This window comes from Crassostrea angulata, unplaced genomic scaffold, assembly GCF_025612915.1.
Source record: "Crassostrea angulata isolate pt1a10 unplaced genomic scaffold, ASM2561291v2 HiC_scaffold_3, whole genome shotgun sequence".
NCBI lineage: Eukaryota > Metazoa > Mollusca > Bivalvia > Ostreida > Ostreidae > Magallana > Magallana angulata.
This window is the reverse complement of record NW_026441568.1, coordinates 372-59727: the sequence shown is the minus strand read 5'-3', so window position 1 is coordinate 59727 and position 59356 is coordinate 372. Positions and strand designations below refer to the sequence as shown.

The 59356-nt window shown below is 33.4% G+C and overlaps 2 protein-coding genes across 2 annotated transcripts; one reads left to right on the top strand and one right to left on the bottom strand.

Moving 5' to 3' along the window:
• Window positions 1-6004: 6004 nt before the first annotated feature.
• Window positions 6005-8903, bottom strand: LOC128168552 (uncharacterized). The gene has a single exon (XM_052834745.1). The coding sequence runs from the start codon at window positions 7711-7713 to the stop codon at window positions 6478-6480; it is 1236 nt and encodes a 411-aa protein (XP_052690705.1). The 5' UTR covers window positions 7714-8903; the 3' UTR covers window positions 6005-6477.
• Window positions 8904-23769: 14866 nt separating this feature from the next.
• LOC128168554 (uncharacterized) lies at window positions 23770-54589 on the top strand. Its single transcript, XM_052834748.1, has 7 exons — window positions 23770-23884; window positions 50695-51314; window positions 51413-51433; window positions 52533-52565; window positions 52724-52744; window positions 53140-53193; window positions 53452-54589. The coding sequence occupies exons 2-7, from the start codon at window positions 50705-50707 to the stop codon at window positions 53544-53546; spliced, it is 834 nt and encodes a 277-aa protein (XP_052690708.1). The 5' UTR covers window positions 23770-23884; window positions 50695-50704; the 3' UTR covers window positions 53547-54589.
• Window positions 54590-59356: the final 4767 nt, after the last annotated feature.

The window sequence follows — 59356 nt, the reverse complement described above, 5'->3', positions numbered from 1 at the left end:
TTTTGATACATGGGGCGTATAAAGCGTACTTACAACAATTTGCGCAAAAAATATCAATAAGATATGGTTTAAATAAATGGTTATATTTTATTTTGTATTTTCAGTTTTAATTTCTTCAAAAAGCTACACTTTTAATGATTGAGCTTATTTAGTGCCTAAACAGAGAATATGAAGATGAATTATTTTTCAATTCTAACAGTATGATATAAAGACAAAATTTATCAAAGTTACAACAAACAACATCAACTTAACAGATAATATGAACAAAATAAATATTTCATATTTCTTAGTATCATTTAATAACGATTAAAATATCACAGCTATAGTTTTAACAACTTCACTGTTTTAAAAGATTTTAACAAATTTACAATACGTAAGAGAGCAAATTCCTCATACCTAATCTGATTCTGAATAACTGTAGATGACTATTCATCTCTTAAGGGGTTTGGATAGTTTGGAAGAGAAGTTAAATATAACATTGCCAGATCTCTCCCACCCCCACCCACCCCCCCCCCCCCCCCGAACTGCCAAAGACACGCTCTTTCATTATGGGTTGATTTTTAAAAGAAATTATTCTATTCAGTGTTTGATGAATAATATCGTCAATGTCTGATGAAGGCACGTCACTGGTACATGTAGACGGCAGAACTGAGCTATATCTATCAAAGGATGAAGAGTCTGAGAAGCAGTCGACTCTTGTGACTGGAGGTTCCGAGCTCTTTGATGAATAGTTTGTAAGACTAGAAGACATATGTCTTGCATCGGAAGCAATGCTGTAATTATTCATAGCAAAACCATTCTTACAGCAGGACAGCTGCTGAATTATGGTTGGGGACAACTGCAAGTATTAAGGATCTAATTGCCGTCTTTTCTGCTCTGTAATTTACTTTTCTTCCTTGAATTCCACCTTCCTCGCACATGACCTTCAGGGTGTTGTCAATTATTTTTTTTCCATTTTTCTCCAATGGCGACTCTGGGATTTTCATCTGTTCTGTTCTTCTCCTGACAAACTCCTTATTTGCTAAACGTTGGCATCGACGATGACATTGAATGCCAAATATACATAGTTTATGTATAAAGAGTTCAAGAATACATATTTCATAAATATGACAATATGTACCCCTATTTTCAAACATCTTTGGTGTAAAACTCTGACTCTTTGTTGATTTCTCTCTATATTTATGTAACCCAGGCAGTAGACAGAACACCAGTGAGGGTCATACAATGTATTTATTCAATATATACGAAAAACCTGAAACATACAACATTGACTCATTTGACAATTATCTCAGAATACGGTACAATAACATGGATAAAGATTATTTAATATATAGCATGGAATTGTTAAATTATAAACATAGAATATATTTATAAGTAATAAATTACACAAGAATTACCAGACACCGGCAGCTAATCGCAGACAAAGCTTGCGCTTAATCTTCATGCAGGTCTGTCCCCTCTCAAGGCAAGACAAAGTGTGCGCGGGCCTGGTTAGTTAGGCGGGAAGATTGGTTAGTAGAAGTTAAATTTAGAATGTTGTCAGACAGGTCAAACGGGTAGTCGAATGGTCAAATAAAAATAAACAATTACACGTGGACAATCTCACCTGGAGATGTAAATAAAACACACACACATGCACACAGAAACAATTACGTTTACAAATAGACAAACATTATATATTAATTACTTACACGGGTTACATATTCCCCCCTTTTGTTTAAATGGCTCCTGACATGGTCTGAAATAAACAATTTATTTATTAATAAAATTCTATTGATCACCAAGCAATCATAACCACCATAGCACAAACACTAAATATCAGGGAACTTCACTCAAGAAAACCACCAGCTTGATATATAAAACCCATCATCAGAACAAATAATCACTATTTACAAACATATACATAAACCTTAATCCAATCCAATTCCTCTAACTGAGACTTTCCCCAGATGACCAACATCCATGATCAACAACAAATGGATCAAGAAATGTACAATGCACCCATGACAACTTTACAGTTGAAACCGATCAATTCTCACATCAACAGCAATTTTCAAATAGCATTACTGCCTAGGGTTGCTTAATTTGCATATTATATATTGGGGATTCAGTTAAACAACATTCAGTATGGATTAGGTACAAATTCAGTTTATTACCCTCAATTATAAACACAACCATATGACAACAATTATGACAATTAATATAAAAGATGGTTAAAATATCAAATCATTCACTTTCACTTTGTCTTTTCCACATAAAAACATTCTATTCACTACTTGTCTGTCCAATTCCCATACCAATCTGGTCTCCTCTTTTCTCTGCCTGATCGTCTAAGAGGCGGATTCTTTTCCCTTGTAGTTTTCGTCTCTTCATTCTCTTCGTTTTCTTCCTTAGCCATGTCCTTCAATTCTGTCAAATCCATGTGGGTTGGAAGGCTAAAATTCTGTTCTGCTATCTTATTTGCTTCCATAGGATCGATGGAGGCTGGATGACTAAAATTCTGTTCAGCAAACTCATCCACTTCTGTAAGATCACTCGGATGTGACTGGTTAACATTCTGTAAAGGAAAAGATATATTTTTGGTTAAAGAACTTTCTTCCTCAGAAAAAATTGAACCCACATCCTCTGAATCATTGTTCCTATCAGTCGTACGAGTAACATATCTCATAATAGCCACATCAGAATCAGAATCTGATGAATTAGAAGACATCCGCTCTTCAATCACTGAACCACCAGATGTGCCTTTAGATCTCACCCTGTCATGCTTTTCTTTAGGCTGGGGCTTCTTCCCCTCTGAAAGATTGGGACAGGGTAACAACATGTTCCTATGCAATGTCCGCATTCTACTGCCCTCTGTTTTTACTTTATAAACTGGCAAATCAGGAATTTTCTCTTTCACAATATAAATTGGGTCATCCCACTTATCAGCCAATTTATTTTTTCCTTTTAACCCCACATTTCTGGTCAACACTTTGTCTCCCACTTCTAACCTTGCTTCACGTATCTTAGCATCATACCTCTCCTTGTTCTTCCCTGCAGACTTCTTTGCTTCAGCTGCTGCTATGTTGAAAGCTGTTTCCATTCTCATCTGTAACTTACCAACATAGTCGCTGTGATTCTTATGTTCCTCCTCATCAGGATTGATACCTAAAAAAGAATCAATAGGAAGCCGTGGGTGCCACCCAAACATTAAAAAGTGTGGAGAATAACCTGTCGCGTCACTCTTTGTTGCATTGTACGCTTGGACTAAAGGAGCTACATGTGATTTCCAATCTGCTTTCTGTTCATGTTCCAATGTACCTAACATTTTTAGGAGGGTCTGGTTGAATCTTTCAGCTGATCCGTTACCCATTGGATGATACGGAGTGGTGCGAGTCTTTTTGATGCCTAACATTTTACACAGTTCCTTGATAATCTTAGACTCAAAGTTCCTGCCTTGATCACTATGCAGTTTTTCTGGAAAACCATAGTGCAGGAAAAAATTTTCATATAATGCCTTTGCTGTGACCGTGGCTCTTTGGTTGCGGCAAGGTATGGCCTGCGCAAAGCGTGTAAAATGATCAGTTATGATCAATATATCCTCTGTCCCCCCTTTGCTTTTCTCAAGACTTAAAAAGTCAATGCACACTAATTCCATAGGGTGTGTACTTTCAATTGGGACCAACAGAGCAAAAGGCTTTGCTGGGGTTTTGCGCCTAATACATCTAGGGCAATCGTCTACCTTCTGACTAATTTCCCTTTCCAAACCTGGCCAAAAATACCTATGCTTAGCTAACCAAAGAGTCTTGTCCTTACCTGGATGACCGGTATCTCTATGAATTCCCTGAAAAACTACTTCTCTGTACACCTCTGGGATAACTAACTGATTCACCTCTCTGTCCTCAATTTTCGCGTTCCTGTATAAAATCCCATCTTTAAGATGAAGTTTCCTCCATTCCCTACAAAATCTCTGGACGGGAAAAATCTCTCTCTTCACATTATTGGTAAATCTGTTGGGATAAAATCCTTGTTCAATAAGTCCTATCACTCTTGCTATCACCTTGTCCTTCCTCTGTTCTATTCTCCAATCTATATCACTTATGTGTTGAACATCTCCAGACTCCTCATAATTAGCTACAGAGTCAGCTCCTATACTATGACAGTATGGTACAGCACATAACACAGACTGGCAAATGGCCTTGACAGCATCGGAGAACAGCTCTGGCTGTCTGGACAATCCATCCGCATCAGCATTCTGCCGACCGGGCCTGTAGGTTAAAGTAAAGTTATAACTTGCCAATGCAGCTACCCACCTTTGGCTTGTTGCATCTAACTTAGCTTTATGAAGCACATAGGTAAGAGGATTGTTATCAGTGACTACCTGGAAAGATGTTCCATATAGGTAATCATGAAATTTGTCACTGATCGCCCATTTGAGAGCCAGAAATTCCAACTTGTGGGCCGGATAATTCCTCTCACTTGGTCGTAATCCCCTACTGGCATATGCTATAACCTTTGTCTTACCGTCTTGCACTTGGTAAAGAACTGCCCCTAAACCAACACTACTAGCATCTGTATGCAAAGTAAATGGGAGTTTGTAATTTGCGAAACCAAGAATTGGAGGTTGGATAAGTTTCTGTTTAATAGCCTTAAATGCCTCATCCTCTTTATCAGACCATTTCCAGGGAACAGGTTTTACCTTGTTTGTGTATTTCTTCATCTGCTTGTTGGTTCCATGTCCTTTCAGAAGATCATTCAAAGGAGCAACTATCTGGGCAAAATGTGGGACAAATCGACGATAATAGCCGGCAAACCCCAAAAACTGTCTCAGCTGCTTGAGGTTTCTAGGTGCAGGCCACTCCTTCACAGCTGACAATTTCTCCGGGTCTGTCTCTATTCCCTTTTCTGAAATAATGTGTCCTAAATAAGTCACTGACTTTTTAAACAATTCACATTTTGATGGTTTGAGCTTGAGACCATGTTCAATCAATTTGGAAAAAACATTTTTCAACCTTCCACAATGTTCCTCAAAAGAATTTGAAAAGATTAAAACATCATCCAAAAATATTAAACATTCTCGCAAATGCTTTTCCCCCATACACTTTTCCATGAGTCTCTGGAATGTGGCCGGTGCATTTGTGAGACCAAAACTCATTCTGTTACACTCGAAAAAGCCCAAGTTACCCACTGAAAATGCCGTTTTATGCTTGTCTCTCTCTTCTAACTCCACCTGCCAGTAGCCTGATCTTAGGTCAAGTTTGCTGAAAAATTTCGCGCCATAAAGGGTATCAATAATGTCATCGAACCGTGGCAACATGTAACAATCTTTTCGCGTTTTTGCATTCAACATTCTCATATCTAAACAAAACCGCAATGAACCGCCCGATTTCCGGCAAAGTACGACATTGGAGGAGTAATTACTATTTGACTCTCTTATCACTCCCGCATCTAACATTTCTTTAATATGTTGACGCACTTCGTCATACATACCAGGTGGTACGCGGCGGTATGGTTGTTTAAATGGAGTATGGTCCTCTAACTCAATTGAATGCTTAACTAAGTTAGTTTTTCCCAAGTCTAATGGACCTGTTGAGAATACATGACTATATTCCCTAAGGATGGACTTCACATACTCATTTTGCTTGTCACTCAGTGCATTGGAATCAACTTTGACTCCTAACTCTATAGGGTCACACTGTATAGTATTGGGTTGGGGTGCTTGTATGGGCGTAAGGTCATCTACCACTTTAACCTCTTGTAGACTACAAAGCACAGTACCACGTTTTATCGAAATAGGCTTTGCAGAGATGTTACATATCTTAACTTGTACACATGGTTTTGAAGTCAGAGTGGACAACTTTACTATTCTGGGGCACACCGTAAAAGTGGAATCACTATTACAGTTTTCAGTAACTACCGTCATATGCTCTTTGACAGGAATACCCTTAGTAAACCCTTTGACCATTACTGATTCATTTGGTTCTACCCTAATTGTCTTCTTAGACACAGACCGTACACAGTAAGATTGACATTTTAAGCCCTCAAATGCATTCTTCCATTGTTTGGGTATTTCACTGAGACTTTGAGTAGCATCACTTAAATCTCTACAGAGTCTTAGTACATTTGTACCTATGATCATAGGACAGGTTTTGTTAAAGTTAGTGTCTGGTACAATTAACACAGGGACAGCTAAATCTATGTCCATAAATGGAATTGTTATACAGCACTCTATATAGCCCATGTACTTCAACAATGAACCATCTGCAATAGAGACTTCTAAACCCAAGCTTGTTAAATTTCTCATTTCAGGTTGGTTTTTCAATGAATTATAACCTGTTTTTGACAAAGTAGTAATCATTGACCCGCTGTCAATAAGTGCATTTACATTTTCACCTTCAACAACTATCTCTATTTCATTAGACTCACCTATTAACTCACACTTGTATGATTGGCCTTGAAAATTGTCTTCGGTCCCTGGTCGGCCCTCATCAGAGACCTTCATGCGTTTGGGTTACTCGACTTTGTAGCTTGGTATCCTCTTTGCCCTTGATCCTGAACTTGATAATTTCTCTTATCAGAATAATTTCCTCTGAAATTTCCTCTGAAATTACCTCTTTGGTACCCTCTCCCTCTGGAACCTCTGTGGTAATTTGTCCTCTCTCCCTGTTCATACCTGTTATACTGGGTTCCTGGTCTTCCATCTAGCTTCTCTAAGATTTTGTTGAATTTGTCATCCATCTTACCTTCTAATCTTTGTTCTAATTCACCTATTTTCATGTTCAACTTCTCTTCCAAGTCATCCTCATCTACTGACATCCCATATTGATGAACTGGTTTTCTGTCTTTAGAGTTTGAAATAAAAATCTCTCTCTCTACCCTTCTTATTTCTAATAAAAGCTTGTCATAATTTGTTATGGAATCATATTTGTGCCTTGTTTGACCTTTTAAATTCTCTGAACTGAGCGATGTCCAGAACTTGTGTCTCAGCAAATCATTCTTTGCAGTTCTTTCTAAATAACCATTATCAATTGCAGTCTGAAGCATGGTTTCAAGTCTGCAACCAAATGTTGTGACACACTCACCAGGTAATTGGAAAGCATTAAAAAATTCTTGCATAATCATACCGTTGGTTGAAATCTCACCAAACAAAACATCAAGCTTTGACAGAATTTGTTTAACAGTTGCTCTTTCCCCCAACGGTATGAGCATAGTTTTAGCAGTACCTCTTAATGACCTTCTTATACTTTGTATCAACAAGTTTGGTTTTATGTCAGGGTCACTTACTAAACATTGCACCTCAAAACGCCATTCTTTGTAAGACACATCCCCCTTCTGAGGAGGTTCATCACCTGAGAACTGTGGAATTCTAGGGACATTATTAGTGACTTCATAAACCTGAGTGGAAGTATTGTTCCCAAGATTGAAACCTGGATTACTATCTTTAATACCTGTTTTATTGGGCATTTTCGGGATAGCACCTTTTTGTTTCATAACTTCTGGTTTTAAAGGCAAGTTAAATTCATGTTGAATTTCTTTAGGAACATAAGGTTTTTGCTCTTTATTTTCACCCTCATTCAACTGACCCTTAGGTGTACTAACATTTGGTAGACCAGCAAAATCAAACCCATCTTCATCTGAAACACCTGCAAAGTTAAGTTTCAATTCCTCATCCATTTCTTTCTCCTTATTTTCAAATGACAACTTAATCTTATCTGCTATTGACGTATTAGACATCCCCCAAACCGAACCAAGGAAACACCTCTACTTTCAAAACAGCATATAAACAAAATCATCTACCCAGTAACAAAAATCAATGACCTTTAGGAAAAATAACACCTCAAATCAAAATTTGAATCACTAGGAATTAATACCAAAAAACACAAACCCAGTTCTAATATTCAATCTCAACTCCTTGTTTAAACTGACCTTATATCAACAAAACCTGGATCCATTATTGTCTAAGACCCTGTTTACATGAGCTTAAGTTGACAAAGATTTATTTATTTTTTTTTTTTTTTTTAGTACCTGTATGTATAAAACTTCCCTCTAAATCCTATTTACAATAAACTTATTTACAACAAACTAAGTAAAATTAAGAGAAAATGCACTCAAACATCATTCATTCGTGTACAGAGTACAGTAAGTCAGCGTCTACGTTCACTTGTCTTCTTGATACTGTAAGAAAATTGTTAGTAATTAGTGAGCTGCATGCTGGTTGGGATTTTTTACAACTGCTGCCTCTAACTTTTCAACTATAATAACTATTCTGTAATAAAACTAATTAAACATAAACAAGTCTCATGAATTACATTTGCTAATCAGCTGTTGTCTATGTGATGAAACAATCACTGTATAAAAATGAATGTATAATACAGAACAGCTGACAATTAAGACCCCTTTATAAACAGTTTAAAAAAAATTGAACTTGGTGCACCAAAAAAAATACCTTAACTAACTTAAACTACCTTAACTACTCAAACTAACTACATGAAACACAGTATTAGCTAAATTAAATTCACACAGAATATTCACATGTGTTTTCTAAAAATAGAACAGTAATTCTGGGAAATCCCCTATTTAACTCGAAGCTTCGTCAGATAAACAAACTTTGTGTAGGCCTACTAACATGAAACGACAAACAGACAATTTGTTTCACACGAACGCACACCACATTCAGCTGAAAAACTTTGTACAGTACCTTCTATCACTTCTTTGAATCAATCCACGTTGTCTGAAGTTGCCGGGTGTTTGTTTCTTGCGCGCAATCCGGAATATGAATTCGGAACTCCTCGGCTACGTACATAGACTTCACAGGATCCGCGCCTCGAGGTGGCTTCACGCTCCCCAATCGGTTTTCTTCTCCAACATGAATGAAACAAATTTCATATCTATAAATTTACACTTGTTGAAAAGCTGTATCCACCAGAAATACGTATACCACTGTGCACAGTATGTCCTGTAGAGTTGGATAGGAATATTGGCTCTCTGGCTCTCTCCTTCCGTCTCAGTTTATCGTATATATCGTACATTTAAATTTTTCCTCTTTTGTCGAAGAGACATTTTGCTGCACATCACCCCCATCTCAGAGATTGACATATTCAATTATGTTCCTCATTCCAAAACACATCTTAAGATACAATATATCTATAAGTGACCTGGGATCTCTGAAAACAATTTTAAAGACACTTTTTTGTCGTAGGCCTATTAGAATAAAATATTGTGAGCCTTTCCAAATAAATTGACGAGTTTATATTTTTCTTGGTGACAATTTAACATTACTAAACTATAACCAAGATCTGCGCGCATGTTGTCTATTACATAATATTAAGGTCGTCGCTATGTATCTTTTTCGGTGGTCATTGTGAAATTCACGATCGAAAAACTTTTAAGATTCTGGCTGGCACTAAATGCAACGATATGAATGTAATAAAATCTTACCTTAAATTGAACGTCGTTAAGATTGTTGTTGGGGTTTCGAGGGAGATAGGTCAGTGCCACTTGTGGTTTTCTGGCTGGTTCATTCGTGGTAATCGTTGGGATGATGGTAACTAAGTAAGATATGATCTATTCAGTGTCGTAGACTTTTGCAATAATTTCTAAAAAAACAAAAAACAAAAAAAAAACCATGAATGGGTTTGTGGAATTGTTGAGATGTAGTTTTCTAATACAATATTGTAAAAAAAAATAGCTGTCATATAAGGTTTTCTGTGTACTGTTGAATGGTAAGGACTTTTTTTAATACTTCCCGGGTAGATTCTATGATGTTTGTATAAGCACCTATATTTAGGTCTACAAAATCTTTAATATTTTGTTTTTATGATATATATAAGGGTATCTGCGGTTCTGTTTTCAACCCTGGTGACCAAATTTTCACTTGGTTGAGTCTCGCTATGCACTCAAACGCACAGACTCCATCCACCCGTCTGTCCTTTCTTTCGTCAATTTCAACAACAATGCCCGGACCACCGATTACATTGTTTTAATTGGTTTGCAGAAAGTTGTACCAGTCCACTATAGTCCTTTCACTTACTCCAAGTTCACGGCACACAAACTCCTGGTTACATCGTTACACTCAGAAATATGTTATATGCAGAATTTGTTTTAATGTCAAATTGTGAACCAAACCACGAACTATGATCCTTTTGAACACAAACGTTTTTATGAATGTTTTAGATTGATGTGTGATGTATGATTAATAGGTCATGCAATTAATTATGTAGACTCACATAGTGTTGCTAGATCTTTAAGCTGCAATCGCATCACGTGCTTTTGTAACTTACATTGTAGCTGTCAAACCATGAATTTTACTAGAATTTATTATTAAATAAGAAAAAGAAAAAAAAGAAGATTTAAAATATAAATTTTACCGTAGATTTCGATTTTGGGGTCAAAAGGCGTTCTCACTTTTAGAAAAATAGTTTACAACAGCGCTATATTTTACCGCGTTTTATGGGGACCGTTAAAGTAAACTCGTTCCGTACAACTTCTTGTAAGCCAGATAGGGATTCACACTTCTTAAAATTGACTTTAACGTGTCCGTTAACAAAATTCTCACTGCTTGCTTTTTGCTTTCTTTGCATTCATAAATAATCTCGCCAAATGCATATCGATTTCCCCAAACGGTTTGTTTTTCAGCTTTATGAGTTCGCCACTCCTAGTAAGGTAATTTTTCCTATTGTTAGATTTAGTTTTACGTCGTGTATTTGTAATTTGAAAACCTCTTACAGATTCAAACGCAGAATCCTGCAGTGCACGGTGTCCATGTCAACATTACCCCTAGCAGCAGGTACAAATTCTCGGTTTCCATCTACATTTAGACCTAGACTCGATTCAAACATATCTAGATCCAGCGTAATATAATGAGTTTTTTCAGTAACATAGGTATCATAAAGTCCATATAGTGCATATCATTTTTCTCAGCCAACACTCTGCTACACTGGATATGTTCCTGTATTTTTATTGTTTTTAATACCTTTTGATAAAATCACATCAGACAGTAGTTTTCGCAGACTTTTAATAAATGTGTAAAAATTTGTCCCATCACCTTTGTGTCAAATAATACTTAAAATAACTTTACCAAGACTCTGTACTAAAACGGTTTATATAACATGTCACTGAATGATAATTAATATATCAACATGTTAGTCTATAAATATTAAAAATAAAGACAAAACATTTATAATTGTTTTGCCTCGGACTAGAATGTCTCGACGTTATTGGATGAAACGCGTCACGTGATTGCCCTACACATTTCTTTAAAGGGTGTGCGTCGAAATTTATAAGGCAACATGGCGGACGTTACGTTCATTAAATTGATTTTTTACAGAAACGTTCGACCATAACTTTTAATTTTTAAGCCCCAAAATATTTAGAGTGACCCCCACCCCCTTGCCCATGACGTAATATTACGTACAATACAGGTTTGTGCAGTCGACGGACGAGGAACGAAAAAAATATGAGAATTAAGCTAAATTCAAAGAATACATTACAATCAAACAAATGAGCATATGGATGACAGTCACTACAAGGTAAACTCACTGAAGGGCATTCGTCACGGACGAAACCGACACCTGAAAAATCTAACATTCAACAAGAAATATGACATAATCAAGGGTCCTGCTTTCACGGACAGTAATACTTGTTTTAAAGCTGTTCTTGCTGAGACAAAACGTGTCGGAAAAGGGGATGTTCAGCACTACCCAATCAATTCAGAGCCTGATATACAGAAACTGTACACAAGCATGCACCTTTACATCTCCATAAATACTCCACAAGAACTGTTCAACAAACTTCAGTTTCATGTACTGATGTTCTTCTGTCGCAGGGGCAATAAAAAATGTACGGGGTGACAAAACACTTTCAAGGTTTTCACTGATGACAAAACTGGACGAAAGTACGTGAAAAATAAAATAAAAGACAAAGAATCGTCTTCAGAAATAATGCCAGAAGTGTAAGGTATGTCAACTGTTCATCTTTGTTTTTAATTATAAAAAATATCATATTCAAATTAATGTACACCAAACTGTTATTACATGTAATTGTAAGTGTACTTTCTACATGGATATTAAATTATATTTGATGATCCATTATTTGCCCAGTACTCTCGTATGAGAGTAGATATATCAAAGTTGCATCCAGAGTGTGACGAGTAAGTGTAAAAAATAAACAAAAGAGATTTATAGATAAAAAGTGTATATTTGTTCATATTGAAAGTGTAACACACTTTATAATTAAAACATTTTATTTCATAAAAGTAGAAAGTAATGCAAATTCAGCCTGTCAAATTAACACGAACCTTTTGCATTTTTTTTTCAAGACTTTGGTAACGACCACTAAAAATTTTTGTTGACTCAGACAGTGTTTGGTTTGGTTATAACGCACGGGTTGGTGAAAAAAAACCCCAGCACATTTCTAAGGCGAATTAGTAAAGCAACTGGTCTTTCTAAAATATATACCAACCATCCAACCAGTGCGTCCATTTGGTCAAAGTCCATGTTTGGTCCGTCAGAAGTGATGGCAGTCACAGGACTTAAATCGGTTCAAAGCTTAAGTGTGTACCAAAGAGTCAGTTCAATTTCAATGTCAGCGTTGCCAGACTTAAACATGCCTGCTATTCTGCCTGGGCCCTTATCATTAGCTTGCGTTGTCCTCACCAAGATAAGGCTGTCCAGAAAATTCAAAATGATGATCTTGAGCTGGCAGACATCATTATGAAGGCCAGGAAATCACATGTACGCAATCGTCAGTTTCTGTAAATAAGACCAGCCTCCCTGTTCAGCAATTGCTCTGTTACCATCCATCAACTTACAATTAATCAAAAATAAATGTGGCTGTTTTTCTTCAAAACAAAATCGTTAAAAACCGTTTATCACTGTTGAGCTTTTAACGTTCATTATTTATATTAAATTGTTACTTAATAAAATAAGTTTGTTTGTTCAACATTGTTGATCTATTAATGTTTATTAAATGAATTTAATTGTTATATTATATTTTGTTTGCTTACATATCAAACTTTGAATCTTCGACAAAACTAAACACTTATTAGGTTTGTTACTGACTGTGTACAGAAACTTCGCCTCGCCTTCTATGGACTTTACCGACCCACAAATTTCTGTACATAGTTGCTAACAAACCTAATAAGTAAATAATAAAACCAGAGAAAGATGGACTGATCAAACCCATTACATTAATGCACTATTGATTACAAACGATGTCGTTTCAACAAAAAATGAAATTAAACACCCTCATCCCCAAGCAAACATCCCAAAACACGCGATCAAAGATAACAAGAAGAAGGTAATGCATTCAGTCAAAACTCTGTCACGCCGTTGTATTTGAAATAAATCTACGTTCAATAAAATGCGCCTATTTGCAAATAGATTGTCCCCTCTCAGCAAATTATAATATCGACTCAATTTTTTTTTCAGTCACCATTATGTAGAATATATTTTGGAACAAAAATGGTTGGTCTTTCAGAATTAGCAAAGCAGAGCCCTTTTATCCGATTTCTAAAGAAAAAGAAACAAGATACCCAGGAGATAAACATTGGGACCGCTGTGTCTGCATTATCTGTTGGCTTCTGAACTGTAAAACGATTTGATTGAATGAGATTATGGGTTAGATGCACCTATTCTTTTTTTTCAACTTGAACAGTCAAACACCGACGTCAAACATAAATCATTACTGAAATCTTTTTTCGATTCACTTGGTAGGTTACATTATAAGCTGCCGCTATTTAGAGTATACACTGAATGCAAATATCCTTCGATGTTTTAATTATCATACTCTGTACATTTCAATTGCGTGTCGATAACGAAATGTTTTCATGAACAAAGCAAATGAAGATTATTTGGGGAATTTTTTCAGAAACTTCGCACGCAACCGGATTATCAAACCGATAGTACAAAAAGTAGTGCACTAATATCCGATGAGAGGACTAAAATAAACGAATTTTTAAACATTAGAATGCACATTGTTTAACGATAACACTTTTTTTTTTATACCAAAAGGAAACAAATATTACACTAAATTCATTTACAATGGAACAACGAACACACCAGCCTTTTTTTTTCTTTATTTTTTGTGTCTATGAATTATTTGTTCATAAATAATAAATCAAGAATCAAAATTGTAAAACTGCCAGTTTGCATAGTTTTTTTTTTTACCATGTTAAATGCACATGCTGATGCATGTCGATTACAACTCAAAATGATTTAATTTTGGAATCAGAAATATGAATCTACAATGTACGTTACAGATTCGGACGTCTTCATTCTTCTTGAATAACATTTGCAGATTAAATATACTGTAAACAGAGTCTCCTATCGAAATAACATTTTAAATCATTTATCTAGTATGGTAAATTGAAAAACACAAGTACACTTATAGTTGACTACTCCATGGATATATTAGACACCTATAGCTAGTACCTCGCTCGCCATAGAAACGGGTGTACAAACACGATGTAGAAAGTCAACCTCGTTGATTATCTCCATTGATTATAAGTGATTCAAACATCACTCAATTAAAAAAAACGAGTATGTTACCAACTACAGATAGTGTAAACACAGGTAAAGTTATAGGAAAATTTAAGTCTGAGCCCTGTATAAAACACATTATATTACTTTCAATGCTTAAACAGTTTGTTGTTTTTAAGTTCACCTGAACTGAAAGCTCAAGTGAGCTATTCTGATCAAATTTTGTCCGTGGTCCGTCTGTCCGTCCATCCGTCCGTCTGTAAACGTTTTTCATTTTCAACTTCTCTTGAACTGTTTAGCCAATTTCAACCAAATTTAGCACAAAGCATCCTTATGAGAAGGCAAATATAAATTGCAAAAATTAAAGACCGATCTCTATATGTATCTATATGCTGGAAGTCAACAGTGGACCCCTACCAAAAGTTTAGTTTTATATCTTGCGTAGGAATTTCATATTTGAAATGGTATTCCATAAAGATAAAATGTCAAAGATTAAGTTAAATTCAAATACTTTACAATATTTATTCTTTGTTATTCTACCGAGAGGCCATATGGCACAATATATTTTGAACGCCCATATACAGTGGAGCCTCAGTTATCCGGACGCTTTGGTTCCCAAGTCCAATCGTCCGGATAGGTGAAGCGTCCGGATATCTGAAATGTGTCTATTGTTGTCATGAATGATAATGTATTTGTATACAATGGCTCCCAGTGTTGATACTAGGTTTTATTTGCCTTTCATTCCATATTGCAACACATGCTAGAGTTGTCTGACGACATGAACGTTTTTAGATATAAAGAACTCTGCTTTATTTTATTATTTTGTCATGAAATATTAACCGGACAATAATGATAACCGAATCTAGCTAAATTCTTTGTGTCCAATTGTGATATGTGCATGATACACTGTTGTTTGCAATTTTCCATGAAAGTGATTTGGGAAGTCAGTGTGTTTATACAAGCTACTCATGAGGGTCTAGCACGTAAAAAGGTGTGAAACTTAATTTACAGGGGTAATCTTTTGTACTGAGTAGGGTATCATCATATTTTACCGTCCGTTTAAATGAAGCAGAATTAGTAGTAAATCAGTGTTTTGTGGTAAAAACAGACCGTCCGGATCCGGAACGCGGAATTCCGGATAAATGAGACAAAATAACGGATAAAAAATCTGTTCCCAAATAAAATCGTCCGTAAACTGAAGCGTCCGGTTATCTGGCGTCCGGATATCTGAGGCCCCACTGTAGTCATTGTTGCTCAGATGAGCGATGTGGCCCCATGGGCCTCTTATTTAATATGCAATCAAGTATACAAAATTATATCTTATAGACTATAGCTATCAGCATGGAATAAGTTGTGAAAATCATGATCCCCGGGGGTAGGGTGGGGCCACAATGGGTGGTCAAAGTTTAACATAGGAATATATAGAGTAAATCTTTAAAAATCTTCTTCTCAGAAACTAATCCGCCAGGAAAGCTGAAACTTGTGTGAAAGCATCCTCAGGTAGTGTAGATTCAACGTTGTGAAAATCATGATCCTCGGGGGTAGGGTGGGGCCACAATGGGTGGTCGAAGTTTAACATAGGAATATATAGAGTTAATCTTTAAAAATCTTCTTCTCAGAAGCTAATCAGCCAGGAAAGCTGAAACTTGTGTGAAATCATCCTCAGGTAGTGTATATTCAACGTTGTGAAAATCATGACCCCCGAAGGTAGGGTGGGGCTTTAATGGGTGGTCGAAGTTTAACATAGGAATATATAGAGTAAATCTTTAAATATCTTCTTCTCAAAAACTAATCAGCCAGAAAAGCTGAAACATGTGTGGAAGCATCCTCAGGTAGTGTAGATTCATAGTTGTGAAAATCATGATCCCCGGAGGTAGGGTGGGGCCACAATGGGTGGTCGAAGTTTAACATAGGAATATAAAGAGTAAATCTTTAAAAATCTTTTTCTCAGAAACTAATCAGCCACGAAGGCGGAAACTTGTGTGAAATCATCCTCAGGTAGTGTAGATTCATAGTTGTGAAAATCATGATCCCCGGGGGTAGGGTGGGGCCACAATGGGTGGTCGAAGTTTAACATAGGAATATATAGAGTAAATCTTTAAAAATCTTCTTCTCAGAAGCTAATCAGCCAGGAAAGCTGAAACTTGTGTGAAAGCATCCTCAGGTAGTGTATATTCAACGTTGTGAAAATCATGACCCCCGAAGGTAGGGTGGGGCTTTAATGGGTGGTCGAAGTTTAACATAGGAATATATAGAGTAAATCTTTAAATATCTTCTTCTCAGAAACTAATCAGCCAGAAAAGCTGAAACATGTGTGGAAGCATCCTCAGGTAGTGTAGATTCATAGTTGTGAAAATCATGATCCCCGGAGGTAGGGTGGGGCCACAATGAGTGGTCGAAGTTTAACATAGGAATATATAGAGTAAATCTTTAAAAATCTTTTTCTCAGAAACTAATCAGCCACGAAGGCGGAAACTTGTGTGAAATCATCCTCAGGTAGTGTAGATTCATAGTTGTGAAAATCATGATCCCCGGGGGTAGGGTTAGGCCACAATGGGTGGTCGAAGTCTAACATAGGAATATATAGAGTAAATCTTTAAAAATCTTCTTCTCAAAAACTAATCAGCCCGGAAAGCTAAACTTGTGTGAAAGCATCCTCAGGTAGTGTAGATTCAACGTAGTGAAAATCATGATCCCCGGCGGTAGGGTGGGGCCACAATGGGGGATCGAATTTTTACATAGGAATATATAGAATAAATCTTTAAAAATCTTTTTCTCATGAACCATAGGACCAGGAAAGCTGAAACTTGTGTGGAAGCATCCTCAGGTAGTGTAGATTCTTAGTTGTGAAAATCATGGCCTTCGGTGGTAGGGTGGGGCCACAATTGGGGGTCGAAATTTAACATAGGAATATATAGAGTAAATCTTTAAAAATCTTCTTCTCTTGAACCATAGGACCAGGAAAGCTGAAACTTGTGTGGAAGCATCCTCAGGTAATGTAGATTCATAGTTGTGAAAATCATGACCGCCGAGTGTAGGGTGGGGCCTTAATGGGTGGTCGAAGTTTAACATAGGAATATATAGAGTAAATCTTTAAAAATCTTCTTCTCAAAAACTAATCAGCCAGGAAAACTGAAACTTGTGTGGAGGCATCCTCAGGTAGTGTAGATTTAAAGTTGTGAAAATCATGATCACCAGGGGTAGGGTGGGGCCACAATAGGTGGTCGAAGTTTAACATAGGAATATATAGAGTAAATCTTTAAAAATCTTTTTCTCAGAATCTAATCCGCCAGGAAAGCTGAAACTTGTGTGAAAGCATCCTCAGGTAGTGTAGATTCAAAGTTGTGAAAATCATGATCCCCGGGGGTAGGGTGGGGCCATAATTGGGATCAAAGTTTTACATAGGAATATATAGAGTAAATCTTTAAAAATCTTCTGCTCAGAAACTAATCAGCCAGGAAAGCTGACACTTGTGTGGAAGCATCCTCAGGTAGTGTAGATTCTTAGTTTTGAAAATCATGGCCTTCGGGGGTAGGGTGGGGCCACAATGGGGGTCAAAGTTTAACAAAGAAATATATATGGTAAATCTTTAAAAATTTTCTTCTCAGAAACTAATCAGCCAGATGATTCTTTATAATTGTTACGACTTTGGCCCCAGGACAATTCGTTGGCCTCACAAGAAGGTTCAGAGTTTGATATACGTTTATATATCATATATAAACAATTGTTAAGGATCTTTTTGAGAACTGCAATACTCAACATATGATATGACTATAAAATCATCCTGTTAGAAAAGGGACTAATGATTATAAACATATCCAGGGGAAAAATGGATTTTATTTATACAGGATCTACATGTATTATTGTACATTGTCCAGATAGTTTGTATTATGACTCCATTAAGCTGATTTTATCATACCTATTCTTCCTCAGGTGAGCGATGTGGCCCATGGGCCTCTTGTTTATGAATGTTTTAGATAGATGTGTAATGTATGATTAATAGGTCATGCAATTATGTAGACTCACATATTGTTGCTAGATCTTTAAGCTGCAATCGCATCACGTGCTTTTGTAACTTACATTGTAGCTGTCAAACCATGAATTTTACACCCCTAGGCAAGCGCAGCTCGCACTTCGATAATGATCGTACATGATTGATTTCACTTTATCACCTATATTTATTAGAATTTATTATTAAATAAGAAAAAGAAAGATTTAAATCTAAATTTTACCGTAGATTTCGATTTTGGGGTCAAAAGGCGTTCTCACTTATAGAGAAATACTTTACAACAGCGCTATATTTTAGCGCGTTTTATGGGGACCGTTAAAGTAAAGTCGTTCCGTTCAACTTCTTGTAAGCCAGATAGGGATTCACACTTCTTTAAATTGACTTTAACGTGTCCGTTAACAAAATTCTCACTGCTTGCTTTTTGCTTTCTTTGCATTCATAAATAATCTCGCCAAATGCATATCGATTTCCCCAAACGGTTTGTTTTTCAGCTTTATGAGTTCGCCACTCCTTGTAAGGTAATTTTTCTTATTGTTAGATTTAGTTTTACGTCGTGTATTTGTAATTTGAAAACTTCTTACAGATTCAAACGCAGAATCCTGCAGTGCATGGTGTCCATGTCAACATTACCCCTAGCAGCAGGTACAAACTCTCGGTTTCCATCTACACTTAGACCTAGACTCGATTCAAACATATCTAGATCCAGCGTAATATAATGAGTTTTTTCAGTTACATAGGTATCATAAAGTACATATAATGCATATCATTTTGTTCAGCCAACACTCTGCTACACTGGATATGTTCCTGTATTTTATTTGTTTTTAATATCTATTGATAAAATCACATCAGACAGTAGTTTTCGCAGACTTTTAATAAATGTGTAAAACTTTGTCCCATCTCCTTTGTGTCAAAGAATACTTAAAATAACTTTACCAAGACTCTGTACTAAAACGGTTTATATAACATGTAACTGAATGATAATTGATATATCAACATGTTGGTCTTTAAATATAAAAAGAAAAGACAAAACATGAATAATTGTTTTGCCTCGGACTAGAATGTCTCGACGTTATTGGATGAAACGCGTCACGTGATTGCCCGACACATTTCTTTAAAGGGTGTTCGTCGAAATTTATAAGGCAACATGGCGGACGTTACGTTTATTAAATTGATTTTTTACAGAAACGTTCGACCATAACTTTTAATTTTTAAGCCCCAAAATATTTAGAGTGACCCCCACCCCCCTTGCCCATGACGTAATATTACGTACAATACAGGTTTGTGCAGTCGACGGACGAGGAACGAAAAAAATATGAGAATTAAGCTAAATTCAAAGAATACATTACAATCAAACAAATGAGCATATGGATGACAGTCACTACAAGGTAAACTCACTGAAGGGCATTCGTCACGGACGAAACCGACACCTGAAAAATCTAACATTCAACAAGAAATATGACATAATCAAGGGTCCTGCTTTCACGGACAGTAATACTTGTTTTAAAGCTGTTCTTGCTTAGACAAAACGTGTCGGAAAAGGGGATGTTCAGCACTACCCAATCAATTCAGAGCCTGATATACAGGAACTGTACACAAGCATGCACCTTTACATCTCCATAAATACTCCACAAGACCTGTTCAACAAACTTCAGTTTCATGTACTGATGTTCTTCTGTCGCAGGGGCAATAAAAAATGTACAGGGTGACAAAACACTTTCAAAGTTTTCACTGATGACAAAACTGGACGAAAGTACGTGAAAAATAAAATAAAAGACAAAGAATCGTCTTCAGAAATAATGCCAGAAGTGTAAGGTATGTCAACTGTTCATCTTTGTTTTTAATTATAAAAAATATCATATTCAAATTAATGTACACCAAACTGTTATTACATGTAATTGTAAGTGTACTTTCTACATGGATATTAAATTATATTTGATGATCCATTATTTGCCAAGTACTCTCCTATGAGAGTAGATATATCAACGTTGCATCCAGAGTGTGACGAGTAAGTGTAAAAATAAACAAAAGAGATTTATAGATAAAAAGTGTATATTTGTTCATATTGAAAGTGTAACACACTTTATAATTAAAACATTTTATTTCATAAAAGTAGAAAGTAATGCAAATTCAGCCTGTCAAATTAACACGAACCTTTTGCATTTTTTTCCCCAGACTTTGGTAACGACCACTAAAATTTTTTGTTGACTCAGACAGTGTTTGGTTTGGTTATAACGCACGGGTTGGTGAAAAAAAAACCCAGCACATTTCTAAGGCGAATTAGTAAAGCAACTGGTCTTTCTAAAATATATACCAACCATCCAACCAGAGCAACCGGTGCGTCCATTTGGTCAAAGTCCATGTTTGGTCCGTCACAAGTGACGGCAGTCACAGGACTTAAATCGGTTCAAAGCTTAAGTGTGTACCAAAGAGTCAGTTCAATTTCAATGTCAGCGTTGCCAGACTTAAACATGCCTGCTATTCTGCCTGGGCCCGCATCATTAGCTTGCGTTGTCCTCACCAAAATAAGGCTGTCCAGGAAATTCAAAATGATGATCTTGAGCTGGCAGACATCATTATGAAGGCCAGGAAATCACATGTACCCAATCGTCAGTTTCTGTAAATAAGACCAACCTTCAACCAGCCTCCCTGTTCAGCAATTGCTCTGTTACCATCTATCAACTTACAATTAATCAAAAATAAATGTGGCTGTTTTTCTTCAAAACAAAATCGTTATAAACCGTTTATCACTGTTGAGCTTTTAACGTTCATTATTTATATTAAATTGTTACTTAATAAAATAAGTGTGTTTGTTCAACATTGTTGATCTATTAATGTTTATTAAATGAATTTAATTGTTATATTATATTTTGTTTGTTTACATATCAAACTTTGGATCTTCGACAAAACTAAACACTTATTAGGTTTGTTACTGACTGTGTACAGAAACTTCGCCTCGCCTTCTATGGACTTTATCGACCCACAAATTTACCGACCCACAAATTTCTGTACATAGTAAATAGTAAGTAAATAATAAGACCAGAGAAAGATGGACTGATCAAACCCATTACATTAATGCACTATTGATTACAAATGATGTCGTTTCAACAAAAAATGAAATTAAACACCCTCATCCCCAAGCAAACATCCCAAAACACGCGATCAAAGATAACAAGAAGAAGGTAATACATTCAGTCAAAACTCTGTCACGCCGTTGTATTTGAAATAAATCTACGTTCAATAAAATGCGCCTATTTGCAAATAGATTGTCCCCTCTCAGCATATTATAATATCGACTCAATTTTTTTTCAGTCACCATTATGTAGAATATATTTTGGAACAAAAATGGTTGGTCAGAATTAGCAAAGCAGAGCCCTTTTATCCGATTTCTAAAGAAAAAGAAACAAGATAACTAGGAGATAAACAATGGGACCGCTGTGTCTGCATTATCTGTTGGCTTCTAAACTGTAAAACGATTTGATTGAATGAGATTATGGGTTAGATGCACCTATTCTTTTCTTTCAACTTGAACAGTTAAACACCGACGTCAATCATAAATCATTACTGAAATCTTTTTTCGATTCACTTGGTAGGTTACATTATAAGCTGCCGCTATTTAGAGTATACACTGAATGCAAATATCCTTCGGTGTTTTAATTATCATACTCTGTACATTTTAATTGCGTGTCGATAACGAAATGTTTTCATGAACAAAGCAAATTAAGATTATTTGGGGAATTTTTTCAGAAACTTCGCACGCAACCGGATTATCAAACCGATAGTACAAAAAGTAGTGCACTAATATCCGATGAGAGGACTAAAATAAAAGAATTTTTAAACATTAGAATGCACATTGTTTAACGATAACACTTTTTTTATACCAAAGGAAACAAATATTACACTAAATTCATTTACAATGGAACAATGAACACACCAGCCTTTTTTTTTATTTATTTTTTGTGTCTATGAAATTTTTGTTCATAAATAATAAATCAAGAATCAAAATTGTAAAACTGCCAGTTTGCATAGTTTTTTTTAACATGTTAAATGCACATGCTGATGCTATCGATTACAACTCAAAATGATTTAATTTTGGAATCAGAAATATGAATCTACAATTTACGTTACAGATTCGGACGTCTTCATTCTTCTTGAATTACATTTGCAGATTAAATATACTGTAAACAGAGTCTCCTATCGAAATAACATTTTAAATCATTTATCTAGTATGGGAAATTGAAAAACACAAGTACACTTAGAGTTGACTACTCCATGGATATATTAGACACCTATAGCTAGTACCTCGCTCGCCATAGAAACGGGTGTACAAACACGATGTAGAAAGTCAACCTCGTTGATTATCTCCATTGATTATAAGTGATTCAAACATCACTCAATTAAAAAAAAAAGTATGTTACCAACTACAGATAGTGTAAACACAGGTAAAGTTATAGGAAAATTTAAGTCTTGAGAGCCCTGTATAAAACACATTATATTACTCTCAATGCTTAAACAGTTTGTTGTTTTTAAGTTCACCTGAACTGAAAGCTCAAGTGAGCTATTCTGATCAAATTTTGTCCGTGGTCCGTCTGTCCGTCCATCCGTCCGTCTGTAAACGTTTTTCATTTTCAACTTCTCTAGAACTGTTTAGCCAATTTCAACCAAATTTAGCACAAAGCATCCTTATGAGAAGGCAAATATAAATTGCACAAATTAAAGACCGATCTTTATATGTATCTATATGCTGGAAGTTAACAGTGTACCCCTACCAAAAGTTTAGTTTTATATCTTGCGTAGGAATTTCATATTTGAAATGGTATTCCATAGAGATAAAATGTCAAAGATTAAGTTAAATTCAAATACTTTACAATATTTATTCTTTGTTATTCTACCGAGAGGCCATATGGCACAATATATTTTGAACGCCAAAATAGTCATTGTTGCTCAGATGAGCGATGTGGCCCCATGGGCCTCTTATTTAATATGCAATCAAGTATAAAAAATTATATCTTATTGACTATGGCTATCAGCATGGAATAACCGACTAACCAGGATTTAAACTGGTACAATTATAATATCATTTGATCATTGTAGTACAATAGTAAGTTCAGGATTTTTTTTCCGGGTGGAGATGGGGTGTCCAAAGGATAACGTTGTTGGAGGGGGAGGTGCTATGTGAATTTCAAAACATTGATATTTTCAAGGGTACAGACCATATTGACTACATTTGATTGCACATGTAAAGACAAATTTGATTGGATAATGAAAGAAAGACAACCAATAGCAACATGATATTATCTGTTTTTAGAGCTAATTATCTGGAAGATCTTCACAATGCAAGGTCTTATCGACAAGATTTCGAGAATGCAAGCCAAATTAATAGTGCAGTCTACAGCGACTACAGTAGTCTTTTTACAAAAAGGTAAGAGCATAATAATAAGGCGATTATTTCTAACCAATATGTTTTCATAGTGTTGAATCCAGTAAACTGATGAATGAATTATTTAACGAAAAAAGCAAACAGGAAGTACAAATTTTCACGACGGTCGAAGAGTATTTTTTTAAAAATAGTTATTACTAGGCAATGAAAAAATACAAGTACGATTTAAAACTTATCTATAACTTGAAACTATAAAATTATAAGATAAATTGAAAACACCCAATAATACAATATTTTTTTTTTTTAATTTATTAAAGTTTGAGAAAAATATACTTAACTTCTTACAAACCGAAAGTACAGTGTGTGTTTGTATTGCACAGCATTGGCAAATATGGGTAAGTCAATTATGTGAAGAAATGGTAGTTTTAGTATTAACTTTCACAACCAGGAACCATGGTAATATTTGCTTTAACACAAAAATTTAAGAATATGTACATCCTGAGTCTGCATTAAAAATAATTCCAAAAACAGCGATCAGTACATTTAATATTGAAACAAAGATAACTGAATTTGTCGAGCGATACACGTAGAGTAATTTGTTCTACAAAATATTTAAACATTTCATAGCTCCGCGCATCGAAAGTTTAGTTTTTCAAAAGTTAGGATTTCTGATCGCGTTTATTCCGTCAGCCATTTTATACATTATATTGATATAAACAGTAAACATGCGTACAATGTGGAAGTATTGTTTTTTATTCCAATGTGTGAAAGAAAGAGGGGATGTTACGGCAGAGGGACTGTGAAATCATGTGTACACAAATATGTTATAAAGAAAACTCCTCTAAAATGCATGCACATGATTAATAAATTAACAATATAGAATATTTATTCCACTGAGGAAATATAATGTGAAGATTTCTTGATAGTTCTTGATAGTTCTTACTGTGGAATAGTGTACTTAGTTTTGCTAACAATTGAAACTTACGCAAGTAAATGAACCAAAAAACCCCCAAAAGCCTGGGCCTACTGAACATTAATTAATCACGATTGTGAACTTTTTCCTAGAAAACTCACTAGCACGTAGGTAGTAGTTATCAAAACTATACTGTCTAAAAACGCAAACATGGTAGCCCAACATTTCTACCGATATATGCAGAATAAAAATATATCCTTAACTCTAACTCTAATTAATAACAATTTATTTATTTCATCTCAGTCAGATTTTCTACAACTTCAAAACCGTCATTATATTCTTTTTACCATCAACGCAAGGCAATGGTCAACATATTTTGGCACATAAAATTAAACTTTATGAAGCGATAAACTACAAGACTAGTAGACTAATTTTTCAAAACAAATCTTTCCACCTTATTAGTCTTACAGCGTAAAACATTTTTTTTCAATTGATAGAATCATTTCTTTCCGTTACATCAAGAAAAATAATTGTCAAAAGATTCCGGTGTCCAGTCTATGTTAGGACCTGATTTTCTAACTTTAAATATTAAAAATTTAAATCATATTTAAGTATTGAATACTCTGATATTATTACCTAAGCAGTTGTTTATTAATGAAGATTGCATTAATGTCTATGGGGACAAACAATTGTTTAAAAATAAAATAGTAAATACTAAGATTGTCAATTAATGTGTTGGTGGTAAGATGCATTTAATCATTAAAAACATATAAACATATCTATTGTAAACAAAAATTTACACCAAATATTTGTTTTAATTGATTTTTATAGATTAAAAGCACGGAGGAGGGGTTAACTCTTCACAAGCAGAAACATGTCATTTGTTAGGACACATTCCGTTCTTAATTACTGATAATTGAACGTAAAATTATCTCTAAGTATGCGAGTGTTACGCCCATAAATATCTCTGATGCATCAAGATTCATTGAATCTGGGGCTATTATGGATCGTATACCTTATAAATGAGTTTTTTCACCATGACCATTATGTCATTTTGATTGGTCAATGGCAGCTGTTTATTTTTAACTGGTTTGATGATGTCTCTACGATGTATGGTTCAAAAGTTGTAGATATGTTTAACAAAATTGAGAAACGTTCAATAAAAACTCCTTAAAGGAGACATTGGATAACTTTAGTATTATTAGATTGAAAGATCCTTAAAGTCAAGTTAAGAAATTGGTTGTAGTTACGAGTACCCCTAACAGTTTAGGCGGTGTAGCAATTACAAGCATTTTGTACTATGGGGGCAATAACTATATAACTATTTCAAGGCGGGTGCTGAAGTGCAATATTTTGAAATTCCTACGGAAATCCTTCTTTCATTGAATTAATTTTATTTGTATTCATGAAATGAAATAGAATGTCTTTAAAAGTTGATGTATACAACTCTAATAATAACATAAACAAATATTTACTTCTACCGAGTATGATTCCCTCTATTTTTGGGTTAGGGTTAGGGACGTAAAATTATAGGTAATTCATATACATGTATCTATAGAAATAGCCCTACAGAAAATCCACACGCCCTGTTTAACGATTGGCCGAAACCTACAGCGACCTACGAAAAATCACGGCCTAGACGAAGTATTCATGACAAAGTCAGACTAAAATTCCCATAAGATGACTTGGCTGTTTCTTTTAGCTAACATACTGATGTACATTTACAGTAATTTAGTAAATTTTACTTACTTAATACTATCAATTTATTAATTTGTTAAAAGAAAGATGCAAATATAAACAATAAAATGCTTTCTTTAATGATTCATGCAGGTTATGAAAGTAGCAATCATTGCAGAAAAATTTACATAACATTCTAACGCATATTATGTATTTTTGTGAAATGTTGCCACCATCATATCCCGCATGAATTATTAAATATATCTTTTTTTTGTTTAAATAGTTGGTTTTAATGACAATTGATTTACGGTCCCCAATTTAGCATTACATGTATCACATACTGATATCTGTATGTCTGTCGAGTGATTGTTTTACTTAGATGGGCTTAAATGAAAGAAAATTTACATTAACACAGGAAAAATCTCTGCCATTCAGCCAACTGAATGGTTACTGAATGGTCTGAAAAGGTGACTGAATGGCGTAACTATGCCATTCAGCTACCTTTCAGTCACATTTTTAGCCGACTGAATGGCAGAGATTCATCATGTGATTACTCCATAATTTTAATTATTATTAGGCCAAAAGATATGGAGTGTACTGGATCATCGTTAACTTCTAGCAAATACCAAAATAAAGCAACCAAAAATTTTCATCGTCTCTGCCAACTTTTTGTGACAGTTTGTAGCGATTTGTTTAGAGATATAATAACGTTTTGCGTTTCTTCAATTTCAACTAGATGCGAACAAAAAAAAACACTTGAAAAAAACCCAGTAAACTTTTCGCCTCACAGAAGGAAATTCTTTATCTGAGTTCTAAAGGCAAACAAACAGATCTCAAAGAAATGATTGTCAATTCTCTCCTCTTGTTTCACAACTATGTCTCTTTTTTCCTATGCAATGCACTTGGTGAAACCGAGATTCCTAGGTCGTGCAATATAGATATAGCCTATATAAAAAAATAGAAATTCAGTCTATGTACAATATCAAACACTGAAACAACAGTAATGAAAGAGATAGTAATAAATATTTTGTTTTTCTTCAATACATGCAAGATGAACAATAAAACTATTATTTAAAAATCATCCAAGAAATCAACCTATCTCTTTTGTGGCTCCACAACAGCAGTCCAATTGTGTATTGCAGTCTTGATAGAGTGTGGTTTCTGCTATACAAAAAGAATGAAAATCCGGTGCAAAGTCTTGTAACTTTATGACTCCTCACTCCCTGTTCAGATGCATCTTTCAATACAACACTTTGTAAGAGCCTGACAGTGACATAGGCTTTTCTCTTTAATTAATACTTTAAATAATGCAAAAGACTTTCCCAGTCTGCAATTTCTGTATGATAGTGAAGTTGATTTTATTCTTTTCTGGAAATTTCACATATTTCTTTGTGTATATGCTTACAAACTTCTTGCAACACAGCTTGTTTGTACTGGTCTTACTTCATCATATGGTGTACAAAACTCTTCCAACCATTAAGCATAGCTTTACATATTGCTTGCTGGATGGGATCAGAAATTATCGATGATCTATGACTACTTCCATACTTTGCCATGATCTGAAAAAAATAGTCAAATTTACTTTATATGTAACCACTCCACACAATGGAGATATCACACATGGGCCTCATTGTTAAGTGTAGCACCAAAAATTCAAAGATTCTATAACTGAAAGGTTCATCAAAGAACTATACTTCTACGCACAGACAGAATGACAGATAGGCACATCGCAGGCGGATTGCATTGCAGCCAAACCCAAATAAGTGAAAGTGAGGGACAAGGATATTTCATTAATTTGGCCAAATATATTGTAACGTTTCTGAGTTCGATATGGAATTCGGCTGCTCTGCCTGAGCAAATCAAAGAGTGAATTAAATGATTTATTTCCTCAATCACAGATTTTAATTTGAAATATGTACAAATAATATCCCCCGGTTCTCTGTGGCGCACGCACTTCAAACTACGATTGCGTATGCGCTGCTCGGAGACAGGAGCGCACGCGCCGTTCCGGGACTGTAGCGTACTAACTACAGTCAACAAGCCAATTTGTATATTTATTACTCCCAATATACACCTATAGTCTCGAAAGCCTATTACAGGCACGTAAGACTACAGACAGGTTATTCTTACCAACCTTAATTTCTTTCCTGGCTTCGATGTGTTGATGTCTCGGCCGTCGAACACAGACTCTCCGATCCTACTGATTTTCTCAGCTTATATACCCTTCGGATATCACGTGACCAGCTGAGGATCGAATGAGATGAGTACATGAAAACGGAAGCTAGTCAGTACAATTCTACCACAGGGAACCGAAGGGATATTTTTTTTGATTTTGATCATAACTTCGCTTCAATATCAATGACCATGTACTTTGAAAAAAATGTTCGCTTTTAAATACACCTATTTAACTAAATTCTAAACTTTTAAATCAATAATTAAAATTTAAAATAACAAGTTACAAAGTATAATTGAAAAAAATATATAATATTAAAGACTAATGTGTTATTTAAATTGTAATCTTTCAATTTGATATCCCTAACCATTTTCCCAGGTTTACGAAAAATCCATTTATCGGACCACTCAACCCCCATTTGGTATGTCTGTCTGTTAAGAACTTTGTTTTGTATTTTTCTTCTTTGTATTTCAACTTTTGGAAATTTCCATATGATGAAATTGAAAGTAGAAGTCACAATAACTGAGATTATGTCCTATTCCGAATAAAAGCAGTCGTTTGAACAAACACAGAAACATTGATTTATACCGAGTTCCTGGGTACAATCCATACCATGTGAAGATGTTTTTAAATGTGCAATACACCCACACAAAGAATTTGTTAAAAAGAGAATATTTAATGTAATATTTTAAAATCAACTTGCCAAATTACTTGTCCTATTGTTTGACAAAATGACAAAAAATATGTAATTTGAGATGAAAAAAAGTTAAACCACCATTATATAGATAAATTCATATAAGAAGTTCATGTATCACATTTCGTTTGAGTATCAAATGGGAGTCAAATCAGCAAATGGGGGTCAAATCTGTTTATAACCTTTTTTACTTTTACAACTCAATAACAATAACAGATAACCTCATGCGCAGACTTAGATTTGAGGGGGGTGGGGGGGGGGGGGGCGTCGAGGGCTCTGGCTTATTTCTGATTAAGAAATATTTATCTAGTAAACACTTTGCATGTATTATTAAAATAGCATTTAATCATCAGAATTGTGTGATTTTTTCAGACACTTACACATAGATGTGCCATATATGAACATATTAAACAATCATTCAATTTTCGTGGATTGTGGCTATGTAATTTCGTGGATGTGTCGGTTTTCAGTTTCATTGGTAAAACTAAATCTTTAATGATAAATTTTTGCCGAAAATGTCAATTCGTGATTGATGGCTACCCACAATTATCACGAAAATTGCGTCACCAAGAATACTAATGATCCCACAGTTTTTTTTGCTTCTTAATAATTTATACGTAAAACACTCCTTAAACAATACTACATTTAAATTTTTCGGGCACCTTCACAGGATATTTAAAAAAAATGTTTCTAATTATAGTTAATTTAATGTTGACAGATAAATATTTACATAAGCGAATATAGTTCCTTATATGAACCGATAAAATAGCGAAAACGTTCAATTCAGTTTGAACTTTTTCATGACGTCAAAATGATAGTAGCACCAACTTATCCTTTGACGGTTGCATTTTTATAAACCATAAATACACGTTTGTTTCAATTATTGACACAATTGTGCTACAAGAAAACGAACATGTAACACTATCTGTCTTGATTTTATTAGAAAAACTGCCGGAAAATGAAGAAAACCTAATGAACTATATATATATCAAATTGTATTATAGGCTATTTATAACTTTAAGCAATATTCTATGTACTATATTCATAAGAGACAGTTTAGTTACCACATTAATTACTTCTTTGTTCTAAAACTATTTATAAAAATAAAGTTTGATGTTACCTATTTTCCTTTTTTCTATCTTGTGGTGTATCTATCTGGTAAATGTTGTCTGGATGCCCTGCCCTTGATTCAAAGAAATGTCGCTAAAAATGTAGATTTGCTCAAGCTCTCAAAACCACATATATAACAATCTAGTATATAATCATTTTAGTTGAGTTGTGTTAAAATAAAGTAAGGACTCCATATTCCAAACCGGTACGTTTCCGTAGTATTTTTGTGTTTGAAATTTGATATTTTAGTTATAGTATTTTTCAGTAAAATTTGTTTAACAATATCTGAATACAAACAAAAAATCTAATAATCAAATGCATAATCCATTATTTATGTAAACATGTATTTGTCAACAAAATATCCTATTAATATAATATCAAACAATTTCTATATATATATATATATATATATATATATATATATATATATATATATATATATATATATATATATATATATACATATATATATATATATATATATATATATATATATATATATGATTTCAATTCAAATAATTTAAATTTATGCAGCCGAAACTTTTTTTTTATTTTAAAGTTTTTAAAAGATAGACGTGTAACCATTTCACGTTTCAATAAGATAGATGCGTCAGATTGAGCTGGAAATCCCAACACTAAAGTATATCATTGTGACAATGTCACTTCCGAAACTTATCCGTGACTTAATTATAAAAATAAAATCATGAAGGTTCTTAAACTGTTAACATCACAAACCCTTTTATCAAGCGCATGCAGTAATTTTTTTTTTCAATGCGAATGATTATATATATATGACATGTACTTTGAATGAATTAACTGCTATACCGTCACGACAACTTAGCTCCTCGTAAATATCAATGTGAAATATGTTTCATAGCTCGTACTGTAATATATCTCGGAATTCAAAGACGAAATAGAGGGAGTATGTCACTAAGATAACAGGTGTGTGACTGTCAGTCAATTTACTGGGTCTCAATACACGCCAGAGGTACCGGGTTCGAGTCCCGGTAAAGATCAAATTTTTTCTAACCACAAGTTACAGTTACTGTATCATTTGATATGTTCTATCTACTACGTAGGAAAAAATTTAGTTATGTGTTAAATAATACTTAAGATCTTTGAGTTTATCATTAAAAATGGATTGTGTTTCAAAGAGAGCTCGTTTCAGGCATCAGCTTAATTATAGGATATACACATTCTGCTTACTGTATATTTAAGACAAAAGTTCGAATACCAGAAAAAGTTAATTTTACTCTTGTAAAGCATGCATCATGATATCAATCATCCTATGCTGATTTTATCTGGAGACAATAATTTATCACAGTAATTAGTTTTCTAGATCTGCCGTTGTCATGTGGAATTGAACAGAGTTACAATATTTCTGTGCCATTACGGACATAAAAACATTAAGAAAAATTAAATATGAAGCTATTTAAGCCAGATGGTTTGGTCGCACGCACTGTAACCTATTAATAATCTTTGTTGTTAAATAATAAAAAAAAATTATTTCCCCACTAATTTCATTAAAAAAAAAAATCAAAAAAAAAAAAAAAATACAAACCATTCTTAAACAATTAAAGATTATTGCGTTTACTTGCTTCTAACTATTTTGTTTTAATTATTCAAAATAGGTTATTAGAAATTTCTTACAAAAAATTATTATTAATTTTTATATGTTACAAAACTTTTTCTTATTTAGACATTTGATCTTTACACATGACTGACTCATTAGCAGTACAACCATTTTTTGAATTGAAGTTCGAAAGATGTACAAATATAGATTTTTATCTCAGACACCTGACGTTATATGTTTTTCTAATAGTAAAATTGTACAATCTAACTAGAGTCAATGTTCAATACGTCCTAAAATTCAGATTAAAAGATTTAATAGCCATTAAAGTATTTTTGGATAGATTAAACATTTTCATGTAATTTTTAAGTTCTGAAAACTATAAGAATACTGATACCTTGTCAAATAATTGCAATACTAAACAGACAAAAGGCTGCGAATTGATAAAATTCTGTATTATAAATAAAAATAAATAAAGTAGATCATAAAAAAAAACCAACTTACTGACTAACATTTTAAAACAGGACTTTTTTCGTGCCAAAAAGCGAGTCTATTGTATTAATGTTTGATTATAATTCTCAACAAATGTGTAGAAAAAATATTCAAAACCCTTCTCGTTATTTAATCTCCATTTTACAATTTTTCCAAAATATTTTCATAACTGTTAAGGTAAGCGCATCTGTGTTTGTTCAAGGCATTTTTTTTTTAGCTTTTGACTAGATTCCTTGCCCTTGATTAATAGAGCCGCCGCTAAAAAGTTCAATTCGCACCCGGAAACAGTTTACCCAGCGAGCCATAATATAGCCACTCCCGTAGAATAGTATAAAACAAAAGAATTCGATCTTGAAAACGGTATGTTTCTCTAACTAGTTTTTTATGTTGTAAATTATGAAATCTAAATAGTGTATGTTTTTTTATGATTTTAAGTCATACATGAAAAAAAGTTTTAATTTTAATAAAACAGTATATCATTATTTGTTTTATTTATAGTCACTAATATTGATATGTTTATCTGTTACTCAACAAAATATCCTATCTATTCGGTTTATATCTATATCTTTACATCTTCAAATATGTTCTAAAAAAATAGGAAAACGAAACTATTTTCATTTTAACGTTTTCAAAATATAGACACATAGGGTGTACGATGGAAATCTCCTACACTAAAAACAGATCATATTGACACTTCCGAAACTGACATAATTCTTAAAAAACGATCAGATAGGTTACTTCAAACCCTTAAACGAAGTGCATATACTACGATATTATTAGAATTTACATGTACTTACATTAAATCAGTTGCTTTAATGATATCAATTATCAAATGTGAATGTTAACATATGTAACCAAAACTTTGTATCTGTAACGATAACTTAGCTTTACATAAATTTATCTGGTATGTGTATGTGTAATATTTATTGTTATAGTTCAAGATTTATCAACATAATTAATCCATAGACAAAATTGAAGTGTGAAATAGCCAGGTTCGAATAATATTATTTAACGTCATCATCAAAGGTACCTAGCTTTGATAAACAACGTAAACTTTGAACACAAGTGTGATGTTTGTGTTTAGTTTTATTACAAGACCTAGAAAAATCTGTCTTGATTCCATGTGAGAAAAACTGCCGAACAATGAAGAATATATATATATATATATATATCCCGTCCGACGCAGCGGACGGTCTGTGAAGAAGTGCTGAGAGATAACGCGAACGAATTAACTTGCTATTTGGGGGTTGCTGTTAATTAAGTTGTACTAGTAAGATAATTCGTAGTGAAAGTTTGTAGGGAAGATTGGCCCTGTAAAAGACCACATAAATAATCATGAATGTAAAAACTAATGGAAGTGAAATAAAGCAAAAGAACAAAACCGATTAAGGAAATAGCTAATAATTTGAATAAATAACATGATTAATAGTTTGTACATGGACCGAAAAAGATGAAGATGGTGATATTGCTACGAAAACAAATCAGTACTTAGTTGATGTTCATTTTGGTGAAGTCACTTAATTTGTTAATGCCGTCAGGGCGGAATGACTTCAGTCTATGCATCCAAAATTTTTCTTTTTTTTTTCTCTCCGCATCTGTCCAGTTAGGGTTGTGATCAATGACCAAAAACAAATACGTCTGACTCTGGTGGCTAGGCCTTTTGGTATGCCTCTAAACGTATGAGGTGGGTGGCAGCTAGACATCATTAAATAGAGGTGGGAATCTGTAGGTTTAGTATGAAGATTGAAATCGAGTTTACCATCGACTAAAGTTGAAGTAGTGTCAAGAAACGTGTTGTTGAATGAGGAAATTTCAGTCGTAAATTTGATAGAATGATGGACAGAATTGACAAAGGTAATAAAATCATCGAGGTTGTTTCTGTTGTCAACCCACTTCATTTCGATGTCGTCTATGAAGCGCAACCAACTAAGAGGTTTGAAAGGTGACTGTGTTAGTAGGTTACGCTCTAGATTACCCATGAATATATTGGCATAAGATGGTGCCATTTTGGTGCCCATAGCAGTGCCACTGACTTGAAGGTAGTGTTCTCCATTGAACATAAAATTATTGAATTTTAGAACATGCTCTAGGAGCTTGGTGAGAGATTCAGTTGAAGGGATCTGAACCTCTCTAGCGTCCCATACCTCTTTACAGGCTGCAATACCTTCGTCATGCGGAATGTTGGTGTAAAGGGATGTGACATCCATCGTCACGAGAATAGTATTATCTGGAAGATTTGAAGATGGCGTTTTGTTAAGATAATCCGTTGTATCTTTAAGATATGACGGTAAATTTTCAACATGTGGACGGAGATGAAGGTCGATGAATTCTGAAATTTTTTCAATGGGATGTCCAATGGCACTTACTATGGGATGTCCTGGCATTCAAGGTTTGTGAATTTTTGGAAGAACATAAAATTGGCCGGGCTTACAGTTGATAGGAAGAAGGGTAGAATAATTTTTGTAACCAATTTCATTATTTTCAAACATAGTATCTAATGTTTTGGTAAAAGTATTTGAGAAGTCATCTGTAGGATCAGTGTCAAGCTTTTGGTAAAAACGTTCATCTGACAATGGTCTGTATGCTTCTGCAAGATATTTGTCTTGGTCCATCACAACAATTGTTGACCCTTTATCTGCTTTTTTAATGACGATGTCTTCCCGGTTCTTTAGGGTTTGTAATGCTGATCTTTCTTCTTTATTTAGATTATCCGGGTGTCTGTGTTGTTTGGAAATGAGTTTCTCGATGTCTGACTCGACAGCTTCTATATATGATTCTAAGGCTCCGCATTTACCAGGGGCTGGTTCCCAGTTGCTCTTAGGTCTATATAGTTTGTGGTTTTCAAGGTCTCGTAAAGAAGTATGGGACTTGTCACCTACATCAGAACTGGAGTCTTTTCTAGAGAAATGTTCTTTCAGTCTAAGTCTACTAGGGCTTTTTTCCGTTGACAACAGAAACAACCTCGATGATTTTATTACCTTTGTGAATTCTTTCCATCATTCTATCAAATTAACGACTGAAATTTCATCATTCAACAACACGTTTCTTGACACTACTTCAACTTTAGTCGATGGTAAATTCGATTTCAATCTTCATACTAAACCTACAGATTCCCACCTCTATTTAATGACGTCTAGCTGCCACCCACCTCATACGTTTAGAGGCATACCAAAAGGCCTAGCCACCAGAGTCAGACGTATTTGTTCAACTCAAGAACTATACTCTGAGCAAAGTCAACTCCTAAAATCTCACTTATGTGCCAGGGGCTACAGCTCGCACTCTGTACAGAATGCAATTGATGATTTAGCTAAAGAGGATCGTTTATCCCTTCTGAAATATCAACCCAAAAACGAAGACAACAAGGTCCCATTTGTCACTACTTACCACCCTGTCCTTAGGGGCCTAAATGCAGTCCTAAAGAAGAACCTACCAATCCTTTACAGCAATGATAAAATGGTTGAGGTTTTCGAAAACCCCCCGATGGCAGCTTTCAAGCGCCCTAGAAACCTTAAGGACATGGTGGTAAGAACCAAACTAAAGAACCCTCTGCCTAATGGTGGCTTTAGAACTTGTTCTGACACCAGATGTCTGTTGTGCAAACACAGCTCTGATGCAGACGACTTCTCTAGCCCCATTACTGGCCGTACTTACAAAATTTTCGCAAATACTTCTTGTCGTACGGACAATTGTGTATATCTCATCGATTGTAAATTTTGTCAGAAACAATACGTAGGGGAAACAGGAGACCTCCGCAGGCGCATCAATAATCATCGTTCCACCATCAAAACTAAGAAAATTAAAGAACCCGTCGGGGAACATTTTAATTTAGATGATCACAAATGGGGGGACATGATGGTTTTGGTCATTGATCACAACCCTAACTGGACAGATGCGGAGAGAAAAAATAAAGAAAAATTTTGGATGCATAGACTGAAGTCATTCCGCCCTGACGGCATTAACAAATTAAGTGACTTCACCAAAATGAACATCAACTAAGTACTGATTTGTTTTCGTAGCAATATCACCATCTTCATCTTTTTCGGTCCATGTACAAACTATTAATCATGTTATTTATTCAAATTATTAGCTATTTCCTTAATCGGTTTTGTTCTTTTGCTTTATTTCACTTCCATTAGTTTTTACATTCATGATTATTTATGTGGTCTTTTACAGGGCCAATCTTCCCTACAAACGTTCACTACGAATTATCTTACTAGTACAACTTCATTAACAGCAACCCCCAATTAGCAAGTTAATTCGTTCTCGTTTTCTTTCAGCACTTCTTCACAGACCGTCTGCTGCGTCGGACGGGATTTTTCTTTCTTGGGCTCGAATTCTTAAATATAAAGATGTAGCTGCCACGTTTTGATCCGGTGTTTAAACATTATCTAGTTTTTATATATTATTTAGTTTAGTTTAGTGCTAGTTTTGTAGATGTTTTTCTTCTTTCTTATGTAGTTTTTATTTTGTTGTCCTGAAGAAATGACGGGTTGTCCCGAAAATTTGACAATATTTTACTTTATTGTTCGTGTCGTTGGTTATTTTTAGTGCTTTTATATTTATATATATATATATATAAATATATATATATATATATATATATATATATATATATATATATATATATATATATATATATATATATATATATATATATATATAATCCAAAATGAGTAAAGTTAATCCACACAAGTATTAAATAATAAAAAATAACAGAAAGCCGATTCAATATGAATCGGCTTTCTGTTATTTTATATATATATATATATATATATATATATATATATATATATATATATATATATATATATATATATATATATATATATATATGAAGCACTAGCAAACCAACAACACTCGTTATCTAAAGTGTCGGATCAAAAGATACAAGGTTATAAGATGAGATATAAAAAAGCACTAAAAATAACCAACGACACGAACAATAAAGTAAAATATTGTCAAATTTTCGGGGACAACCCGTCCCTTCTTCAGGACAACAAAATAAAAACTACATAAGAAAGAAGAAAAACATCTACAAAACTAGCACTAAACTAAACTAAATAATATATAAAAACTAGAGACGAGCTCGTTGCAAGCAACGATTAGGTTTTCCGTCGTAGCTGCGTCATACTTGTGACGTATTACAAAAAATTTATAGCTGACCATAGTACAATATTAGATGTACAAACACTGAGAAACAAAGAATCAAACGGATTTTGTTGTTTTATTACCAATTAAATATTTGCGTCTATTTTGAACTGCCGGTCAATAGACTGCGATCTATTGGACCGCCGGTCAATAGACTGCAATCTATTGGACCGGCAACGTATTTCAGAACGCGGGTATGTTAATGTTACATCCTTTCGATAGCTCTCAGGGAATGTATATTCCTTTACATAGACGTTGTTTTTAGTACTTGGTGAAACCAAATTCAATGTTATCAAAATGGAGTATCAAATAACCAACAGCTTTAAAGCCTCAAATAAGGTAAAAGACTATTTAAAATCTAATGGGTTTAAGCCCCCCTTCTTTTGTTTAAACTACTATTAAATTGAGGTGTTGTAATGCATGCAGCAGGTTCTGTGCATGAAAAAGATGAAAAAAAATATCTTAGTATATTGCATAATGGCACGAAAACCATCTGCAATATGCGAATTGTAAACCCCAAAAACTAAAAAAGGAATTAGGTAATAAAACAATTATTTAATGCTTGAACAGTCAATAGACCAGAATTTTTTTCCCTTGGTGCAGGGAACAGCTCGGTATGATCTATTGCCCTCGGCCGTTGGCCTCGGGCAATAGGATCATACTGAGCTGTTCCCTGCACCTCGGGAAAAATATTCTGGTCTATTGACTGCTCAAGCATTAAATAATTGTATAATATTTCTGTGACCGCGTAGATTTTACGTAGCTAGAGAATTCGTCTGGATCTGCATCGGTCGTGTGCAGTACGAACCGGGTGAGGGAATGTTGGCGTAAAGTGTATAAGGTATAAGGTTGTGGCGCGCTGTGGGCTGTAAGCTAAAACGAAGGGTAGGTTTGCCGTATTCCCGAAGGTCCACCAGTATACAGTTCCAGAGAAATAAACAGGCAATTGATGCAGGATTCCACATTAATTGGACGAGACTCAACGATGGCAACATTATAACAATTTAACAGACAGACATGTTACAAACAAGTCGGATATGGCCAGTAGTGGCCTCCGAACTCAAGACTCTGGGAGAGTCGGACGTGGCCGGGGCTGGCCGCCGTATTCCAGACTGCGCATTGACAATTGTACATAACTATTTATAAGAATCTTAACAATGAGTATAAATTGACAGGTAATGATATAAGTAAGCTGAGTGAAAGGTTCACAGATATAAAATAATTAAATAAACTCAATGAGTCTTTGATGTCCAAGAAATGAAAATCTGATAATTGCACAATGTTTTTTTAAGGGATAAACAGTCCTTGAGACATGACACTCTGTCTCTTTGAAATCACATATAAAGTCTGAAAAGTGTCAATCACTAAATAAAAAAGTAACTTTGTAAGAAATAAACTGTGAGAAAAAATTATACGAAACATATGTTGAATTTTACAAGTAAAGTAAACAAAAAATTATAATTGAACAGTGCATTTTGCACGATGATACTACATGTTTATAAGCAAATACAGATCTTAACACGTTGTCTCTAGCTTGATTCGCCGCATTTTATTCACAGAGTGGGACAATGGTTATGCCCGGTACGAAGGTAAAAAGACCATTGGCAAACGTTTTGCACGCATTTTTATCGAACGCAAGCGCCAATGAATCTCTTAGAATATATGCGGATATCCTGGAAATTTTACAGGGGGTTTTGAAGAATAATTTTGTATTTCGAGGAGGGGAAACATGCGCGGATCAGAAAATTTTTCCGGGGTGGGGGTTGAAAGGTCAGACGGTTTTTTGAGTTTGCCAAGGGATGTCCGAGGCATATTTGGTAAGTTTATAATGTACACGTCATTGAAAGAAATTTCGCTGGGGGGGGGGGGGGGGGGTCTGGAACCCTTCCCCTTCGAGATCCGCGCATGGAGAAGACCGGTGCCGGTAATTTTACTGTAATTTTAACCATTTTTATTTAATTATTCATGTTCATAATTATCAGAAAACCAATATTATCTTTCAAAGCAGTTAAAACTTAAAACTTAAGATACGAACCATTTAGTCTCGGTGAGTATTGCGTCCGCGTACGAAAGAAATGGCAATTTTCAAGAAATTCGGATGGACGATCTGTTTCCTAGGTCGTCCATCCGTTTCTTTTTCAGACTAAAAGCTACAGACCTGCAGTAAGAGATTGTCAAACTTTATTGAGTATGTCAATTTGTTTGTCTCAAAGAATCATTTTTTAAATCAATAAAGTTTTACCTTAAAAAAAAGAAAGAAATCGGGCACAATTTTCTATTTTAGCATTTTACAATTTTATGGTCTAATAAAATTTCAAGAAACAACTCTTCATTGCTTTTTCCGAAATATTGCATGAAAAAAAAATTACATCGCATTTTTTAAATTACAAAAGGATATTCAAAATGAACTTGGATTAACCGCTAACAAACAGGCATAAAGAGAGACTGGGAACCAATTTCTTCTCTTTTTTTTTTTTTTTTTTACATCAAAAGAAATTCAAAAATAAATCAAAATATATTTTTTCTTTGTATGCGTTAATGAAAATGTAGATCAGCAAGGGGTTCTTTGTCGTGCAAGCACCTACTTAACAGATTGTTACACGGGTCTACAACGATGAAAAATATCGAAAAGGCAATATTGTGGGTGATGGATGAATGTGTAGTTTGTTTTTGAAGTTTATTTTTGATACATGTAATTATATTTATCTGGATCGGTTATGTTTGTTGGTTTGTTTTGTTTATTAAAGAAGGGAATAAAGAAATGAGTAATTTCCAGACACGTAGCATCGTTTTTGAAAGTAGGGGGGGGGGGGTGGGGGGCAAACTCATCCAACAAGTCTTGAAAAGCAAAAAAAGAAAAAAAAGAAGAATTTTGAATTTTTCAAAATTGTCAAAATTTCACCCATAATTTCATGATTTTCATACCAATTTTTTTACATGCTAACAAAATGGGGGGGGGGGGGGGGAGGGGGGCAACTCCATGATAATTCAATTTTTGTATGTAAATTTTAAAAAAATAGTTGCTGCGAGAAAAAGTGGGGAAAGGACATATTTATGTCATTTAACATGTGAAACTGATTTCATTCCACCCACAAGCTTGAAATAATTTTAATGAAAACAATATAAATAGACGTCATAAATCCCATATCAAACGACATATTACCACTTGATTCTGCGCGTCTTTTTAATGAATTTATAAACAGCGGCAAATTCTAAAATGTATTTTTAAAGGTAATGTTAGCTGCAAGTGTGTAGACCTTGTATGAAAAATTTCGGATGTTAGTCAATTTTTCCGGGATACAGACCGAGCGTGTACATGTACTAATCCTTCTTCACAATGTAATTTTTGTATATATCTTCTCTACACTGTAAACACAGTTTATTGAGAATAAAGGTCATTGTCATTGGTACATATATGCAGCTAAGGTAACTAAGAATGCTTCCAATAAAATACTAAGTTGAGTAATGCAAGCTTTTAAGAAAGCAATACTTATATTTGTTTAAAATATAACACCCCCAATACTTCGTCTTACATTCGCTATTTGTAGAACAAGCAGAACCAGTATCAGTCCGACCGGCCTCACCATATACATTGTTGAAATTTAATTGTCCTAGCATTGCATTGCTCTGCATGTACACAATTTCTTTTAAAAATTAAACACTTAAAGTGTTCATCAATATGGCTACACATAACGTACACACGTGATTCAAAATAACGCAGACGGAAAACGGTAAATAATTCAGTCATTAGGTCTACATTTTATAGAACTTGTAAAAAAAACACATTGCGGGTCTTAATGTTTGTTGATATGTCAATCTATCAATATACAGTTTGTTAATTATTTTCGATTGCTAAGGCTACAGCGTATTTGATGAACATTGAACAACATTTTTTCCATGTCACTTTTTTCCATGGAAGATAGCCAGTACAAGTATAAAGCATTTATAAAATTTATTTAATTACCTCTTTAGAATTGTGTATGAAATAAATAATTTAAAAGTTGCTGCTGAAGGTTGTTTGGTATTTTCGTTTGTAGATGTTTTGCAAGTAAAAAACGTGAAACGCGGGGCAAGTCATAATTAATATCCCTAATAATCGTAACTTAAAACTAGCGGCTTAGGATTCAAATATTATCGAATACGAATATTACATTCACTTTATAAAATCATCTCCACGATGATAATTATATTATGTCCATCGCAAATCAGTATTTATTTTTTTTTTTGCTTTAAAAGAAATGTTTTATCGGGAGCAATCCCGCGTTCGCGTACATTTGTCATGTCAGTAATACACACTGTGCTTTATAAGACGGCCGTGTATACGTATTGTAGAAAATGTGAGTTTAATTACCATGTATTGGAACCATTTTATTAACACATCTCCCAATACTGAAACAATTCAAAGTAACACAGTGTGGCGTTAAACGTGAACGTCCATCTCTACAAGCACATGCACTGTCGTCTAGGCGACGGCGAAGAATACAGCTAGCGACTCTCCTATCGATCGGTTACCTGAGTCTCGTAATGCATCTAAATATAGACAGGGGCACAGTTATGAAACAAACAACAAAAATAAGGTCAGAGAGGTTCATCTTTATGAAATGAAAATGTACATATGAATAAAAACATTTGGGAATTTTATGTGGAATTATTTTTGCGCGCTACATGTATCAGTTAGTGCATTACAAGAAGTCCTTTCATAACCTCATAAACGTGCGCACCCCCACAAAAATGGACCGAACTGACAACAATTGTTTCTGCAAATACTGACTATAAATTACGAAAACATTAAATTGAATACTATGGAAGGATTCAAAATTAATTTCTTTACAACTTTGCTTCAATAATGCATTAGAAATTTTTATTACTTTTTAAGTTATTGACAAGAAACTTTGGACGCCTCTAACTCCCTAATTACAGGGGCCAGCCCCTTTTTCGGTATACCGAATGAAAGGTCTGGGTAAGACCAAAAACTTTCAAAATACGTTTTATAACAAATTTTTATCAGGTAGAAAACTAACACGGAAAATACGCGAATTTTTTTGATTTTTTTTCTTACCTTTGTTTCAACATCTATACCACCCCTTTTATTTGCATTTAAATAATAAATGAAATATATCTCGCACAAATTCAATGTATTAACTTCCAAACCAGCCCATCTTTAAGACTCTGCCAGTCATCGTTATAGCTAAACCCCCCTGGACAAAAGAAGTCGTAAAATTTTACTAAAAGGGGAATAACTCAAAACCGGATATGGATTTTCCTCAACTAAAATATGCAACGACAACATCACGCGGCATGTTATCAGTCCTGAAAATTTCAAAACAATCGGTGAACAAACGAGCGAGATATTAAGGATCAAAGTTGGCGTCTAGAAGAAAAAAAAATAATAAGAAATTTGAAATTTTTTCAGAATAATAGTAAGGTTGTCCGCTGAGAGCGGAAAACCTTAACTAGATAAAGTTTAAACACCGGATCAAAACGTGGCAGCTACATCTTTATATTTAAGAATTCGAGCGCGAGAAAGAAAAATCCCGTCCGACGTAGCGGACGGTCTGTGAAGAAGTGCTGAAAGAAAACGAGAACGAATTAACTTGCTAATTGGGGGTTGCTGTTAATTAAGTTGTATTAGTAAGATAATTCGTAGTGAAAGTTTGTAGGGAAGATTGGCCCTGTAAAATACCACAAAAATAATCATGAATGTAAAAACTAATGGAAGTGAAATAAAGAAAAAGAACAAAACCGATTAAGGAAATAGCTACTAATTTGAATAAATAACATGATTAATAGTTTTTACATGGACCGAAAAAGATGAAGATGGTGATATTGCTACGAAAACAAATCAGTACTTAGTTGATGTTCATTTTGGTGAAGTCACTTAATTTGTTAATGCCGTCAGGGCGGAATGACTTCAGTCTATGCATCCAAAATTTTTCTTTATTTTTTCTCTCCGCATCTGTCCAGTTAGGGTTGTGATCAATGACCAAAACCATCATGTCATATATATATATATATATATATATATATATATATATATATATATATATATATATATATATATATATATATATATATATATATTATAAAAATAAAGTTTGATGCTTCCTAATGTCCCTTTTTTCTATCTTGTGAATATCTTGTAAATGTTGTCTGGATTCCCTGTCCTTGATTCAAAGAACTGTCGCTAAAAATGTTGATCCGCTCGAGCTCTCAAAACCACTTATATAGCAATCTAGTATCTAACCATTTTAGTTGAGTTGTGTGACATTAAGTAAGGACTCCATATTGCAAACGGTACGTTTCCTTAGCCCTTTTGAGTTTTAAATTTGATAATCTAGCAAGAGTATTTTTTAAATAAAATTTGTTTAACAATATATGAATACAATCAAAAAGTATCAATCATCAAATGAATCATTCAATATTAATGTAAACCTGTATTTGTCTACAAAATATTGTATTAATATGATATTAATCAAATTCTATATATCTTCATATATGATTTTAATGATTATGCAACCGAAACTATTTTCTTTTTAAAGTTTTTAAAAGCTAAACATGTAGGGTTTTAGCTGGAAATCCCATTTCACATTTTAACAAGATTGTTGGCGGAAATCCCCTACACTAAAGATAGATCATCGTGACTATGCCACTTCCGAAACTGATCCATGACTTAATTATGAAAATAAAACCAAGAAGGTTCTTCAACTGTTAACATCACAAACCCTGTTATCAAGCACATGCAGTAAAGTTTTTTTCTCTTGGTATGATTATATATATGACATGTACTTTAAATATATGAAGTGCAATACCATCACGACAACTTAGCTTCTCGTTAATATCCATGTGGAATATGTTTCATAGCTTCTACTGTAATCTAACTCAGAATTCGAAGACGAAAGACACAATTCTGATAGAGTGTGGCACCAAAATTACAGATGTGTGACTGTCAGTCAATTTACTGGGTCTCAATACACCCCAGAGATACATGGGTCGAGTCCCGGTAAAGACTAGATTTTTTTTTAACCACAAGTTACAGTATCATATGTTATTTTCTACCTAGTACGTGGGACAAATTTTAGTTATGTGTTAAATAATACTTATCATTAAAAATTGGTTGTGTTTCAAAGAGAGCTCCTTTCAGGAATCAGCTTAATTATAGGCTAGACACATTCTGCTTATTGTATATTTAAGACAATAGCACAAATAACAGAAATAGTTAATTTTACTCTTGTACATCATGCATCGTAATATCAATCATCCTATGCTGATTTTATCTGGAGACCAGCATTTATCACAGTAATCAATTTTCTGCTGTTGTCATGTGGAATTGATCAGAGTTACAATATTTCTGTGCCATTATGGACATAAAAACATAATCATTTTTTTAAAATATAAAGCTATTTAAGCCAGATGGAATTTCACTACCCCGCTATTTATTTTGAAAGAAATTACAAAAAAAAAAAGAAAAAAAAGAAGAAATAATGTGTTAATTATTCAAAAAAAGTAAATTAGAATTTTTCTTCAAAACATTATTTTTATCTTCAATATGATACAAACGTTTTTCTTTTTTAGATATTTTATCTTTACACATGACTGACTCCTAAGCGGTACAACCAGTTTTTGACTTGAAGTTCGAAAGACGTACAAATATAGCTTTTAAGCTCAGACACCTGACGTTATATATTTCTCTGTGATAATAAAATTATACCATCTAACTAATACATGTACCATTGTTTAATACCAAAGTTCACGTCACTGCCATCTTAGATTTATTTATAGACGTGTAATTGTTCGTCTTTCAATTAGCAATTTATCGCATATCTAAGACAGGTGTATTAAGCCATTCTTGTTAAATTGTTTGTAAGATAAGTCTTGAAGGACCGTGGAAAAGACAGAGATCGCAAAAAAATTTTACTGATGAGTTTCGTGACCATATTCTACCTGATATTCTATTTTTAAATAGTTTGAAGATGGTAGCGATGTGCACCTTTTTTATAATGAGAAAAATATATAACGTCCGGTGCCCATTTTTCAACGCAAATTAAATGCAATCCAGTTGGCGAATTCTGCCGAGGGGGGAGGGGGTCCCTATTCCCAGAATATGTTAAAACGTCCTCTAAACGACGTCAAAAGTTAACATTAGATTTGAGGAGTAGAGGAAACGTTATATGAAATAATAAGAGGAACTAGAGACGAGCTCGTTGCAAGCAACGATTAGGTTTTCCGTCGTAGCTGCGTCATACTTGTGACGTATTACAAAAAATTGATAGCTGGCCATAGTACAATATTAGATGTGTAAACACTGAGAATCAAAGTATTATATTTCTGTGACCACGTAGATTTTACGGTGATAGAGAAATCGTCTGGATCTGCATCGGTCGTGTGCAGTACGAACCGGGTGAGGGAATGTTGGCGTAAAGTGTATAAGGTAAAAGGTTGGGGCGCGCTGTGGGCCGTAAGCTAAAACGAAGGGTAAGTTTGCCGTATTCCCGAAGGTCCACCAGTATACAGTTCCAGAGAAATAAACAGGCAATTGATGCAGGATTCCACATTATTGGACGAGACTCAACGATGGCAACATTATAACAATTTAACAGACAGACATGTTACAAACAAGTCGGATATGGCCAGTAGTGGCCTCCGAACTCAAGACTCTGGGAGAGTCGGACGTGGCCGGGGCTGGCCGCCGTATTCCAGACTGCGCATTGACAATTGTACATAACTATTTATAAGAATCTTAACAATGAGTATAAATTGCAATTGAAAGGTCATGATATAAGTAAGCTGAGTGAAAGGTTCACAGATATAAAATAATTAAATAAACTCAATGAGTCTTTGATGTCCAAGAAATGAAAATCTGATAATTGCACAATGTTGTTTTAAGAGATTAACAGTCCTTGAGACATGACACACTCTGTCTCTTTGAAATCACATATAAAGTCTGAAAAGTGTCAATCACTAATTAAAAAAAGTAACTATGTAAGAAATAAACTGTGAGAAAAAATTACGAAACAGATGTTGAATTTTACAAGTAAAGTAAAAAAAAAATTTTAATTGAACAGTGCATTTTGCACGATGATACTACATGTTTATAAGCAAATACAGATCTTAACACGTTGTCTCTAGTTTGATTCGCCGCATTTTATTCACGGAGTGGGACTGTGGTTATGCCAGGTACGAAGGTAAAAAGACCATTGGCAAACGTTTTGCACGCATTTTTATCGAACGCAAGCGCCAATGAATCTCTTAGTATATATGCGGAGATCCTGGAAATTTTACAAGGGGTTTTGAGGAATAATTTTGTATTTCGAGGAGGGGGAACATGTGCGGATCAGAAAATTTTTCCGGGGTGGGGGTTGAAAAGTCAGACGGTTATTTGAGTTTGCCAAGGGATGTCCGAGGCATATTTGGTAAGTTTATAATGTACACGTAATTGAAAGAAATTTCGCTTGCGGGGGGGGGGGGGGGTCTGGAACACTTCCCCTTCTAGATCCGTGCACGGAGAAGACCGATGCCGGTAATTTTTCGCTTTTTTATGTAAATTTTATGAAAATAGTTGCTTCGAGAAAAAGTTGGGAGAGGACATCTTTATGTCATATAACACGTGAAACTGATTTCATTCCAACCACAAGCTTGAAATGATGAAATAATTTTAATGAAAACAATATAAATAGACGTCATTAATCCCATATCAAACGACATATTACCACTTGATTCTGCGCGTCTTTTTTAATGAATTTATAAACAGCGGCAAATTCTAAAATGTATTTTTAAAGGTAATGTTAGCTGCAAGTCTGTAGACCTTGTATGAAAAATTTCGGATGGTAGTCAATTTTTCCGGGATACCGACCGAGCGGTACATATATGCAGCTAAGGTAACTAAGAATGATTCCAATAAAATACTTTGTTGAATAATGCAAGCTTTTAAGAAAGCAATACTTATATTTGTTTAAAATACAACACCCAAATACTTCGTCTTACATTCGCTATTTGTAGAACAAGCAGAACCAGTATCAGTCTGACCGGCCTCACCATATACATTGTTGGAATTTTATTGTCCTAGCATTGCATTGCTCTGCATGTACACAATTTCTGTTAAAAATTAAACACTTAAAGGTCCGATTTTTTTTGTAATTACAGTATCAAAATTTTTTCCATACAAATCATTTATCTTAGAAAGTTATGGTCTTTCTCCTATTTACACCAGCAGAATCAGTCTCCTTTCAAAGTTAGAAATATTCAAAGTAAATAAAAATAATTTCTCTTTGGGCAAACGAAAAAAACAAACCTAAATGTATCACGGGAATGTTTAGAAAAGGAAACCGCTTGGTTTCGTCCCCCGAATGATTGGGGTTATTCAACCCGCATGCTATGCATCGATTGTATATAGAAAGCAGACTTTGGAAATATTAGCGAGCAAAACGTACACATGTTTATTTGTAATCTGATCATTTTGACCTTTATTTAAAGCGATGTCAAAGTCGTAATACAACCATACCCGTCTCGACGTCAGGGGTGAAATTTAACATGAGGCGAAATAACGCGGTACCTTTTAATGTCGTTTGTTTTGTTAGCAAATTTTGTACGTATTTTTCTTCATTAAAATTTGGCATAATTGACGGGTAAAACTACTGCAATGTCTATTATTATACATATCTTAAGCATAGCCATCGTTTGAAAGCGTGCATAAAATTTGATATAAAATCGGACCAAGCAGCTTTAAAGTGTTCATCTATATGGCTGCACATAACGTACACACGTGATTCAAAATAACCCAGACGGAAAACGGTAAAGAATTCAGTCATTGAGTCTACGTTTTATAGAACTTGTGAGAAAACACATTGCGGGTCTGCATGTTTGTTGATATGTCAATCTATCAATATACAGTTTGTTAATTATTTTCGATTTGATGAACATTGAACAACATTTTTTCCATGCCACTTTTTTCCATGGAAGATAGCGAATACAAGTATAAAGCATTTATAAAATTTATTTAATTACCTCTTTAGAATTGTGTATGGAATAAATAATTTATAAGTTGCTGCTGAAGGTTGTTTGGTATTTTCGTTTGTAGATGTTTTGCAAGTAAAAAACCTGAAACGCGGGGCAAGTCATAGTTAATATCCCTAATAACCGTAACTTAAAACCAGCGGCTTTGGATTCAAATATTATCGTATACGAATATTAAGTTCACTTTTTAAAATCATCTCCACAATTATAATTATATTATATCCATCGCAAATCAGTATTTTTTTTTTTTTTGCTTTAAAAGAATTGTTCTATCGGGAGCAATCCCGCGTTCGTTTAAATTGCCAGCGTACATTTGTCATGTCAGTAATACACATTGTGCTTTATATGACGGCCGTGTATACGTATTGTGGAAAAGTTGAGTTTAATTACCATGCATTGGAACCATTTTATTAACACATCTCCCAGTACTGAAACAATTCAAAATGTCTCTGTTACAGTAACACAGTGGGGCGTTAATCGTGTACGTCCAGCTCTACAAGCACATGCACTGTCGTCTAGGCGACGGCCTGAATACAGCTAGCGACTCTCCTATCGATCGGTTACCTGAGTCTCGTAATGCATCTAAATATAGACAGGGGCACAGTTATGAAACAAACAACAAAAATAAGGTCAAAGAGGTTTATCTATATGAAATGAAAATGTACATATGTATAAAAACATTTGGGAATTTTATGTGGAATTATTTTTGCGCGCTACATATATCAGTTAGTGCATTACAAGAAGCCCTTTCATAACCTCATAAACGTGCGCACCCCCACAAAAATGGACCGAACTGACAACAATTGTTTCTGCAAATACTGACTATAAAATACGAAAACATTAAATTGAATACTATGGAAGGATTCAAAATTAATTTCTTTACAACTTTGCTTCAATAATGCATTAGAAATGTTTATTCCTTTTTAAGTTATTGACAAGAAACTTTGGACGCCTCTAACTCCCTAATTATAAGGGCCAGCCCCTTTTTCGGTATACCGAATGAAAGGTCTGGGTAAGACCAAGAACTTTTAAAATACATGTTATAACAAATTTAATCAGGTAGAAAACTAACACGGAAAATACGCGAATTTTTTTGATTTTTTTTCTTACCTTTGTTTAAACATCTATACCACCCCTTTTATTTGCATTTAAATAATAAATAAAATATATCTCGCACAAATTCAATGTATTAGCTTCCAATCAGCCCATCTTTGAGACTCTACCAGTCATCGTTAAAGCTAAACCCCCTGGACAAAAGAAGTCGTTAAATTTTACTAAAAGGGGAATAACTCAAAACCGGAGAGGGATTTTCCTCAACTAAAATATGCAACGACAACATCACGCGGCATGTTATCAGTCCTGAAAATTTCAAAACATTTGAAAAATTTTTAGAATAATAGTAAGGTTTTCCGCTGAGAGCGGAAAACCTTAATAAGACTACAACAAACTAATCCCAACCTTGAACAGCAATATTTCTAAAGGTCTTAGTAAAGTCTGGAATTTTTTGACTATAAATATTTGAAACTTTAATACTACAAAGATTTAGTAATAACTATAACCATTGACATTTTAGTAATAAATTAATAGAAAGTTTACGGGAATTTTGCATTGTATCAGCCATGAAATAGCCCGGATGATAATGTTGAAAAATTGTGCATAGAAATATGTAAACATTTCCCATCATAAATTTCCGTAAGAAATCTGTTTTCGTTCCTGTGAACTTTCATGAATAAAATATAATAATGTTTTAATAAAGATATTGTGTATTTTTTCCCTTTTTTCAATTTAAACTATATTTCTGTCACAGTAATTTGTATTTTAATAAAAAAAAAAAAACCCATAAAAAAGTGATAGAAATAGTACCTTTGGACAGACTCTAGCAATCGATTTCTTTTTCTCTATTTTTTAAGTTAGAACATTGGTTTAAAAAGACAATTAAAACAAATAAGATTAAAAATTAATGTGGCCGAAAAGAATGTAACACCAAATAAGAAACTTATTTTAACGAATCATTTGATTTAACAGAAAGAGTATGAATAAATTAATATTTTTTAGTTTTTTTCAGACAATTAAACATGGCCTCTCTTCCTGGTCCATCATCGACCCCATACAATTGGCAGAATAAAGCAACTGAAAATTTCTCTCGCCTGTGTCAACTGATTGTAACGATTTGTAGCGACCTGTTTCGAGACATTCTTAGTCACTATATTCAGCCTGCTAATCTCAGAACAGAGCTAGATAAAAACAAAAATAAATTAGACAAAGTCAAAAGCATCAACCCTCAGCAGAAAAGATTACTATATCCCGATCCAGGGAAAGCCTCTCCAATGGCGAAAGACTTAGATTTTTCTGTACTTTACGTACTTATACGCAATATTTGTGGCATCAAACCCCATAAAAACGGTTGGGGGGATAATATAGAAAATGGCGACAATAGCATTGCGGCCTGCATTGACAGAATAAGATTAAAAAGAAATTTGATATCTGGACATTCAAAAACTGGTTCGATGGACAATGCTTCCTTTCATTCCACCTGGACAGTGCTTGAGAATTCTATTATTGATATTGAAAAACAGTTGACAGGAGGAAACATGTATAAGCGTGCAGTAAATGCACTATACTTATGTGAGCTAAGTCCGTCAAGTACAAGACGTTACGTCGAAGAAATTACTCGAACATTCAAAAGTAAGTTTAACTGCATTATTATTTTTTTCTTTTACAATTTACAAATATTTAACCTAAATCTGTACCTTTCATGATTTGAATTAAAATCATATTTACAGGTGATATCTCGAAGAAAAAAGGTAGGAAGTTATCAATTTCTGTGTACTAGGTCTTAAATTAGAGTTGTTAAGACTTTAATTTTAGGCGAGCTGTGATATTGTTTATCACGTTTAATTTTCTCCTTGATAAAAGTAATTTTTTAACAAAATTATTACCGCGTCAAATGTCAAATAATTCAAGCTTTAAATCGATATTTTTAAGTACAATGTTTTGTAAGAAACACATTACAGGTGCCATATTCATTGATAAACTGGTATATAATATGCATTTGTAATGGAAAGAATACCATAAAAATCTTATTTGATTTATGTTGAGTTAGGTTTTAATTTTATAGTAAACTGGATCATGTTAATTTTTAACCTTAAAATTCATACACGTTGCACCAAGATTGCTAAAACAACACAGAATTAACAAGCTTATTTTTTTTCTTCAGCTTTAGAACAAGTATAAACCTTACTTTCCTTATTACCTAAGAAAAAATATCAAAAGATGAATTGGGTTGTACGTGCTTAAAATTCGTAGATGTCTTTATTCATTAAAAAACCTATAGCTGTCATATAATATATATATATATATATATATATATATATATATATATATATATATATATATATATATATATATATATATATATATATATATATATATATATATATATATATAGTGTACTTCCTTAACACAGCCTGTATGTATTACAATACATGTACAAAGTATCAACGAATTGAAAACGTCCTTTTGCCTTTTGTGTTCAGTTGCAATATCGTTCATGATTTTTAACCATTATTTGTTTTAATTTGTTTTGTGTTTTTGATCCTTTTTCATTTGTGTAAATACATATCATTTCAATCAAAGTTTTTTTCCTTCTCATTTCCAAAACAAATTTTTAATCATTGTTATTAGTCATCAAGCTAAACATGCATGCAAAATATTTTATGTACGAAAGGTGTAGATATTATGAAAGAAATTATACATTGCCATGTGAATAAATCACGTGTAAACCATCTTTATAATATAGTCTGCGAACGTTATGGAAAACTAAAAAATAATAATATAATCAACTTCATTCACTAGTTTATTTATTACTCACTAAGTAAGATGGGACTATTTTCACATTTTCAGCAAGAATAGATGATGTCGAGAGTCAATTAAACCGTAAGCAGGCAATAACAATGCATTTGATAAAAGATATGCGTCGGTGTAATTCTTTTCGTTTTGAGTTAAAAGGAAACATTTTTTTCATTAACATGCTGCTGTAAAATTGAAAAACGTTTATAAAATGTTGTTAATATGTTATTTTTGCGTTTTTCTAGAAAATACCATGACTAAAAAAGGTAAATGTTTTGTAAATTATAAAATCTGTTAGAATGCATCTCTCTCTCTAGAGAGAGAGAGAGAGAGAGAGAGAGAGAGAGAGAGAGAGAGAGAGAGAGAGAAAGAAGGAGAGAGAGATAATTAGTAGCATTAGCAAAATGATTCTAGATAATTTGTTTAATGAATAATAGTAACAAAGATGATACCTTAGAAGGTGACTATTTTAAAGCTTATTTCATTCAATCATGTTTACCTTAATATGTCAGATCAAACTCGTGTAAATATGTTATATATGTTTTTGGGTGTTTCCTATAAACAAATGTACACTCTAAGGAATTGGTTTAATAAAATAATTATACGTGATGAATGTTTATTAATGGTAGCTGGTATTGACTACATCAAAAACTTGTTTAAGCTCGCCTGGACAAAGTGGAGGATCAACAAAACTCAGTGACACAAGAAATTAGAGGTATTTGTACAAATACATGTAAACTAGCAACATTTTTGTTGTTTAATAATGTAATGATAAATGAATGTTTTAATATATATACATGCATTTTGATTGAAAGTGCATTGTCACAACGTACTTTTGAAAAATTCCGCCCTCTTTAAAAGTGTGTTGATATGGTTAAATCTATTTTGCATGTTTAATTATTTGAATTTGTTTGCTGATATGATAGTAGCTTCATAATTTAAAAAGAAAAATAATAATGTGTTATTGTTGCAGAGCGTTTCGAGGAATTTGAAACTAGCATTCTATCCATCTGGCAGGGTAAGTTTTTTTTAAAGCGATGCCTGTTTATTGATTTACAGGCAAAATGAAATGTTGATTGAGAAAAAAGACATGTTTAAATTAATCAAAATAGAGATGCATTGTAGATAACATAAATCTAATAATAAAAATTGACAAAATGTATACATTTTTCAAATTTTTAGGTAAATCATTTACAAAGGAATAAAATATGAAGAGAGATAAATTACATACAATTTTGTTACCTCCATTTTATTGAACGAAGCTGAGCCTAATTATTTCTACCATCCGTTCTTAATGATATCTCTATCAATTAAGTTTTCCATTGCTTCAAACTTTTACTATCAAAACTCATACGATCGCTGTGCTGTTTTATTGCTGATTGTATCAAACGATACCCATGTAGTACTCTAAATTTTAAAACATTATTATTTATCTCTGTTCTCAAGATTTTTCTTTTAAAAACAGTTCACAAAGCCAATTTTATTTTGATTTAGTTAGTTAGGCTTGTTTGCATTTTAATGACTTATAACACATTTTTAAAAAAGTCTTGCAAAGTTAACAATCAATAAAACATGTTTATTTTATTGTTGAAATTCATTTTTTACAATTCATTGGTGTGAGAAATTGAATGTTGTTTGTAACACGTATCATAAGCATAATAAAATAGATTGTTTTTGAAATATGTTTCAAAAAAAAAATTCTAGGTAGAGACTCGGCCCTAAAAGAGTACATGAAAGGTAAGATTTTTATTACATGTTTGTCTGACAAAAGATGGTTTATCGCAAAAGTGTTTTCCTTTTTTATCATTCTATCCATGATTTTCATAATTTAAATTAACTTCCCCCTTTTTTCCTACTCTCCCTTTGGGTATCCTGATTTGATCAAACATCATTAACATTTTTTTAGCAAATGATTTTAAGAATATAAAAAAGAGTCATTAAAAAAGGGATTTCAATTAATCAAATTTCAACTTTAAATGAGAGCTTTACCCTTCATTTTAAAAACTTAAGAATGATCTGATTAGATCAAATTGGTCAATAACTTCTGAATAAACATTTGCAGATAAGATGGTGTGAAGACAATAAAAATATTCCACATAAGCGGGGTATTCAAAATTCTCGACAGAAAAGACTATCATATGTCCAATTTTTATATACTATAATATAAATATATATATATATATATATATATATATATATATATATATATATATATATATATATATATATATATATATATATATATATATATACCGGGTATACACCTAAACACAATTGTGACAGAGATATTGGTACATACCTGAATTAAGATCACCATTTTGTCCAGTTGTAGTTTTCAAAAACTGAATCCTTTCAATGTCCAACAAAGCCCCCCCCCCCCCCCCCCCCACACACACACATACGTAATTTGTAATAGAATCATACTAAAGATTTTCTATAAATCGTTGCCTTAAACTTTCCTACTAACATTCATGTATTTTATTTTTCAAATTCATCTTTTACTTCCTTATGCTGTTATTAGGATATACCTTGTTCAGTACAGCAGAGGTGCTCTGGTAATATCGCTTTTTCATAGATTTTAGGTCACATCCTCATTTTAAGAGCATGTTTTTTTTATATTAGCGCAATAATGTTCCAAGTTGTCAATACTAATGTCAATGAAAATATCTTTATTAATCATTTACATCCATGAAAGACTATGGCACAGTCATGCGTTCATGTGTTTTTTATTTAAAAAGAGCAAACTTTTATGTGCTTGTCTCTATAGTACAGGTAAGTTGTTTATGAATTTAAACCAGTAATGACATCAGGAATAACAACGACCTGAAGACGCAAGAAATACATTTACATTCCCGTATGCGACATTATAATCAAAGATTTAATCATGTCATGACTCATTAAAATCCCATGCGTGGATCTAAAAGGTAGGGGCAGAGGTATCCGTTGCGCATCACCCCCCCCCCCCCTTGCAAAGTTCAATTTCTTAAATTTTATATTATAGAATTACCAAGAATATGCATCAGACCCCCCCCCCCCCCACCCCTGCAAACTCAGATAACCGTGCCCACTGCCTTCTCGAATGTTAGGACTCAGGACACTGAGACTGATGTTTCCAGTAGCGATGATACTTTCATTTGATACAAATGTTTAACATGTTTAGTCTTTAAACAAAGAACGTTGTTTAATTTAACCGCAAATTTATAGAAACACTCTGAATTTTCAAACTTACATGCGTAATAAATTAATTTTAGAAAAGTATGAAGATCAAATAATTAAATTCTTTTCTTAAGAGGTTTCCGTAAAATATGAATTAAACTGTATCCTTTGTCAGACGTTCTGTTTACAGATTCCATCAGTGTATTTAAATCGTATATTTGATTTTAATTAGGTGATTTAAAAGGTTAGACGTACGTCAAGAACTAATCTTTAAACAACACCAAAAGGTTGCTCAAATCTAAATTGTTGATGTTATATTATCGATCTCAAGATGGAACTTTAAGCTACAATATCACGATATATTTGTTTAAAAGGGTAAATTTTGGTGTTTAAAAAAACCGAGATCGTAGTGTTAAGAGGATAAATCATTTTTATGATGTACATATTGGTAAGGTTCAGGCCAAGGATCAATATTCTGATCACTGCAACTTTTGTTAGGACAATGTCTCCTTCTTGTACTATTTGATAAGTCGTAATAAATGATATGAATTTAATCCAATAATGGAAATGTTACATAAAAATAAATTTTACTGATCATCTCCTTTTACTTGACAATATCTACATAAAGCATTATTACACAAAAGAAAGTAAGAACCCACGATATTGAAATGACACAACCACAAGTTTACCGCGAAACCATTCTGTTGGTTACAACCTGTGACGTTGACTAAGGTCTCCGTCAATAAAGATGATACATAGCTGTAACATTTGCAGGAGAGATAACTCTCAAAAAATGAGCAAAAAAGTTATAAATATACATTAAATATTTCTAGCAATCTTCGACGTAAAATACATATTTCCTCATACCTTACACAAAAGTTTATTGTTGGTAAATTATATGACATATTTTGATTTAGGACGATTTTCTGCATTGGTAGAAGATATGGAGGGTATGTATTTTGAAAAGATACATGTATCTCGGCAAAAAAGTAATAAACTCTGATGTTGTATGTATAATAACTTTCTTTCTCATAAATGACGTTATGTATCTAATGACATGCTAGATATTCATGGTAATATATCACTTTGTTTTTATAGTTGTTTATTGTCTCAAATATTTTGTTTTATATGCATGTATAAGCCATTAATAATAACCGCTTATATAGTTTGTTTTGGTCATAAGATCATAGAAAGGTTACATTCATTTTTCCAACGACAAGATAAAACCTTAAATGATAACTTTAGATTTACCTGATTTTTGTTTGTTTTAATTTAATAAATCAGACAGATTTACTGGAATGGAGAAGAAACAAGAAGGTATGTATATATGTCGATTTAACTGCATGTCAAAAGTGTGATGCATAAAAATGAATAACATGATAGTTTTATGACCGGTCGGCAGAGGATGCTTACTCCTCCATAACTCCTGATCCTACCTCTATTTTCTAAGAGATCCGTGTTAGCTCTGTTCCTATTTTGTAATTTTCTTTTGGACTTTTGATTTTGAACACTGTTTGTTTTCACCACATGCCATTTCTATTTATATTAAAATGTGCTTTTTGAAACTTCGGACAAAGAACCACATTCATATTTTAATTTTAATATGAGAAAAATTTAAAATGATAAGAAAAAACGGTGAAACGGTTGTATTAGCGCTGTAAATATCTAAATAATTCTAAATTACAACGTAAAAATCAAATCAATTTTTTTTATTTGAATATAATTAATAATTGTGATATACTGTTATATCAAAACACAATTTCACTGTAAAGTATATTATGCAACCACTCCATCCTTTACCTTAATAATACATATTTTAGAAATATACCTCGTTTTACAAAATAATGAGGTCCTTTAGTAGTTGAATTAACAGTCCAAAAATTAAAGTTTACCTAAATAGTATTTTAGTTAAACCATTACCTAGAGAAAAAAATTCACGCGGCCCTTTTTACAATGTTGCATTAGTCTGGATAAGTCAAAACTGCACTTGTTTTTACATACAATTTAAATAGGCAATGTGCTATTTGACAAAATGTGTTTGTCGTCTGTTTACTATAGCTTTTGCAAGATTCTCCTTTTATAGAGATACATCCTTCTTATCAACAAATATAGATACATTTGATATAGGCAGATAGCTTACATCATAAATATGTATTTGTCTATAATTAATATTGTTCATATTGACCTTTGCTGTATATATTGCACGAAAGATTGTGAGAGCACACGCTATTAAAATGACGCAACCACAATTTTACCGCGAAACCAATCCATTGGTTACAATCCTCGACGTTGACTTGGGTGTCTATCAATGAAGATGATATTCAGAATTTAATGTAATTAAATAACTAATATATGTTATCTTTTAATTTAGGACGATTATCTGCATTGAACAATAATATAGAGGGTATGTATTTTGAGCATATATCTCGCCGAAAAGTATTAAACATTAAAGTTATATGTATAATTATTTTTTCTAATAAATGACGTAATGTATCTGATGACATAGTACTCTAACAACTCGTACGTTGTGTTGCTGATGGTCTCGATTAATATATATATTCAAAACATAAATCAATTCCCCTTTACAAATAGTTTAGCTCATAGTATTATTAACTGCTTTTATTTATGTTTTACAAAGAGAATTAATTTTGAAGTGCAAATGATTACTTTGAATGACCTTCATTTTTTGTGTCTTATCTTTATAATTCAGGCAGATTAAATGGAATGGAGCAGAAAATTGATGGTATGTTTGATGTCAATTTAACTAAATGTCAAAAAATGATACAAAAAAATGAATAGAATTATAGTTTAATCCTTTTTATTATAAAATATTTAAACTCAAAATAAAATAAAACAACAGGGGTACCTATATTTATATTTCTCATTTTTATTTAGATTCAGTAGAGTGCAATGAATAAAAAAAAACTTGGTTTCTTACTGAATCAATATCAAAGAAAAAATGGTTCTATAATCAAAGTTTCATGTAATAAATCCTAAACTTCTGGGTGTTGTTCATATTCTTGGAATGATGTTTATGGGTTACATGATTAAATAGTACGAGAAATATTAAAATTGGTATTCAGCGGGTATAGACCAAAAATATATAGTGTATATGATAATGGCTTAAGATATGAACAATGCAAACAGGGGTTATCATTAAATGTTAACAAAAATTGAGATGAAACAGCATCGATCTTTACAGTTTGTTTATGGAATTTCTGAATTTAAATGGAGAGACTATTTGTTAAATAATTTCGCAAAATTACAATTAATAATTATTGAATTATCTCTAAAGACACCTTTGCTATCTCTTTGCTATCTACTCTATTAAAATGTTCATATAGTTTTTGTTTCTAATATAATACAACGAATATATTTTCCATAAAAACATTTTTGTTTTAATAATAGTTAATCTCAATATTTTTAAAAGTAAGTTTAATTACATGCTTTAAAAACATGGAAGTTTTGACTATGGTTATGATTTTTTAAGTACATCAGAGCATCGTTGAAATAAAAACATTCTTTGTGTTTTTTTGAAAAAAAATAACATCAAAATAAGATGTGCACAACAAAATATGAATAACTTAAGGATTACGTTAACTCAGGGTTTGAGATTTGCCAATTTTTTTTTTTACAAAGTTCAATATCTGAAGTCCAAAGTTGGTTTAAAAACACAAAATAACAACGTTATTAACAAATATCGATATTGATATCAATGATTT

Coding starts and splice junctions, on each gene's coding strand:
- LOC128168552 (XM_052834745.1), bottom strand. CDS start 7,713: ATGTCTAATACGTCAATAGCAGATAAGATTAAGTTGTCATTTGAAAAT.
- LOC128168554 (XM_052834748.1), top strand. CDS start 50,705: ATGGCCTCTCTTCCTGGTCCATCATCGACCCCATACAATTGGCAGAAT. Junction 51,434..52,532: donor TGATATCTCGAAGAAAAAAG/GTAGGAAGTTAT, acceptor TCACATTTTCAG/CAAGAATAGATGATGTCGAG. Junction 52,566..52,723: donor TGTCGAGAGTCAATTAAACC/GTAAGCAGGCAA, acceptor GCGTTTTTCTAG/AAAATACCATGACTAAAAAA.